General features: G+C 37.1%; 4 protein-coding genes and 3 non-coding genes across 18 annotated transcripts; 1 reads left to right on the top strand and 6 right to left on the bottom strand.

Moving 5' to 3' along the window:
• Positions 1-22,878: 22,878 nt before the first annotated feature.
• On the bottom strand, positions 22,879-22,986 carry LOC112793778 (small nucleolar RNA R71). Its single transcript, XR_003198473.1, has one exon. It is a non-coding gene; the product is annotated as a small nucleolar RNA R71 (small nucleolar RNA).
• A 13,823-nt stretch (positions 22,987-36,809) lies between these two features.
• LOC112790904 (serine/threonine-protein kinase BSK7) lies at positions 36,810-41,330 on the top strand. Of its 11 annotated transcripts, none has more exons than XM_025833525.3 (12): positions 36,810-37,097; positions 37,191-37,372; positions 37,805-37,892; positions 37,981-38,201; positions 38,635-38,770; positions 38,915-39,048; positions 39,292-39,397; positions 39,591-39,676; positions 39,764-39,952; positions 40,066-40,218; positions 40,405-40,518; positions 40,665-41,330. In XM_025833525.3, the coding sequence occupies exons 3-12, from the start codon at positions 37,820-37,822 to the stop codon at positions 40,905-40,907; spliced, it is 1,455 nt and encodes a 484-aa protein (XP_025689310.1). In that variant the 5' UTR covers positions 36,810-37,097; positions 37,191-37,372; positions 37,805-37,819; the 3' UTR covers positions 40,908-41,330. The 11 variants fall into 11 exon arrangements, with proteins under 11 accessions (XP_025689310.1, XP_025689311.1, XP_029152940.1 ...); XM_025833526.3 differs by having other exon boundaries at positions 36,892-37,097; positions 37,813-37,892; XM_029297107.2 differs by having other exon boundaries at positions 36,955-37,097; positions 37,300-37,372; positions 37,813-37,892.
• Positions 41,331-41,652: 322 nt separating this feature from the next.
• On the bottom strand, positions 41,653-41,724 carry TRNAC-GCA (transfer RNA cysteine (anticodon GCA)). Its single transcript has one exon. It is a non-coding gene; the product is annotated as a tRNA-Cys (tRNA).
• Positions 41,725-42,096: 372 nt separating this feature from the next.
• LOC112790905 (tubulin beta-1 chain) lies at positions 42,097-44,300 on the bottom strand. The gene is made up of 3 exons (XM_025833527.3): positions 43,567-44,300; positions 43,220-43,489; positions 42,097-43,143 (listed from the first exon to the last, which is right to left on the bottom strand). The coding sequence occupies exons 1-3, from the start codon at positions 43,958-43,960 to the stop codon at positions 42,467-42,469; spliced, it is 1,341 nt and encodes a 446-aa protein (XP_025689312.1). The 5' UTR covers positions 43,961-44,300; the 3' UTR covers positions 42,097-42,466.
• A 2,151-nt stretch (positions 44,301-46,451) lies between these two features.
• On the bottom strand, positions 46,452-52,294 carry LOC112790902 (glutamate--cysteine ligase, chloroplastic). Its single transcript, XM_025833524.3, has 16 exons — positions 52,053-52,294; positions 51,654-51,938; positions 51,046-51,196; positions 50,745-50,852; positions 50,412-50,504; positions 49,562-49,645; positions 49,335-49,403; positions 49,173-49,243; positions 49,012-49,080; positions 48,737-48,830; positions 48,539-48,628; positions 48,346-48,426; positions 48,025-48,117; positions 47,060-47,140; positions 46,903-46,972; positions 46,452-46,765 (listed from the first exon to the last, which is right to left on the bottom strand). Exons 2-16 carry the CDS (start codon positions 51,926-51,928, stop codon positions 46,677-46,679), a joined length of 1,518 nt encoding a protein of 505 aa, XP_025689309.1. The 5' UTR covers positions 51,929-51,938; positions 52,053-52,294; the 3' UTR covers positions 46,452-46,676.
• Positions 52,295-56,697: 4,403 nt separating this feature from the next.
• Positions 56,698-58,750, bottom strand: LOC112790901 (5-amino-6-(5-phospho-D-ribitylamino)uracil phosphatase, chloroplastic). 2 transcript variants are annotated; one of them, XM_025833522.3, is made up of 2 exons: positions 58,494-58,750; positions 56,698-58,276 (listed from the first exon to the last, which is right to left on the bottom strand). In XM_025833522.3, exon 2 carries the CDS (start codon positions 57,982-57,984, stop codon positions 56,863-56,865), a length of 1,122 nt encoding a protein of 373 aa, XP_025689307.1. In that variant the 5' UTR covers positions 57,985-58,276; positions 58,494-58,750; the 3' UTR covers positions 56,698-56,862. The 2 variants fall into 2 exon arrangements, with proteins under 2 accessions (XP_025689307.1, XP_025689308.1); XM_025833523.3 differs by having other exon boundaries at positions 56,698-58,110; positions 58,494-58,688.
• Positions 58,751-65,633: 6,883 nt separating this feature from the next.
• On the bottom strand, positions 65,634-65,741 carry LOC112792829 (small nucleolar RNA R71). Its single transcript, XR_003197552.1, has one exon. It is a non-coding gene; the product is annotated as a small nucleolar RNA R71 (small nucleolar RNA).
• Positions 65,742-71,304: the final 5,563 nt, after the last annotated feature.

Genomic DNA, 71,304 nt, shown 5'->3' with positions numbered 1-71,304 from the left:
GACTCGTTCTCCTTCACCCCGGGATGCTGCTACTGGGAAACCTTTGGACTCTCTTTGATTATTTCTGATGAATTTATGTATAGCCTGACCTGTGGGCTTTTTATTTTGTAAACGTTGACTGTTGATACTTTCTGTTGCTTGTTTACCAACTTTGTTTTGAAAAACAAAGTGACTTTCGAGCTTTCTGGGCAAATTTGGGTGGCCTCTGAAGCTCGCTATTATCATAATTTAGTAGTTTTTATATCTTGTCTGCTTTGCACTCGTCTTGGCACCTTCATTGGTTTTTATCTGACATGATTAACTTGATCCTTTGGCCTGACGCTGCTCTCAGCAATCGTAAACTGTTGTTTATCGTAATGCTGTTATTGCCAAACTTGGTTTTTGTTTGTTTATAGCCCTCCTTTTTGGACTTTACTTAAGGTCTCTCTTAAGGGTAGCTTTATCGTGTCGGTTCCTGTCAAATTACTTGGTAATCCTCTTTTTTGGACTTTGTTCAGGTCTCTTTCAGGGATTACCTTTGTAGCTTTGTATCTTGGACCGACTTCGTCATGTCGGGTTTTGTTGAGTTTGCTTGGTGATCCTCTTTCTTGGACCTTGTTCAGGTCTTTTTCAGGGATTACCTTTTGTAGCTTCACATCTTGGGGCAGACTTCGTCACGTCGAATCCTGTCGAGTTACTTGATAATCCTCTTTCTTGGACCTTATTTAGGTCTCTTTCAGGGACTATCTTTTGTAACTTATCTTTTTGGGCCGACTTTGTCACGTCGGGCCCTGTCGAGTTACTTGATAATCTTCTTTCTTGGACCTTGTTTAGGTCTCTTTCAGGGATTATCTTTTGTAACTTATCTTTTTGGGCCGACTTTGTCACGTCGGGCCCTGTCGAGTTACTTGATAATCCTCTTTCTTGGACCTTGTCTAGGTCTCTTTCAAGGATTATCTTTTATTACTTATCTTTTTGGGCCGACTTTGTCACGTCGGGCCCTGTCGAGTTACTTGATAATCCTCTTTCTTGGACCATGTTTAGGTCTCTTTCAGGGATTATCTTTTGTAACTTATCTTTTTGGGCCGACTTTGTCACATCGGGCCCTGTCGAGTTACTGGAAAATCCTCTTTCTTGGACTTTGTTTAGGTCTCTTTCAGGGATTATCTTTTTGTAACTTTTTTTGTAGGAGTCCGACTTCATCATGCCGGGCTCTTCGAAGTTATAGTAATCCTCTTTTATAGGGTTGGCTAGACCTCTTTCCAGGGCTTTACTTATAACTTGGGTTGTTGTGGCTGGTCCGACTTTTGTGCCGGCTAGTTTTTAAGTTATTTTATAGCAATCCAATTTATTAGGTCCTCATCAGGTCCTTTCTATGGATCACTTTCTATAACTTCTTGCATTATTCTGTTTTCATCTTTGTCGATTTTGTAGATTTTGGGTTTTTAACCCTCGTTTTTATTGTGATCGCGCAGTGAATTCGATTTTCACTTTTTGTCGATCTGTAGCTTTATAATCGGGTGATGAATGTTTTCAGAATAATACGACTTGAGCGTTTGTAGAGAATCTGAACAAATTTTATTAAAGGAAAATGCAAATATACATGAGGAGTTAATTTCCTAAGTTGGGTGATTTGTAGGTCTTGGCAGGGCGCCTCGTTAAAAAACCTTTTTCAGGAAAAAGAGTGCGCCTTGTCCAAGATCTTTTATCATCCCTAGCTACAGTACCTTCTTAGGTTGCAGGCGTGCCGTGATCTAGGAAGCTTTCGCCCGTCGAGTTCAGAAAGTTTGTAGTAGCCCTTTCCCAATACTTCTATGACCTGGAAGGGTCCTTTCCAGTTTGCTGCCAGCTTTCCTTCTCCAGGTCGAGTTGTTTCTATATCGTTTCGGATTAGGATAAGGTCGTTTTCAACAAAGGCCCACTGTATTACTTTTCAGTTGTATCTGGAGGCCATTCGTCTTTTCAGCGCCTATTTCCTTATCCGAGCTTTTTCTCGGATTTCTGGAAGTAAGTCGAGCTCTTCCCTTTGAAGTTGGGGATTGACTTTTTCGCTGAAATAGATTACTCTGGGTGATCCTTTTTCGACCTCCACTGGAATCATTGCCTCCATTTTGTAAGCTAATCGGAAGGGTGACTCCTTTATCGTAGAACGTGGAGTCATTCGGTACGCCCATAGGACTTGTGGGAGCTCCTCAGCCCAGGCTCCCTTTGCATCCTATAATCTCCATTTTATCCCTGCTAATATAACTTTGTTAGCAGCTTCGGCTTGCCCATTAGCTTGGGGGTGCTCAACAGAGGTGAATTGTTGTTTTATATTCAGGTCGGCCACTAGTTTTCTGGAGCCTGCGTCTGTGAACTGGGTACCATTGTCTGTAGTGATGGAGTATGGAACTCTGAACCTTGTGACGATGTTTCTATACAGGAATTTCCAACTTCTTTGAGCTGTGACATTGGCTAGGGATTCTGCCTCGATCCATTTTGTGAAGTAGTCTATTCCTACTATGAGGAATTTGACTTGTCCTGATCCTTGAAGAAAAGGTCCGAGGAGATCGAGTCCCCATTTTGTGAAGAGCCAAGGTGAGGTTACGCTGATGAGTTCCTCTGGCGGAGCCGTGTTGAAGTTGGCATGCTTTTGAGATGGCGAACATGTCCTTACGAATTCTGTGGCTTCTTTTTGTAGGGTTGGCCAATAGAATCCTGCCCGTAGTACTTTTTTGGCGAGTGCTTGCACTCCGAGGTGGTTACCGCAAATGCTACTGTGTACTTCTTCTAGGATATCCTTAGTGTTGGAAGTCGGCACGTATTTTAGCAACGGTGTTGAAATCCCTCTTTTGTATAAAGTATTATTTATGATGGTATAGTATTGTGCTTCCCGTTTTAACCTCTTTGCCTCTTTCTCATCTGTAGGGATGGCCACTGTTGTGAGGTAATTAATTATGGGGGTCATCCATCCCTGATCGCGACCTGTTATGGCCAGGACCTTTTCTTCTTCTAAGATTGATGGCTTCTGTAGAATTTCTTGGATAAGACTTGGGGGTCATCCATCCCTGATCACGACCTGTTATGGCTAGGACCTTTTCTTCTTTTGAGATTGATGGCTTCTGTAGAATTTCTTGGATAAGACTTCTATTGTTGCCTCATGGTTTGGTACTGGCTAGTTTTGAGAGTGCATCGGCCCGGGCATTCTGTTCTTGGGGTATGTGTCGAATCTCATACTCTCCGAGTTGTCCGAGTTGTTCCCTGGTTTTGTCCGGGTACTTTTTCATAGTAGGATCTTTGGCTTGGTAGCTGCCTGTTATTTGTAAAGTGAATACCTGTGAGTCGCAGAAGATGATAAGTTTTTGAGCTCCAACCTCCCTATCCAGCTTCAAACCAGCTAGTAGTGCCTCATATTCCGCTTGATTATTTGAGGCAGGGAATCCAAATTTGAGGGAGAGTTCGATCTGGGTCCCCTAGTCGCTTTCAATTATTACACCTACGCCACTTCCTGTTTTATTTGAGGAGCCGTCCACATATAGATTCCATTCTGTGGGGGTTTCCGGTGTGTCCATAAATTCCGCAATGAAGTCAGCCAGATATTGAGATTTGATGGCCGTCCGAGCTTCGTATTGAAGGTCGAATTCGGACAACTCGACTGCCCATTGCAAGATTTTGCCTGCCAAGTCTGTTTTCTGTAAGATTCCTTTTATGGGCTAGTTGGTCCGAATTTTAATGGTGTGAGACTACGAAGTCGTCGAGATGTTATTATGAGAGCGTAAGCGAACTTTTCTATTTTCTAGTAGTTCTGCTCGGACCCTTATAACGCTTTGCTGATAAAGTATATGGGTTGTTGCCCACTGTTGTCTTCTCGGACCAGTGCTGAGGCTATTGCTCGATTTCCCACTGTGAGGTACAAGATGAGTGGTTCTCCTTCCCGTGACCGACTTAATATAGGTGGCTGTCCCAAAAAATTTTTGAAGTCTTGGGAGGCTTGCTCGCATTCAACTGTCCATTCAAACTCCTTTCCCTTTTTTAGAGTGGCGTAGAAGGGGAGAGATCTTATTGCGGATCCCGCCAGGAATCTGGACAAGGCTGCCAACCACCTGTTGAGTTGTTGTACCTCTTTGATACAAGTCAGGCTTTTCATGTCGAGTACGGCCTTGCACTTGTCCGGGTTTGCCTCGATTCCTCTCTGTGTGATCATAAAACCCAAGAATTTACCCGCTTCTACTGCGAAGTTACATTTTGTGGGATTGAGTCGCATGCCATGTCGTCTTAAGGTGTTGAATACTTGTGTCAAGTCGGATAATAACATCTCTTCGTTTTGCGTCTTCACTAGCATGTCGTCTACGTAGACCTCCATGATCTTTCCGATGTGATCCGAAAAAACTTTGTTCATTAATCTTTGGTAAGTGGCTCCTGCCTTTTTGAGACCGAAGGGCATAACAATGTAGCAATAATTTGCCTTTGGGGTTAAAAAGAGGTTTTTTTCTTGGTCGGGTGGGTACATTGGGATTTGGTTATATCCCGAGTACACGTCTATAAAGGAGAGGTATTTATATCCGGAAGAGGCATCTACCAGTGTGTCGATGTTTGGGAGCGGATAAGGATCTTTCGGGCAAGCTTTGTTGAGGTCAGTATAGTCGGTGCACATTCTCCACTTCCCATTTGACTTTTTTACCAAAATGACATTAGCAAGCCTTAGCGGGTATTTGACTTCTCTTATGAAGCCTGCCTCCAGTAGAGCTCGTACCTGTTCTTCCACTGCTTGAGAGCGTTCTAGTCCTAGCTTTCTGCGCCTTTGTTGTACCGGCCGAGACCCTAGGTAGACTGCCAGCTTGTGGCACATTAGTTTGGGATCTATGCCTGGCATGTCTGCGGCCTTCCACGCAAAGAGGTCGGCGTTGTTGCGTATGAACTGTATGAGTGATTCTTTTATGTCCCTTTTTAGGAGTGTGCCGATGCTGGTTGTTTGGTCCGGGGTGTTCCCGATCTGGATTTTCTCTATTTCTCCTTCAGGTTGTGGGCAGAGCTCCTTTCGCCTCCGAACTCCACCGAGCTCGATCATGTGGAATTCTTCTCCTCTGCCTTTGAGGTTTAGACTTTCGTTGTAACAGCGGCGCGCCATCTTCTGATCTACCTTTACTGTGGCTATTCCTTCTGCGGTTGGGAACTTCATGTAGAGATACGGAGTCGAGACTATTGCGCCGAGTTGATTTAACGTTGCCCGACCTATTAGGGCATTGTAAGCTGAGCTTACGTCAACGACGATGTAATCTATTTTGAGTGTTCTTGACTAACTTCCCTTTCCAAAAGTTGTGTGGAGCGGGATGTATCCCATTGGTTGAACCGGGGTATCTCCTAACCCAAACAGGCTGTCCGGATATGCTCTGAGTTCTTTTTCTTCCAAGCCGAGTTTGTCGAAAGTGGTTTTGAATAAGATATCGGCAGCGCTCCCCTGGTTTATCTACGTGCGGTGAAGATTTGTGTTTTCCAGTATAATAGTAATGATCATAGGATCGTCATGCCCTAACGCGACGCCGGATGCGTCTTCCTTGGTAAAAGTGATCGCCAGGATGTCGGGTGCTTCCTACTTTTCTGCGACGTGGTATACGTCTTTGAGATGTCTTTTTCGAGAGGATTTGGAGATTCCTCCCCCGGCGAATCTGCCCTGTATCATGTGGACATGCCTTTCTGACGTCCGGGAGGATCGCACAGTTGGTCCGACGTCTTCTGATCTTCTTCTTTTTCTTTGTTCATCATCACGGGTGGCCAGGTATCGATCTAGCCTTCCTTCTCGTACAAGCTTTTCTATGACGTTTTTTTAAGTCAAAACACTCATTGGTGGGGTGTCCGCGGATCCGATGGTATTCACAATATTCAGCCCAGTTTCCTCCTCCTTTTTTGCCTTTGAGTGGTCGAGCTGGTGGTATTTTTTCTGTGTTGCAAACCTCTCTGTAGACATCCACAAGAGACACCCGAAGAGGCGTGTAATTGTGGTATTTTTTGATTTTCTCTCCATGGCGATCTTCTTTCTTTCTGAAATCTTTGTCTTTATCCTGGGAGGTGAACCCGGCCTTTGAGGTCTCTCCTAATCGGGAGTTTTCTTCCATGTTGATGTACTTTTCCGCTCGTTATTGCACCTCGTTCAGAGATGTAGGGTACTTCTTTGATATAGATTGACTAAAAGGCCCTTCTTGCAGGCCATTAATGAGGCCTATGATAGCGGCTTCTGTTGGCAATTTTGTATATCTAGTCATGTCTTGTTGAATCTCTCCATGTAGTTGCGCAGGGTTTCCCTTTCCCATGTCTGATTCCCAGTAAGCTCGTCACATGTTTAGCTTTGTCCTTTTGGATGGAGAATCTGGCCAGGAACTTCTTGGCCATGTCGTCGAAACTCGAGATGGATCTAGGAGGGAGGTTGTCAAACCATCTAATTGCTATTTTTGTTAAAGTAGTTGAAAAGGCTTTGCAACGAACTGCATCTGAGGCGTCTGTGAGATACATTCTGCTCCTGAAGTTGCTAAGATGATGGATGGGATCCGTGGTGCCGTCGTACAAGGTCATGTCTGGGAGTTTAAAGTCTTTTGGGATTCTTGCCTTCATGATTTCCTTGGTGAATGGATCTTGCTCCTTGCGGTTGCTATCTTCGGGAGTGGATTGGCCGGCTTTAGTCTTGTCATCGGCTTCAAGTTTTAGGAGTTTGTTCTCCAATTCCCGACGTCGCCTTATTTCTCTTTGCAGATCCTTCTCAGCCTCTCGTTGGCGTAGAGCTTCTTCCTCAAGTTGTTTTAACCGATCTTGAAATGTATCCAGGGCTCCCTTGTTTGGGGAGTTCTTTTTGTTGATTTGGGGAGTATCTTTTGGTGTAGTGTCCGTGTTTTTGTGCGGCGTTCTATCCTCTAGATCGGAGTCGTGGTTGTTGTCATGGTCATCCGCCATGGTGCTGGGATGACTTCCAGGTCCCCAGCAACGGCACCAATGTTCCGAGAGTTACCTGAAACTGTAGGTCAATCTCGGATGAGATCTTCTGTACTGGTCGGAGGTGTTGTGTCCGACTTGATGATGGTGGCTGGAGCCACCGTGTCCGACTTGTCGGATTTGGTGGTGGTGCTGATCCTTCATCCCCGGAGGGTGGGGGGTACCTGCAAGGGACTCTGATGCTTAAGTTAGTAAGGGTATTAAGCAGGTATTGAGTAGAATCAGAGTATGAGTTATACCTGGGTGCTCCAGTGTATTTTTAATGGTGTAGAGGGACCTCTTTAGATGAGATAAGTTAGTTATCCTATCTTATCTTTATCTTATCTTTGACAGGGGTCCTCTTATCTTCAAGGGAACCGCCTTTATCTCTACGGGCTTGGGCTGCCCTTGGATTTGGGACGTGTTCCTCTATTTGGGCCCTTTGTTTGGGCTTTCCTATGACTTGGCCGAGCTCTTTGAGAAGAGGTCGGGTTGTCCTGATTTGAAGAGGTCGGTCGCTTTGTCTGTAGAACATCCCGGGTCGGATAGCTCGATCCATGGTATGAACAATTACCATTTCCATCACACACACACACGCACGCACGCACGCACGCACGCACGCACGCACGCGCACACACACACACACACACACACACACACACACACACACATATATATATATATATTCACATTATAATTCAAGCTCTCCAACTAAATAATTGTCACAACAATCAATTTGTTTCATTCCTATCCTAGGGATAATTACCTAGATTTTTTCATAGCTCTACATAATGCCTACTCGAAACTGAGACCCGTACTTTATCAACGACGGTATTCCCAACACTTGGATTTCCTTTCCTATCAAAATAAAGCCTCAACAAACTCCTTCAAGCCTCTCCTAATTGTACCACAATCACATCATGTACTCCTACTGCACCAATTCAACCAAACAATCCAAGTGAATCCATATAATCTAATCACAACAATTTATTCAATATTCATACTAGGATTTTTACTCAAAATTTGGGATAATGAGGGGATTGAGCTTCCTTACCTTATCTCATATAACCTTGGGTTGAAACTCCATCAAAACTCAAGATTGAACCTCCCCTAATCATTAAAAAATCAAAATTTTCTCACCACTTAAACCAAAAATGCAAAAATGAAGAAAAATTAAAAATAGGGCAAGAATTTCGAAATTTCCTACCATAATACTTAGATAGAATCAAAAAGCGCAATAAGAGCGATGCGTGGCCACAAACAAGTCTTTGATTGGAGCTACGGATTGAAAGTTTTGAGAATTTGTGTGAATGCAAATAGTGACCTTAGGGTACCACTCTCTTCCTCCCTTCCTCTCTTCTTTCTCATAAGCCTTGAGCTTTGGCCCAACATGGGCCCGTTTGTGGTTTTTGGCTCATTAAGCCCAATCTTAGGCCAAAACCTTTAAGATAAGTGTTTTAATTCATGTTTTAAATATTTTTATCTCTCCTAATTATAAATGTTAGATTTTTTAACTTTCTTCACTCATAATTAATTTATTATTTATTATTTAACTGGGTTTTACAATAGACGAGCTTCTCAAGTCTGGAGTACTGCGTCTCTACATTTTGGAGAACCTTACTGATGAAGTATACGAAACCTTCTATTTTTTTGTTCGTCTTCCCAGATTAGCACCGCTGCTAGCAGTTCCTCCGTTATGGATAAGTAAAGGTACAAAGTCTCTCCCGCTCTGAGTTTTGAGAGTATGGGAGATTCCGCTAACACTTTTTTGAAGTGTTGGAAGGCCTTTTCGTGTTCAAGTTCCCATTTGAAACATATACCATTTTTCATGAGCTTGAAGAAAGGAATAGCTTTTTGAGCCAAGGCGTCGAGGAAGCGCGAGAGGGCGGCAAGTCACCCAGTTAGCCTTTAGACATCCTTGAGGTTTGAAGGATACTCATCTCGAGGATGGCCTTGCATTTTTCGGATTCGCCTCTACTCTTTGTTGCGTGATTATGAAGCCTAAGAATTTCCCAACCTCCATTCCGAATGCGCATTTCATCGGATTGAGGCGCATTCGGTGCTTTCTCAGGGTGCCCAATATGAGTTTGAGGTCATTAATAAGCTCGTCGCCCATTTTTGTTTTGGCTATCATGTCGTCAATATAAACCTCTAGCATGGTCCCTGAGAGGTCTTTGAAGTTCTTCATGATGAGCCTTTAGTAGGTGGCCCCAATGTTCTTTAGCTTGATGAGCATGACTGTGTAGCAGTATGTGCCTTCGAGGTCATGAATGCCATTTTCTCCTCATCTGGCCCATGCATGGGTATCTGGTTATATTTTGAGTGTGCGTCCATGAAACTGAGGTACTGGAGCCCCAAAGCAGCATCCACCAGTCCATTGATGTTCGGTAGGGGAAAGGTGTCTTTCGAACTAACCTTGTTGAAATTCGTATAGTTGACGCACATTCGCCATTTGCCATTCGCCATTTTTACCAATATGACATTGGCTAGCCAAGTCGTGTAAGATAGTTCTCGGATAAAACCGGCTTTGAGCAAGCTTTTGACTTGCTTCCTAACTTCGGTTGCTCGGTCAGTAGACATCTTCCTCCTCTTTTAGGCTACCGACCTGGATTTGGGGTCTATAGCTAGCCGGTAAGACATCAAATATAGGTCTATTCCCAGCATATCGATGGGGGTAAAGGTGAAAAGGTCTTTGTTTTTCCTTAGAAGTCCCACGAGTTTGCTTTTAAGGTTAAAAGGCAAGTTTTTGTTGATGAACTTGAACTCATCCTTGGTTTGCTCTATTTGTAGTTTTTCCATGTCTCATTCTGGCACTAATTTGGGTTGATCGTCATGTCATGCACCCAGGTCGGCTAGAAAGATTCCTGCCACATCCCGGACTGCTTTCGGAGGGCTAGGCTAGCGTTGTCACACTCTATTGCGACCTCCTGGTCACCATGTATTGTTCTTATGGTCCTATCATCTGCTTGGAACTTCATGATTAGGAACTTGGTAAATATGGAAATGGAAAGGTCGTTGATTGTCTTTCTACCCAGGATGATGTTGTAGGTCGTGGAGTCCTTTAGAACCACAAACTCGAAGAGTATAGTTTTTTTGTTTGGCTTCCCGTTCCAATGGTGACAAGTAACACTATGGAACCCTCCGATTTGAGAAATTTATTTTCGAGTCCGATTACTCTATTGCAGTGACTTTGTAGGTTTCCATTTCGAAATCCTAGCTTGTCGAAGGCTCCTCTGAAGAGGATGTTGGCATTGGCACCGGTGTTCACCATTATACATTTTACTAAACCGGTGCTAACCCTGACCAAGTTGACGAAGGGGGTGTCTTCCGCCGAAGTGCCATTTTAGCAATCTTCGGGGGAGAATGTTATTGTTGTTGGAAGGGAAGAGTGATGAACCCCATTTGTACGGTTTATCTTGTGCTTGATTTAAGGGATTTTATGACCTTTTACCCACATCTATCTATTGAAATAGCATGGTTTTATAACTTCTCCTTTAATTGTGCTTAAGAGTGAAAACATGCTTTTTAGGACTTAAAATAGCTAAATCTAATTCTCCTTAATTCCATTAGATGCCTTGATATGTTTGCTAAGTGATTTCAGATTTAGGAGGCAAGGATTGGACCAAGGGAATGAAGGAAAAGCATGTAGGAAATGGAGAACTCATGGAGAAATAAAGGAAACGCAAAAGCTGTCAAGCCGACCTCTTCGCACTTAATTGACCATAACTTGAGCTACAGAGCTCCAAATGATGCGGTTCTAGTTGGGTTGGAAAGCTAACATCCGGGGCTTCAAAACGATATAAGATTTGCCATATTTGCTACACGTATGGTGACGCGCACGCGCACCATACGCGCACGCATCGTTGCTGCCATATGATCCACTTAAAGCAATACGTGGCCAGCGATTTTAGAAGCCTTGTGGGCCCAATCCAACTCATTTCTGATGCTATTTAAGCCAAGGATTGAAGAGGGATAAAGTATCTAGTTACCATTAGTTTATTTTAGCTTAGTTTTGGAGGAAAAGTTAGTTTTAGGGAGAGAAGCTCTCACTTCTCTCTAGAATTAGGATTAGGATTAGGTTTAGTTCTTAGATCTAGATTTTCATTCATTCTTTCTTCTACTTCTACCTTTCAATTCCTTGTAGTTACATTCATTCTTCTTCCATTCCTTTGTTGTAATCTCTTTTATGTTGTTCTTGTGTTTTGTTGTAGATCTACTTTTGTTTCTTCTACTTTCTTTCAATTCAATCAAGGTAATTCATAATAAATGTGTTTCTTTTGATTGTTGTTGTTAATTCTTTGCAATTAGTTGTTGTTAGATTTTGTTCTTGTTGTCAATTTACTATGCTTTTCTTTTGTGCCTTCCAAGTGTTTGATAAAATGCTTGGTTGGATTTTAATGTAGGTTTTGTTCCTTTTGGCCTAGGTAGAGTAATTAGTGACTCTTGAGTTATCTAATTCCTTTATTGATTGATAATTAGAAGTTACTAATTGATTTGGATGCCTCTAAAGCTAGTCTTTCCTTTAGGAGTTGATTAGAACTTGAGGAATCAAATTGATTCATCCACTTGACTTTTCTCCATGGTTGGAGGTTAACTAAGTGGAAGTAATGGACAATTTGTTATCACAATTGAGGAGGATAACCAGGATAAGACTTCTAGTTCTCATATCTTGCCAAGAGCTTTGTTAGTTGTTAGTTTATTTTCTTTGCCATTTATATTTCTTGTCTAAAATCTCAAAAACCCCAAAATAACTCACACCCAATAACAAGACACTTTATTGTAATTCCTAGGGAGAACGACCCGAGGTTTCAATACTTCGGTTTATAAATTTAGAGGTTTGTTTTAGTGACAAAGAACTTTTTGTATGAAAAGATTATTGTTTGGTTTAGGAACTATACTTGCAACGAGAATTCATTTGTGAAATTCTAAACCATAAAAAATCTAATCATCAAAGAGATTCTCTTTTCATCTTTTATGGCTACCACTTGGAGATCCTTTTTTAATGCCGATTTGGAAGGATTCCTCTTTGGATAATAGGTACTGTAACTGGCATTCCTGTGATCGGTTTAATTGGTATTTTCTTTTATGGTTCATATTCCGGATTGGGTTCATCCCTGTAGTAATCAGATGAATTGAGTTTACAAAATGAACGTGTAAGAAGAACTCAACAGGGATCCACTCTTTTTGTTGATGAATTCGAGGGGGTCCCGTTGAGTTCTTAATAAGAAGAAGATTTCTTATTTTATAAATGACTCAATAGATAACTTTTTTCAATGTTTCAAAAACGTCCATTTCAATCGGGTCGGTTTTCAGGCTCTCCTGGTGTTCCTATCTCATCATTCTAGGATTTTGTCCTTCCCGCTCTAACGATCTCTCCCGTTCGACTTTCCTAAGCTTTCATATAATTTTGGCGAACTCGAGGAGTTTGTCTTCTCGAATGGCTTGTTCGAGAGCATCTTTGAGATTGAAGCAGTCTTGAGTCTTATGTCTGTGTCCTCTGTGATAGTTGCAGTATAGGCTTTTGCTATCACCTATTCGTTCTTTCAATTGTCTGGCCTTCGAGAGAGTGCCTCGATCTACTATTTGGTGATAGATCTCTGTGATCAAGGCTGGTAGGGGGTGTAGTTCGTGAACTTTCCCACCTTAAGCGGCCGGTTAGGGGTGCTAGATTTAAAATGCTCTTTCAGGATTTCTTTGGGCAATGGGTTGCTTTGAGGTGCCGTGGTGTCATTTATTGGCTACCACGACTTGGCTCATTTCCTCATCGTTTATGTACTCCCTCGCAACGTTCTGAATTTCATGCATAGTCCAGACTAGTTTGGTTGTGAGGTGCTTACGTAAATCTGCATTCATGAGCCCATTGGTAAGGCACAGACTGGCCATGGAGTTTATGAGCCCATCGACCGTCAATCATTTATCGTTAAATCTGTCAAGGTACTTCCTTATGGGTTCGTCTGGTCATTGTGTAATTTTTTGCAGGGTAATTGGATGCTTTGCCTTTGCAATCCTGGTAGTGAATTTCTTGGAGATATCATCAAAACAAGACACAGAGCCATTTAGGAGGGAATTAAACCACTTAATTCCTAGATAGGCTTGGGTTACCGGGAAATTCCTACACCAAACTACATCGGCCATTCCTTCTAGTTCATCTTGGCCTAAAAGGCAGTTAGGTGTTCCTGTGGATCCTTGGTGTTGTTTTACTTTATGTCAGTTGGTTTGTTGAAACCCTTTGGTAGCTTGGCTTTTAGAATTCTCTCGGTGAACGGGGTAGTTCCCATTATCATGTGTTTGCTCTTTCTTCGTTTGGGATCTCTTCGGCATCTTCTTTCATCATCGTTGTGCTGGTGTTCGGCTTCCCAGGATATGTGATGCATGTGCATCATGAGTTATTTTTCTTGGTTATTTTATATAGAAAGTCAATGAACTATACTTATTTATAAAGTGTTCTAGTGCTTAATTTGAATACTACTTTGATTGTTTGGAGTTAATAAATTTGTGTAGAAAATGTAGAAAAAGAAGCAACAAAAGTACTAATAGAAGAAGCACTTCAAGCACCTCCTGGAAGCTCTATGTGTGGTTTCTCCAACGCCACTTCAGAGGCTTCATTTGTGGTGTCTCCAATGCCACCTTACATGGAGGGAAAGTGGTGTCTCTAACACCACTTTTCATGGGGAAGAATGGCGTCTCCAATGCCATGAAATTGCACTCCCAGGGACCAACAATGTGGCGTCTTAGACGCCATTTTTTTTCACCTATATTGGCGTCTCCAACGCCACTCCCTGGAGCAAGATTTGAGCAAGAATGTGGTTTCTCAATGCCATAATTAGACACCATAGTGAAGAATTTTTCCTTCATGTACACCTTCAAAGTTTCAGCTAAAATAAGGCTTCAAATGGAGCCTCACATTCCACCCTTAAAGCATACTTCGAAGGCCACACTTTGAGTTTCATTTTGGCCTTTGGTAAAGCATATGGCATGCCACAATTGGTGCTTGAAATTGACAAATCATTGACCACATCTAATGCTCCTCAAACCCAACTAATCAAGCCCACAACCATCAAACTCACAAGGCTCAAGATCCAAAGAGAGCAAGGAAGATCACCAGTATAGTTAGTTAAAAAGTGCAATTTGAATTTCATTTAAATTTGTAATTTAGGATAGCTTATAACTAGAGATTTAGGAAACCTTTAAAGGGGCTCATCTTCATTTTTTTCTTCACTTCACTTTCTATACCCATTTTTTAATTATTGAGTTATGAGTAGCTAATCTTCTTTTCATTGGAAAAAAGAACTCTGTTGAATTTCAATAGATTAATGTGATTAATTCTTCAACTTCAATTAATTTCAATTGTTTCTTTGGAAAGAGTATTTGTTCTTTATCAAAGATCTAAATATATCAGAAGATAATTCAGACCCAAATTGGATTTTATAATCACTTGTAAAAGTGGATTCATGAAATTAAACTTAAAAACTCTTTCTCTCAGTTCTCATGATTATGGATTTGGAATTGATATGTGATATTGAATCAATCCTATCTAGATCTTGAAGAATGGGGTGGTGTTAAGTTAGAGAATGTGCATCATCTCTTCTTATGAGCAATTGATCAAGGAATTGGCAATTGATCAACTCAAGAGTAATTGAATTACTAAGGAATTGGGATTCAATTACTTTTGATTTGCCAAGAGATCATGATTGCATTATTGAAGTAGAGATGAGAGCTATTGATCCTGAAAACTCAACATCTCTCTACCCCAACGTTCTTCCCATCATTATCTTCTTATCTTACTTTAGAATTACTTTTAATTGATGCATTTATGTTGATTCTTTTCTTTGCACTTTACTATTGCTTTTAATTCTTGCCATTGACATTCCAGCTATTTATATCCTTGCAATTTAAGTTTCAGTCGTTTACATTCCCGTCATTTACATACTAGTCATTTATTGCTTTTATTTACTTCTTTATCAAGTCATTTAAGTTTCAGTTTACTTTTCTTGATTAATCATCATTCAAATTTGAATCGTCTAACTAGAATAATCAATTGATCATTACTCGCTTATTCCATTAATCCTCGTGGGAACGATAACTCACTCACTGTGGTATTACTTGATGCGACTCGGTGCACTTGCCGATGAGTTAAGCATAGAAATCTAACTTCATGATATCATGTTTTTGGAGCTGTTGTCGGGGATTAATTGTGATTAGCAAACTACCGGTTGATTGATTACCTAGATTAGACACTTTTTTCTTTTTTTGTTCTAGTCATTTACTTTTAAAATTCTTTCTTTTCTTTAGTCACTTAATTGTTTGTGCTATTGCCTCACTTGAAGTTTCTTTCACTTTGATTGAAGAAATTTTAATCTTCTTTTTTTTGTTTATGCAAGAAAATAAAGAAAAAGAATCTCCCCTCTTCGATCCAGAAATCGAGCAAACTCTTTGGAGGTTAAGAAAACAAGCCATGAACAAGAGATTTGTTGAGAAAAGTGAAGAAGAATCTGAACATAATATGGCTGAGGATCCTAATCATAATCACAACATCAATGTTAGTGGTAACAATGCTCAACCTGCCAAGAGAACACTAGGCTCATATACCACCCCAAATTCTAAAAGTTGTGGCAGTAGCATCCTCACCCTCACTGTGAATGCTACAACTCAATCAAAACACAAATACCTTTATGCAACAAACCTCTGACTTCATACAACAAATTAAAAGTTTTGTGGATAAGACAAGAGCCAACCTTCATAATCAAGAGGCTTTAATTAGAAATTTGGAGGTGCAAGTGGGCCAAATTACTCAACAATTAGTAAAACCCACTAACACAGTCTCAAGTGATACTAAGATCAATTTAAGGAAAGAATGCAAGGCCATAAGCTTGAGGAATGGAAGAGTGCTTAGCAAGAAGACTGAAGATCAAACTGAGGCTACAAGGGAGGAGTTAGAAATGTAAGAGCAAGATCAAGAGACCTCTGTACTAAGTAAAATTCCAATGGAGAAGAAAGTAGTGGAGGCATACAAGCCAAGAATCCCATACCCACAGAGGCTCAAGGGGGAGATCAAGGAGAAGTAATACTCCAAATTCTTGCAAGTATTCAAGACACTCCAGATCAACACTCCATTCGTAGAAGCACTTGAACAAATGCCAATATATGCTAACTTTATAAAGGAATTGTTATCCAAGAAAAGATCCTTGAAGGGAGGTCAAACTATAGTTATGACTAAAGAATGTAGTGCCATAATTCAAAGAAATTTAACAAGAAAGAAGAAGAACCCATGGAGCTTCCAAATTTTCTGCACCATTGAACACACAATCTTTGAAAGAGCATTGTATTTAGGGTTAAGCATCAATCTAATGCCTCTCTCTATGATGAAGAAGTTAAAAATTCATGAGATGAGACCCACGAAAATAGTTCTACAATTGGCTGATAAATCCATGAAATATGCACAAAGAGTGGTGGATAATGTCTTGGTAAAAGTAGGAAAGTTCTTCCTTCCAGCTGATTTTGTCATCCTTGATATGGAGGAAGAGGATAATGTCTCCATCATTCTTAGGGATCCTTCTTAGCTACCAATAAAGCTTTAATTGATGTGGAGAAGAGTGAATTAATGTTGAGAGTGCATGATAAACACTTAGTGTTTAATGTTTTCAAAACTATACACCATCCAAGTGGAAAGAACAATTGCATGAAGGTTGAGTCCATGGATCCAAACTTGAAGGAAGAACCTAATGAACTACCTCCAGAAACTCCACTCCCATGTTTGAAAGTAAAAAAAGAAATAGAAGTGGTGCAAAAATATTGAAGGCACCAAAGGAGCTGACAAGAATTTGCAACCTAAGCCTCCATTTTTGGCAACCAACAAAAGCCCTCCTGACATTGAGCCAAAGTTTGGTATTAAGTGTGAACCACCACCAAAGGAGGCAGAGAAGAATATGAAGAAGCCCAGGGATTGGAGGGATAAGATAATCCCTACAAGTGACTTCTCACCAAGAGATAAGATCATTAGTAAAGACACTGAATGGAAGTTTGCAGTGAAAGGAGATGAGCTAAAGCATTATGATACATTGCCAACTTAGTAGGATCAACCACCAAGCTAATGAAGAGCGCTTGTTGGGAGGCAATTCAACAGTTGGTAACTGAATCTCTTGCTACACTTGTTTAACTTTCAAATAATTTGGTATATGATTGCATAGAACAAGTTTAGTGTTGTCATACAACAATATGAATTTTAATCCCCAGTAAGGTACTTAGCACAATTTCAAGATGGAAGTGTTATACCAAGTTTGGTGTTATCACATATTCTCCATGCAATGTACCATGCACAACCCACTTTTTCATGCAATTACATTATCTATTTCTTTTATTTTGTTGTTTTGTCTTTATTTTTTTTTTTTTTTTTTGCTTTATGCATTACTTACATCATTTTTTGAAGACATTCATGATTAATCACAATTTCATCACCACTGTTTTTATTTGTTACTTGAGTACAATTAACTATTTCAAGTTTAGTGTTGGAGAGGAAAATAATGAGAAAAATGACAATAACAATGATGACGAGTAATTCACAAGTTAGTTAAGTTCCTTTTCCTTTTATTTGCTTCCGTTACTTTCAATTGCATGCATGATTGTCTTCTATTTCTAGTGTATGCATGTATGATTTTCCTTTTTAGTATGAGTACATTAGAAATCTTATTGTGAGTTGTATCATGTTACTATTTCATCACAATCACTATATTGTGAGTCAATGCAAGTAGGAATCATGAACATAAATGAAAACAAACACGGGTTAAAGAAAGAAGAAATTAGCATGATCATAAGAGTATTGGGAGACAAATAACTATTTTGCTCAACACATTTGAACATGATTGTTTGAGATTTTAATCTAGAGAAACTTTATGAAATTTGTACAAATTGTTTAAAACCTTGAAGAAACAAAAGTCACAAATCCATGATTAAGTAAGAAGGGGGAAAGAAAGAGAAGTTGAAGGCTCTGAGGACAGAAAAGTTAACCAGTCTCACGTGGTAAATATCAAGGGTCGAAAAGAATTTTTTTTATTGACGACTTCGTTCTCTTTTAGGATAATTATTAAGGACCATTTAAAAGTTTTCCTTTTAAAAAAATATTATTTTTATCTTCTTAAAGTATATCTTTAGAATATAATATAGCTAAAATTTTTTAACCTAAATATTTTTACAAATGTATAAAATTGTGCTTTATTTTCATGTGTGCTTTTTAATTAAGGTTTATCTAATTTGTATTTCGAAGACACATGTAAGTTTAAATTAAGAAAATTTTTATTAAAAATATAAAAAATTTAAATTTTTAATATATTTATTTTATATTTATGATAAAAAAAATTAATAACTTATATTATTAAGCTTAGTTTAGGAAAAGAGTTTAATTAAGTTCTTTTTAAAAAAATAGTTTAAACAATAAATGACTATATTAAAAATAGCTTATAAATAAATTATTTTGTATTTGGGTTTTTAGTTCTAAAAGTGTTTATTTTATGGAAATGTGATAAAAAGTAATAGTATTATGAAAAAAGTCATTTTTTAACTTCTCTATAAACTCTTAAATAACTTTTTAAAAAATTATAATTTAATTTTAAAAATTACACTAAATATTAATACTACTATTTTTTATAAGTTAAAAACTTAAAAAAAAAGTATTTTTAAAACTTCCCAACCTGGACGTTGGACGTTTAATAATCTTATGGCACATGTGAGAAAAAATCCTTTTAATTATTACCCTTGGCATTGGTGTTTCAATTAAATTTCATTTGATTACTACAAATCTATAATTCATGCAAAAATGAAAACACAGATTATTTAATCAGATTAAATTAAAATGTTTAGTGCAACCTTGGAAGATTATTACATTACACAGATTGTGTCCTGGAAAGATGTCATCTTTATTATTATTTTTAATAATATTTAAAAGGCTTAAATTTTTGGTTTAATTATTTTACAGGTCCTATAGTTTTATCGAATTTCAATTAGGTCTTTATACTTTTTTTTTTTCAATTGGGTTCCTATACATTAATTTTTTTTCAATTTAGTCCTTATTAATGTTAAATGTCAAAAAAATGTTAGTAAATTGTGAAATTACTTGTATACCTGATGAGCGGATAATTTATACGCTTTTTGGCATTGTTTTTACATAGTTTTTAGTATGATTTAGCTAATTTTTAGTATATTTTTATTAGGTTTTAAGCAAAATTCACATTTCTGGACTTTACTATGAGTTTGTGTGTTTTTCTGTGATTTCAGGTATTTTCTGTGAAATTGAGGGACCTGAGCAAAATCTGATTCAGATGTTGAAGAAGGACTGCTAATGCTGTTGAATTCTGACCTCCCTGCACTCGAAATGGATTTTTTCGAGCTATAGAAGTCCAAATGGTACGCTCTTAACTGCGTTAAAAAGTAGACATTTAGGGCTTTCCAGAAATATATAATAGTTCATACTTTGCCCGAGTTTAGATGACGCAAACTGGCGTTTAACGCCAGCTTTCTGCCCTATTCTGGCGTTAAACGCCAGAAACAAGTTGCAAAGCAGAGTTAAATGCCAGAAACAAGTTGCAAAGCAGAGTTAAACGCAAGAAACAAGTTACAAACTGGCATTTAACTCCAAGGAAGACCTCTACACGTGAAAGCTTCAATGCTCAGCCCAAGCACACACCAAGTGGGCCCAGAAGTAGATTTCTGCATCATTTACTCGTTTCTGTAACCCTAGTAACTAGTTTAGTATAAATAGAACTTTTTACTATTGTACTAGAGGTCTTTGACCAGATCTTTGATCAGTTTTATGCTATCTTAGACTTTTATGGAGGCTGGCCATTCGGCCATGCCTGAACCTTCATCACTTATGTATTTTCAACAGTGGAGTTTCTACACACCATAGATTAAGGTGTGGAGCTTTACTGTTCCTCGAGTATTGATGCAAAGTACTATTGTTCTTCTATTCAATTCATGCTTATTCTTATTCTAAGATATGCATTCGCACACAAGAACATGATTAATGTGATTATTATGTGACACTCATCACCATTCTCACTTATGAACGCGTGATTGACAACCACTTCCGTTCTACATGAAAACAAGCTTGAATGTGTATCTCTTGGATTCCTGGTCCATGCGTTTGACTGCCTCTCCTAACAACAGAGCCTTTAATTCCTTGCGATCAGAGTCTTCGTGGTATAAGCTAGAAGCAATTGGCAGCATTCTTGAGATCCGGAAAGTCTAAACCTTGTCTGTGGTATTCCAAGTAGGATCTAGGATGGGAGGACTGTGACGAGCTTCAAACTCACGACTGTAGGGCGTGGTGACAGACGCAAAAGGATAGTAAATCCTATTCCTACAGGATCGAGAACCGACAGATGATTAGCCCTACGTAACTCGTAGCTGGACCATTTTCACTGAGAGGATGGACGGTAGCCATTGACAATAGTGATCCCCCTACATACAGCTTGCCATAGAAAGGAGTATGAAGGATTGGATGAAGGCAGTAGAAAAGCGGAGATTCAAAAGGAATGAGGCATCTACATACACTTATCTGAAATTCCCACCAATGAATTACATAAGTATCTCTATCTTTATTTTATGTTTATTTATATTTTAATTATCAAAACTTCATAACCATTTTAATCCTTCTGACTGAGATTTACAAGGTGACCATAGCTTACTTTAAGCCGACAATCTCCGTGGGATGGACCCTTACTCACGTAAGGTTTATTACTTGGACGACCCAGTGCACTTGCTGGTTAGTTGTGCGAAGTTGTGAAAAAGAGTTGAGATTACAATTGTGCGTACCAAAAACTTGTTGGCGCCATTGAGATCACAATTTCATGCACCAAGTTTTTTGCGCCGTTGCCGGGGATTGTTCGAGTTTGGACAACTGACGATTCATCTTGTTGCTCATATTGGTTTTCTTCTTATTTTAACCATTATTTTATTTTCAAAAAGTTTTCAAAAATCTTTCAAAATTTTTCTTCTTTTTCATTTTTCTAAAAATAATTTTCGAAAAATCCAAAAAATTAAAAAAAAACAAAAATATTTTGTGTTTCTTATTTGAGTTTAGTGCCAATTTTTAAGTTTGGTGTCAATTGCATGTTTTTAAAATTTGTGCATTTTTTGAAAATTTCATGCATTACATTCTTCATGATCTTCAAGTTCTTCTTGACAAGTCTTCTTGTTTGATCTTCATATTTTCTTGTTTTGTGTCTTTTGTTGTTTTTCATATGCATTTTGCATTCATAGTGTCTAAACATTAAAAATCTCTAAGTTTGGTATCTTGCATATTTTTCTTTTCTTGAAAAATTTTCAAAAATAAGTTCTTGATGTTCATCATGATTCATGATCTTCAAAGTGTTCTTGGTGTTCATCTTGACATTCATAGTGTTCTTGCATACATCATTGGTTTTGATCCAAAATTTTCATGTTTTGGGTCATATTTGTGTTTTTCTCTCTCCTCATTAAAAATTCAAAAATCAAAAAAATATATTTCCCTTATTTCTCTCATAAATTTCGAAATCTTTGGGTTGACTTAATCAAAAAATTTTAAAATAAGTTGTTTCTTGTTAATCAAGTCAAGATTTCAATTTTAAAAATCTTATCTTTTCAAATATTTTTATAAAAACAAATCTTTTTCATTTTTTTATTATTTTCAAAAATTTTAAAAATTGATTTTCAAAATCTTTTTCTTAATTTTATTTCATAATTTTCAAAAACTTTACTAATAATTAATATGATTGATTCAAAATTTTGAAGTTTGTTACTTTCTTGTTAAGAAAGGTTCTATCTTTAAATTCTAGAATCATATCTTTTAGTTTCTTGTTAGTCAAGTAATCAATTTTAATTTAAAAAATCAAATCTTTCTAAATTTCTTTTTCAAATCTTTTTTCAAAATAAATTTCAATCATATCTTCTTTTTATCATATCTTTTTCAATCATATCTTTTTCAAAAATTTGATTTCAACAATCTTTTCTAACTTCTTATATTTTCAAAATTGATTTTCAAATCTTTTTCAACTAACTAATTGATTTTTTTGTTTGTTTTACTATTTCTTATCTTTTTCAAAATCACCTAACTACTTTTCTCTCTCTAATTTTCAAAAACCACCTTCCCCTTTTTCAAAAATCTTTTTATTTAACTAATTGTTTTAAATGTTAATTTGATTCTATTTCTTCTCCTAATTTTCGAAACTAACATCATAATTAAAATAAAAACAAAAATATTCTTCTTCTCTCTCTTATCTCTTTCTATTTATTTATTCATTTACTAACACTTCTCTTCATCTTAAAATTCGAACCCTCTCTTCCTCTCTGTGTTCGAATTTTTCTCTTCTCCTTCTTCTACTCTTCTCTTCTTCTACTCACATAAAGGAATTTCTATACTGTGACATAGAGGATTTCTCTTCTTTTTCACATGAGCAGGAGCAAGGATAAGAACATTCTTGTTGAAACTGATCCAAAACCTGAAAGGACTCTGAAGAGGAAGCTAAGAGAAACTAAAACACAACACTCTGAAGATGACTTTACTGAAATTTTTGAAAAAGAAGTAGAGATGGCCGAAACCAATAACAATTGTGGAGGTGCAAGGAAGATGCTTGGTGACTTTACTGCACCAAATTCCAACATCCATGGAAGAAGCATCTCAATCCCTGCCATTGGAGCAAACAATTTTGAGCTAAAGCCTCCATTAGTTTCTCTGATGCAACAGAATTGCAAGTTTTATAGACTTCCATCAGAAGATCCTTTTCAGTTCTTAACTGAATTCTTGCAGATCTGTGATATTGTTAAGACCAATGGGTTGATCCTGAGGTCTATAGGCTTATGATTTTCCCTTTTGCTGTAAGAGACAGAGCTAGAATATGGTTGGACTCTCAACCTAAAGATAGCCTGAACTCTTAGGATAAGCTGGTCACGGCTTTCTTAGCCAAGTTCTTTCCTCCTCAAAAGCTGAGCAAGCTTAGAGTGGATGTTCAAACCTTCAGACAGAAAGAAGGTGAATCCCTCTATGAAGCTTGGGAGAGATACAAGCAACTGACCAAAAAGTGTCCTTCTGACATGCTTTCAAAATGGACCATCCTGGATATATTCTATGATGGTCTGTCTGAATTGTCTAAGATGTCATTGGACCATTCTGCAGGTGGATCTATTCACCTAAAAAAATGCCTGCATAAGCTCAGAAACTCATTGAAATGGTTGCAAATAACCAGTTCATGTACCCTTCTGAAAGGAATTCTATGAGTAATGGGATGCCTCAGAGGAAGGGAGTTCTTGAAATTGATGCTCTGAATGCCATATTGGCTCAAAACAAAATGTTGACTCAGCAAGTCAATATGATTTCTCAGAGTCTGAATAGATTGCAAAATGTATCCAACAGTACTAAAGAGGCATCTTCTGAAGAAGAAGCCTATGAACCTGAGAATCCTACAATAGCAGAGGTGAATTACATGGGTGAAGCCTATGGAAATACCTATAATCCCTCATGGAGAAATCATCCAAATTTTTCATGGAAGGATCAACAAAAGCCTCAACAAGGCTTTAATAATGGTGAAAGAAACAGGTTTAGCAATAGCAAGCCCTTTCCATCATCTTCTCAGCAACAGACAGAGAATTCTGAGTAGAGTCCCTCTAGCTTAGCAAACATAGTCTCTGATCTATCTAAGGCCACTCTAAGTTTCATGAATGAAACAAGGTCCTCTATTAGAAATTTGGAGGCACAAGTGGGCCAGCTGAGTAAAAGAGTCACTGAAACTCCTCCTAATACTCTCCCAAGCAATACAGAAGAGAACCCAAAAAGAGAGTGCAAGGCCATAACCTTACTTGGTGTGGCCGAATGCACAGAGGAGGAGGACGACGTGAATCCCAGTGAGGAAGACCTCATGGGACGTCCTCTGGACAAAAAGGAGTTCCCAATTGAGGAACCTAAGGAATCTGAGGCTCACCTAGAGACCATAGAGATTCCATTGAACCTCTTTTTACCATTCATAAGCTCTGATGACTATTCATCTTCTGAAGAAGATGAAGACATTGTTGAAGGGCAAGTTGCCCAGTATTTAGGAGCAATCATGAAACTGAATGACGAGCTATTTGGTAATGAGACTTGGGAGAATAAGTCTCCATTGCTCATTAATGAACTGAATACCTGGGTTCAGCACACTTTACCTCAAAAGAAATAGGATCCTGATAAATTTCTAATTCCCTATACCATAGGCACCATGACCTTTGAGAAGGCTCTGTGTGACCTGGGGTCAAGCATAAACTTAATGCCACTCTCTGTAATGGAGAAACTAGGAATCTTTAAGGTACAGGCTGCCAAATTCTCATTAGAGATGGCAGACAAATCCATGAAAAAGGCTTATGGACAGGTACAGGATGTGCTAGTAAAGGCCAAAGGCCTTTACATCCCTGCTGATTTCATAATCATAGACACTGGAAAGGATGAGGATGAATCCATCATCCTTGGAAGACCCTTTCTAGTCACAGCAAAAGCTGTGATTGATGTGGACAGAGGAGAGTTGATCCTTCAATTGAATGAGGACTACCTTGTGTTTAAAACTCAAGGATCTCCCTCTGTAACCATGGAGAGAAAGCAAGAAAAGTTTCTCTCAATGCAGAGTCAAACAAAGCCCCCACAGTCAAACTCTAAGTTTGGTGTTGGGAGGCCACAACCAAACTCTAAGTTTGGTGTTGGAAGGTCCCAACAATGCTCTGAACATCTGTGAAGCTCCATGAAAGCTCACTGTCAAGCTATTGACATTAAAGAAGCGCTTATTGGGAGGTAACCCAATTTTATTTTTCTATGTTATTTTCTTTTTTTAGGTTGATGATCATGTGGAGTCACAAAAATAACAGCAAAAATTAAAGAAAAATAAAAAATAGCATTAAAAACAACACACCCTAGAGGAGACACTTACTGGCATTTAAACGCCAGTAAGGGTAGCAGAATGGGCGTTTAACGCCCAGTCTAGCACCATTCTGGGCGTTAAACGCCAGAAAGAAGCACCAGACTGGCGTTAAACGCCAGAAACAGGCTACAATCTGGCATTAAACGCCAGAAAGAAGCAACAAGCTGGCATTAAACACCAGAAATAGGTTGCAGCCTGGCGTTTAACGCCATGAAAGGAATAAAAGCTGGCGTTTAACGCTAGAACCAAGCAACAGTCTGGCATTAAATGCCAGGATTGCACACTAAGGGCGTTTACATGCCTGATTGGAGTAGGGATGAAAAATCCTTGACCCCTCAGGATCTGTAGACCCCACAGGATCCCCACCTACCCCACCTCTCTCTCTATCTCCCTCTATCTCCTCTATTTTCTTGTTCTTCCTCTTCTTTCTTTCTTCTTTTGCTCGAGGATGAGCAAACTTTTTAAGTTTGGTGTTGTAAAAGCATTGTTTTTTTGTTTTTCCATAACCATTTATGGCACCTAAGGCCGGAGAAACCTCTAGAAAAAGGAAAGGAAAGGCAAAAGCTTCTGCCTTCGAGTCATGGGAGATGAAAAGATTCATCTCAAAGGTCTATCAAGACCACTTCTATGAAGTTGTGGCCAAGAAAAAGGTGATCCCTATGCAATTCAGATGGAATCGTCACAGAGAAAGACATCCTCGTTGAAGAGGACAAACCCATCACTATGAAAAGGATGAAGCAAACAAGAGAACCCACTCATGGACCTCAATAGAGCATGAGGAATTCCCTCATCAAGAAATCCCTCAGATACCTCAAGGGATACATTTTCCTCCACACAACTATTGGGAGCAACTAAGGATAGGAGCACCAAAATCACTAGGGATGGAGCAACAAAGGCAAGAAAGAGACATAGAGGAGCTCAAGAGCACCGTTGGTTCTTCAAGAGGAAGACGCCACCCTCACTAAGGTGGACTCATTCCTTAATCTCCTTGTCTATTTATTTTTCTATTTTTTTATTTTTATGCTTTATGTGCTATCTATGTTTGTGTCTTCATTACATGATCATTAGTGTCTAGTGTCTATGTCTTAAAGCTATGAATAATTCCATGAATCCTTCACCTCTCTTAAATGAAAAATGTGCTTAATAACAAAAGAACCAGAAGTGCTTGGATTTCAAATTTTATCTTGAAATTAGTTTAATTAATTTGATGTGGTGGCAATACTTTTTGTTTTCTGAATGAATGCTTGGACAGTGCATATTTTTTATAGTAAAGCTTAGGAATGTTAAAATTGTTGGCTCTTGAAAGAATGATGAACAAAGAGAAATGTTATTGATAATCAGAAAAATCATGAAATTGATTCTTGAAGCAAGAAAAAACAGTGAATAAGAAAGCTTGCGAAAAAAAAGAAAGTGGCAAAAATTAAAAGAAAAAGAAAGAAAAAGAAAAAGCAAGCAGAAAAAGCCAATAGCCCTTAAAACCAAAAGGCAAGGGTAAAAAGGATTCAAGGCTTTGAGCATTAATGGATAGGAGGGCCCAAGGAAATAAAATCCAAGCCTAAGCGGCTAAATCAAGCTGTCCCTAACCATGTGCTTGTGTTATGAAGGTCCAAGTGAAAAGCTTGAGACTGAGTGGTTAAAGTCGTGATCCAAAGCAAAAAGAGTGTGCTTAAAAACTCTGGACATCTCTAACTGGGAACTTTAGCAAAGCTGAGTCACAATCTGAAAAGGTTCACCCAGTTATGTGTCTGTGGCATTTATGTATACGGTGGTAATACTGGAAGACAAAGTGCTTAGGGCCACAGCCAAAACTCATAAAGTAGCTGTGTTCAAGAATCAACATACTGAACTAGGAGAATCAATAACACTACATAAAATTATGAGTTCCTATAGATGCCAATCATTCTGAATTTCAAAGGATAAAGTGAGATGCAAAAACTGTTCAAAAGCAAAAAGCTACTAGCCCCGCTCATCTACTTGGGACTAAGTTTCATTGATATTGTGGGATTCATTGTATATTCTCTTCTTTTTATCCTATTTTATTTTTAGTTGCTTGGGGACAAGCAACAATTTAAGTTTGGTGTTGTGATGAGCGGATAATTTATACGCTTTTTGGCATTGTTTTTACATAGTTTTTAGTATGATTTAGTTAATTTTTAGTATATTTTTATTAATTTTTAAGAAAAATTCACATTTCTGGACTTTACCATGAGTTTGTGTGTTTTTCTATGATTTCAGGTATTTTCTGGCTGAAATTGAGGGACCTGAGCAAAAATCTGATTCAGAGGCTGAAGAAGGACTGCTGATGCTGTTGGATTCTGACCTCCCTGCACTCGAAATAGATTTTTTGGAGCTACAAAAGTCCAAATGGCGCGCCCTTAACTGCGTTGGAAAGTAGACATTCATGGATTTTCAGCAATATATAATAGTTTATACTTTGCTCGAGTTTAGACGATGCAAACTGGCGTTTAACGCTAGCTTTCTGCCCTATTCTGGTGTTAAACGCCAGAAACAAGTTGCAAAGCAGAGTTAAATGCCAGAAACAAGTTACAAACTGGCATTTAACTCCAAGGAAGACCTCTACACATGAAAGCTTCAATGCTCAGCCCAAGCACACACAAAGTGGGCCCAGAAGTGGATTTCTGCATCATTTACTCATTTCTGTAACCCTAGTAACTAGTTTAGTATAAATAGAACTTTTTACTATTGTACTAGCGGTATCAGTTTTATGCTATCTTAGACTTTTATGGTGGCTGGCCATTTGGCCATGCCTGAACCTTCATCACTTATGTATTTTCAACGGTGGAGTTTCTACACACCATAGATTAAGGTGTGGAGCTCTGCTGTTCCTCGAGTATTAATGCAAAGTAATATTGTTCTTCTATTCAACTCATGCTTATTCTTATTCTAAGATATGCATTCGCACACAAGAACATGATGAATGTGATGATTATGTGACACTCATCACCATTCTTACTTATGAACGCGTGATTGACAACCACTTCCGTTCTATATGAAAACAAGCTTAAATGTGTATCTCTTTGATTCCTGGTCCATGCGTTTGACTGCCTTTCCTGACAACAGAGCCTTCAATTCTTTGCGATTAGATTCTTCATGGTATAAGCTAGAATCAATTGGCAGCATTCTTGAGATCTGGAAAGTCTAAACCTTGTTTGTGGTATTCCGAGTAGGATATGGGATGGGATGACTATGACGAGCTTCAAACTCGCGACTGTAGGGCATGGTGACAGACGCAAAAGGATAGTAAATCCTATTCCTACACGATCGAGAACCGACAGATGATTAGCCCTATGTAACCCGTAGCTGGACCATTTTCACTGAGAGGATGGACGGTAGCCATTGACAACGGTGATCCCCCTACATACAGCTTACCATAGAAAGGAGTATGAAGGATTGAATAAAGGCAGTAGGAAAGTGGAGATTCAAAAGGAATGAGGCATCTTCATACACTTATCTGAAATTCCCACCAATGAATTACATAAGTATCTTGATGAGCGGATAATTTATACGCTTTTTGGCATTATTTTTAGTATGTTTTTAGTATGTTTTAGATAGTTTTTATTATATTTTTATTAGTTTTTATTTAAAATTCACTTTTCTGGACTTTACTATGAGTTTGTGTGTTTTTCTATGATTTTAGGTATCTTCTAGCTAAAATTGAGGGACCTGAGCAAAAATCTGATTCAGAGGCTAAAAAGGACTGCAGATGCTGTTGGATTCTGACCTCCCTGCACTCGAAGTGGATTTTCTGGAGCTACAGAAGCCCAATTGGCGCGCTCTCAATTGCTTTAGAAAGTAGACATTCTGGGATTTCCATAAATGTATAATAGTCTATACTTTGCCCGAGATTTGATGGCCCAAACCGGCGTTCCAAATCAGCTTAAGAATTTTGGCGTTTAACGTCGGAACTGGCACAAGAATGGGAGTTAAACGCCCAAACTGGCACAAAAGCTGGCGTTTAACTCCAAGAAAAGTCTCTACACAAGAAAGATTCAATGCTCAGCCCAAGCACACACCAAGTGGGCCCGGAAGTGGATTTTTATGTCAATTACTCATTTTTGTAAACCCTAAGCTACTAGTTCTCTATAAATCGGACCTTTGGTTATTGTGTTTTCATCTTTGGACGTCTAGTTCTTAGATCATCTTGGTAGCTATCTTTGAGTAGTCTTATGCTATCTTAGATCATGGGGGCTGGCCTCTCGGCCATGCCTAGACCTTGTTCTTATGTATTTTTAACGGTGGAGTTTCTACACACCATAGATTAAGGTGTGGAGCTCTGATGTACCTCGAGTATTAATGCAATTACTATTGTTCTTCTATTCAATTCAGCTTATTCTTGTTCTAAGATATCACTTGTTCCTCAACTTGATGAATGTGATGATCCGTGACACTCATCATCATTCTCACCTATGAACGTGTGCCTGACAACTACCTCCGTTCTACCTTAGATTGAATGGATATCTCTTGGATTTCTTAACCGGAATCTTCGTGGTATAAGCTAGAATTGATGGTGGCATTCAAGAGAATCCAGAAGGTCTAAACCTTGTTGTGGTATTCTGAGTAGGATTCGAGGATTAAATGACTGTGACGAGCTTCAAACTCGCGATTGTGGGGCGTTACTGACAGACGCAAAAGAATCACTGGATTCTATTCCGACATGATCGAGAACCGACAGCTGAATAGCCGTGCTGTGACAGAGCACATTGAACATTTTCACTGAGAGGACGGGACTGTAGCCATTGACAACGGTGATGCCCAACATACAGCTTTCCATGGAAAGGAGTAAGAAGGATTGGATGAAGACAGTAGGAAAGTAGAGAGACGGAAGGGACAAAGCATCTCCAAACGCTTATCTGAAATTCCCACCAATGAATTGCATAAGTATCTCTATCTTTATTCTATGCTTTATTCATAAATCATCTATAACCATTTGAATCTGCCTGACTGAGATTTACAAGATGACCATAGCTTGCTTCATACCAACAATCTCCGTGGGATCGACCCTTACTCGCGTAAGGTTTATTACTTGGATGACCCAGTGCACTTGCTGGTTAGTTGTGCGAAGTTGTGATAAAGAGATGAAATTGCAATTGAGCGTACCATGTTGATGGCGCCATTGATGATCACAATTTCGTGCACCACCTCACCATTCAAATTCAAACCACTTTCCCTCCCAAACCCACCAATATTGGCCGAACCCTACCCCTCTCTCCACCACTATATAAACCCATCTTCACTCCTTCATTTTCACACAACCTACAAACTACTTCTCCCCCTTGGCCGAAAAACAAAGCCACCTCCATCTCCTCTATTTCTTCTTCTTCTACTCTCTTCTTTCTTCTTTTGCTCGAGGATGAGCAAACCTTCTAAGTTTGGTGTGGTAAAAGCATTGATTTTTGTTTTTCCATAACCATTTATGGCATCTAAGGCCAGAGAAACCTCTAGAAAGAGGAAAGGGAAGGCAAAAGCTTCCACCTCCGAGTCATGGGAGATGGAGAGATTTATCTCAAGGGTGCATCAAGACCACTTCTATGAAGTTGTGGCCATGAAGAAGGTGATCCCCGAGGTCCCTTTCAAACTCAAAAAGAGTGAATATCCGGAGATCCAACATGAGATCCGAAGAAGAGGTTGGGAAGTTCTTACCAACCCCATTCAACAAGTCGGAATCTTAATGGTTCAAGAGTTCTATGCCAATGCATGGATCACCAAGAACCATGATCAAAGTGTGAACCTGGACCAAAAGAATTGGCTTACAATTGTTCGGGAGAAATGCTTAGATTTTAGTCCGGAAAATGTAAGGTTGGCATTCAACTTGCCCATGATGCAAGGAGATGAACACCCCTACACTAGAAGGGTCAACTTTGATCAAAGGTTGGACCAAGTCCTCATAGACATTTGTGAAGAGGGCGCTCAATGGAAAAGAGATTCAAGAGGAAGCCGGTTCAACTGAGAAGGCATGACCTCAAGCCCGTGGCTAGGGGATGGTTAGAGTTTATCCAACGCTCAATCATTCTCACTAGCAACCGGTCCGAAGTTACTATAGACCGGGCTATCATGATTCATAGCATCATGATTGGAGAGGAAGTAGAAGTTCATGAGGTTATATCCCAAGAACTTTATAAGGTTGCGGACAAGTCCTCTACCTTGGCAAGGTTAGCCTTCCCTCATCTCATTTGTCACCTCTGTAATTCAGTGTGAATTAACATAGAGGGAGACATCCTCATTCATGAGGACAAGCCCATCACTAAGAAAAGGATGGAGTAAACAAGAGATCCCACTCATCATGAAATCCCTGAGATGCCTCAAGGGATGCACTTTCCTCCACAAAATTATTGGGAGCAAATCAACACCTCCCTAGGAGAATTGAGTTCCAACATGGGACAACTAAGGGTGGAGCACCAACAACATTCCATCCTCCTCTATGAAATTAGAGAAGATCAAAGAATCATGAGAGAGGAGCAACAAAGGCAAGGAAGAGACATTGAGGAGCTCAAGCACTCCATAAGATCTTCAAGAGGAAGAACAAGCCGCCATCACTAAGGTGGACCCGTTCTTTAATCTCCTTGTCCTTTATTTCTCTGTTTTTCGAATTTTTATGCTTATGTTTATCTATGTTTGTGTCTTATGATCATTAGTGTCTTAGTGTCTATGACTTAAAGTTATGAATGTCCTATGAATTCATCACCTTTCTTAAATGAAAAATGTTCTTAATTGAAAAAGAGAAGAATTGCATGAATCTTGAATTTCATAACAGATTAATTATTTTGATGTGGTGGCAATACTTTGACTTCTGAATGTATGCTTGAACAGTGCATATGTCTTTTGAATTTGTTGTTCATGAATGTTGGCTCTTGAAAGAATGATGAAAAAAGGAGACATGTTACTAAGGATCTGAAAAATCATAAAAATGATTCTTGAAGCGTGTGCGAAAAAAAAAGAGAGAAAGCAAGCAGAAAAAGCCAATAGCCCTTTTAAACCAAAAGGCAAGGGTAAAAATAAAGTCGTGATCCAAGGCAAAAAGAGTGTGCTTAAGAACCCTGGACACCTCTAATTGGGGACTCTAGCAAAGCTGAGTCATAATCTGAAAAGGTTCACCTAGTTATGTGTCTATGGCATGTATGTATCCGGTGGTAATACTGGAAGACAGAGTGCTTTGGGCCACGGCCAAGACTCATAAAGTAGCTGTGTTCAAGAATCATCATACTTAACTAGGAGAATCAATAACACTATCTGGATTCTGAGTTCCTATAGAAGCCAATCATTCTGAATTTCAAAGGATAGAGTGAGATGCCAAAACTGTTTAGAGGCAAAAAGCTAAAAGCCCCGCTCATCTAATTAATACTGTTCTTCATAGATGTTTTTGGAATTCATTGCATATTCTCTTCTTTTTATCTTATTTGATTTTCAGTTGCTTGGGGACAAGCAACAATTTAAGTTTGGTGTTGTGATGAGCGGATAATTTATACGCTTTTTGGCATCATTTTTAGTATGTTTTAGATAGTTTTTATTATATTTTTATTGGTTTTTATTTAAAATTCACCTTTCTGGACTTTACTATGAGTTTGTGTGTTTTTCTGTGATTTCAGGTATCTTTTGGCTGAAATTGAGGGACTTGAGCAAAAATCTGATTCAGAGGCTAAAAAGGACTGCAGATGCTGTTGGATTCTGACCTCCCTGCACTCGAAGTAGATTTTCTGAAGCTACAGAAGCCCTGGGCTTTCCAGCAATGTATACTAGTCCATACTTTGCCCGAGATTTGATGGCCCAAACCGGCATTCCAAATCAGCTCAAGAATTCTGGCGTTTAACGCCGGAACTGGCACAAGAATGGGAGTTAAACGCCCAAACTGGCACAAAAGCTGGCGTTTAACTCCAAGAAAAGTCTCTACACATGAAAGCTTCAATGCTCAGCCCAAGCACATACCAAGTGGGCCCGGAAGTGGATTTTTATATCATTTACTCATTTTTGTAAACCTTAAGCTACTAGTTCTCTATAAATAGGACATTTTGCTATTGTATTTTAATCTTTTGATCACTTTAGATCTTAGGATCATCTTTGGACGTCTAGTTCTTAGATTATGGGAGGCTGGCCATTCGGCCATGCCTAGACCTTGTTCTTATGTATTTTCAACGGTGGAGTTTCTACACACCATAGATTAAGGTGTGGAGCTCTGCTGTACCTCGATTATTAATGCAATTACTATTGTTCTTCTATTAAATTCAGCTTATTCTTGTTCTAAGATATCACTTGTTCCTCAACTTGATGAATGTGATGATCCGTGACACTCATCATCATTCTCACCTATGAACGTGTGCCTGACAACCACCTCCGTTCTACCTTAGATTGAGTGGATATCTCTTGGATTCCTTAATCAGAATCTTCTTGGTATAAGCTAGAATTGATGGCGGCATTCTTGAGAATTCGGAAGGTCTAAACCTTGTCTGTGGTATTCTGAGTAGAATTCAAGGATTGAATGACTGTGACGAGCTTCAAACTCGCGATTGTGGGGCGTTAGTGACAGACGCAAAAGAATCACTGGATTCTATTCCGACATGATCGAGAACCGACAGATGAATAGACGTGCTGTGACAGAGCGCGTTGAACATTTTCACTGAGTGGACGGGACTGTAGCCATTGACAACGGTGATGCCCAACATACAGCTTGTCATGGAAAGGAGTAAGAAGGATTGGATGAAGACAGTAGGAAAGCAGAGAGACGGAAGGGACAAAGCATCTCCATACGCTTATCTGAAATTCTCATCAATGAATTACATAAGTATCTCTATCTTTACTTTATGTTTTATTTATCTTTTAATCATTAATCCTCCATAACCATTTGAATCCGCCTGACTGAGATTTACAAGATGACCATAGCTTGCTTCATACCAACAATCTCCGTGGGATCGACCGCTTACTCGCGTAAGGTTTATTACTTGGACGACCCAGTGCACTTGCTGGTTAGTTGTGCGAAGTTGTGATAAAGAGTTGAGATTGCAATTGAGCGTACCATGTTGATGGCGCCATTGATGATCACAATTTCGTGCACCATATCTCTATCTTTATTTTATGTTTATTTATATTTTTAATTATTAAAATTCCATAACCATTTGAATCCACCTGACTGAGATTTACAAGGTGACCATAGCTTGCTTCAAGCCACAATCTCCGTGGGATCGACCTTTACTCACGTAAGGTTTATTACTTGGACGACCCAGTGCACTTGCTGGTTAGTTGTGCGAAGTTGTGAAAAAGAGTTGAGATTACAATTATGTGTACCAAAAACTTGTTGGCACCATTGAGATCACAATTTCGTGCACCCATACCCTTAGGAACCCAACTGAAAGGAAAAAGAAGTATAGGGACCTAATTGAAAATTCGATGAAACTATAAATATTCAATGAAAGATATTCCTATAATCCCTATTCAATGATTTTACAACATGAAAGATATTTCTATAATCCTTTTTATTTTGTTACTATCATATTTGTAACATAATGACATTCTGAATGCATCTTCATTTGTTAAGAAAAATATGCTAGTGTTTACAATTTCACAAGATTTGTGGAAAGATATGCAGATGACAATTTTAATGATATTTTGGATGAAAGCTATAATAGAAAAGATTACAATATGTCCTGGTTCGACTCTAAAAGTGAGATCTACATCCAGTCTCCACAACAACAAATGGTAGAAATTCACTATAAACGAATTCAAGTTACAAATATCAATTCAAACCAAATACAAAACAAAATTCTCAAACACCTCATGGCTTTTTCTATATATTCTCACATCCTAACTCTCTTGCCTTTCTCATGACAAAAATTGATACTCACTTTTTAAGCTCTCTCTTTCTTATAAATAGAATAATTCATATCAACTATCCTAAATTAATCTATCAGTTTTAGCGAAATTCTGTTCTACATCGTTTACTTCTTCTTTTGATTTTCTATGAGGATGGTGTCTTCCATAAATTCTGCTTTTGTATCGATGCAGAGACCACACCTCGTGAAATCATTCTTGACCAGGTTCCCTTGCTCTCCAAATTGAGCTTATTCCAACTTCGCTTCAATTTGTTTCTTGCTGCACCGAAACAAACACATTATAAAAACTCATACAATTTTTGCTTAGCACACATTAACACAACCATAAATGTTTAGGATCACAAAGTTTATTAGTTTCTTAATTCAAGAGAAATTAATAATAAGATAATAAACTTATACCAAATCCAACAAAGGCCACGGGAAAGCAAGCAGGAGCAACACCAAGAAAGATAATAAAAGGCCTTCCATTTGGGTGTAAGACAAATAAGAAAAAGAAAGAAAAGCCTTTCATCATTTTCAAGGTATGATCCTTGAATTAACAAAACAAGCTTCAATAGACTTAGAAGTATCTTTACAAGAATGGAGGTGCACAACCGAACTGCATTAAATTGATGAGTCCCTGAAGAATCATTAAATGTCCCTATACATGAAGAACAAAGAAGAAGAAATTAGGGAAAATAACCAAAATTGACATTGTATACCCATACTATATGTTTCCAAAAGTAGGCATCGACTTAACAGTGTGAAAAGAGAGGAATCAGTTTTGTGTTTTCCGCAAAAGAGTAAAAGACGCAGAATTTGAATGAGGTATAGAAATTTGGAAATAAAAATAAGATTATGTTGGAGAAGATGAAGTGGGTTTTGGATATAGAGAGATAGCAAAAGAGTTACATGTTTTAAGATGTTGAGTCATTGACAACCCAATGTTTAATTCAAGGTGAGTACATCTATCATTACACGTAGTAAAGCATGTGCTTTTTTTTCTGTTCACAAAAAAAAAACACATGGGCTATGATCCTAGCATGCATTTCATTCCATAACAAACATATTCAGATACAGTCCAACTAATCTAGATCATGAACAACGGCATTTTGAAGTGGATCTAACTATCAAACTAAGACCAAATCAAGCTAAAATGAATTAAACTCACCTTGCGAAAAAATAAGCAAGGAGAATGCACTTCGTTGGTGAAAACAAATTCAGGAACAGCAATGACCACATGAAAATCATGACCAGCAAGGATTAGATGCCTCACCACCTACATATATACATGCAATTGAAATTGAAATTGCAATTCAAACTTAAGTGCAATGCAATATCCAAATAATGAATCATGAACGACAATGACAATGAGAATGAGGATGAGAAATGAGAGGTTACCTCCGCAACACGAGTTGCGTGGCCAAATTCATGACCAGTGGCATAGTAAGCAAACACCATTTTCTGTGTGGAATAAACAGCAGCAGCACCATTGCCATCATACTCTTCCTGCTGTTTCATCCTCATTTTAATCCCCATTTTAATCGCTACCATAATTTTTTAGCAGCCACACGTTGTTGCAGAGCCAATCCAGGGAGCAAGACGGAGTTGAACAGCGGCGATTCGAGGCGAGGCACGGTGAGACAAGGCGAGACGAGGCGATGCAATGGGCAAGGCAGACAAGCGGAGCAGAGCACGGACTGTGGACCCGTAGAAGATGCAGACGGACGATGACCACCCAACGACGGACAAGCACGACGCCACGGAAGACAGCAACAGAGTGCGATGGAGGAGAAACTCAATTTGGATCTGAAAAAACTAACTTAGGACTGGTTAGGATTTTTTAATTTGGAGACAAAATGTAAAGGATAATATTGGTATTTTAAAAAATAGAAGAGATTTTAATTAATTATTTTAATCTAATTATAAGAATATTCGATTTTTTAATAGAATATTCTGTTATTTTAAACAGATTTATGATGGTAGGAACTAAATTAAAAAAAATAACATATAAAAACTAATTAAAAAATATAAAAATCTAATTAAAAATTCGATGAAACTGTAAAGACCTAGAAAGTAATTAAACCTAAATTTTCTAGTTCGGCATGGAAGCACTAGAAGGCGATGACCATTGAAATTGAACCAGCCCTCAATTTTGTAACTTCCGTTTTCCCATCTACGACTTTCATTTAATTTTTCATCTTGTTACCCTATTATTATTATTATTATTATTATTATTATTATTATTATTATTATTATTACATCTTAACATATGATTAATTTAATATTAAAATAACAGCGTATAAATCGAACATAATAAGGCAAGGAAGGAAGAAAAATCAGAACAAGAAACCAAAGTCCTTTCACTTTCCAAACCGTGTGCCGTGTGGTGTGCCTTTTGAGTTTTGACTGTTTACGAGGACGACGACGACCATTCCCTGCGCTTCTTCAGGTCTTCTTCAATGCCTTCTCTTCCCCTTTCTTCCCTGTTCCCTTCTCAATTCACTTCTTCTTCCTCTTGATCCTGGATTAGTTGATTTTGCAGTTGAGTTGTTCTGCTTGTTGATTTTGATGCATTCTTGAATTTTTGAGGGCGAATGAATGTTTTGGAGCTGATTCTTTGCTGATTTGATTGCTTGGTTTTACCAATTCAGCAAGCACCGTTGAAGTTGTTTGACCCAGCACTTGCATAGATTCAATACTGAAATTAAAGAAAATTGAATAAAGGTTTGGTCTTGTTGTTCTGTTAATGCTGATTATTAGTTCTTATTTCCGGTAATTGCTTTATTCCGTGGTTGCTATGGTTTTGCTCCCACCAAGCTGTAACAAGCTTCCAAGGGGCGTTCAATTTTGTGAAGCCTTGCTGACAATCTTCAGGAACCTAACTTGGTGATTGGATTTTGTTTTATTGGTGTGAAGGTTCATTGGGTATTGAAAATTTATAGTTTTGGTAACTGAATCCCTGCAAACCTGTTTTTACTTTTTATTTGTAATTCATGGAGTTATGGGGCATATTCTGCTGAACGTCATGCTAAGCTCTCTGTGTGTGTGGTTGGGGGGGGGGGGGTGTTTTGACGAAGGAAATAAAATGAAAAGAAAAGGGTACGGGGGATTTTAGGATAACTTCGACTTCGTCGATGCTAATTATGTTTGCTAAAGAGTTGTAGGGTTGGGATGGGCTGTGAAATATCGAAAGTATGCTGCTGGGGCGCCCGAGATGATCAAGTTCCAGAGGCACAAATTGTTCGTAAGTGATCTACATTTGTCTCTGCTTTTTAATGTTCTTGCTATTCTTAGGAGTGATTGTAATTTCTGAGTTTGTATTTCCTGCTCAGAAAATGAAGATAGAATTGAGGGCAGTGACTTGCCGCAGTTTCGAGAGTACACAATTGATCAGCTCAGGAAGGCTACATCCGGGTTTGCAGTAGAAAATATAGTTTCTGAGCATGGAGAAAAGGCACCAAATGTGGTCTATAAAGGGAAACTTGAAAATCAAATGCGAATAGCTGTCAAACGGTTCAACAAATTAGCCTGGCCAGATGCACAGCAATTTATGGTAATCTGTCCTTTTATGTGCTTACACTATGTGATTTTTAATAAGTTATTGTTATAAGTGATACCCTTTTGCATTTTCTCTTTCTGGTTTCAGCAGAATGGTGGTAATTTTTAGTTTGCTTTCTACACAGGCTTTGTTGCCTTTGCTTAGGAATGTTTCTTTATCTTGGATAAATAAATATAAGACATGAATCAGTGCCTCAATTGTCATCCATGAAACTTTTTTTTGCATGCATGTGATTTTTCATTTGTCATAGACACTTTATATGTGACCTGTGTGACAGACAAGATCTATAAAAATAACAAAATTAACCTGTCCAGAGATTTTGCGTTCGAAACTTATATTTTGCACATGGTGAATGATGTGTTTTTCCCCCTTCTGAAATGCGCTTTCAATTATTTGTTTGCTAAAGAACCTTCTTTATATCCTTCAGGGGGAGGCCAGAGCTGTAGGTCAGCTAAGGAACCATAGATTGGTAAATCTCCTTGGATGTTGCTGTGACGGTGATGAAAGGTTACTTGTCGCAGAATTTATGCCCAATGAGACTTTGGCAAAGCACTTGTTTCATTGTACGTAACTGTCTAGCAACCAACTCACTTTTGCCTGCATTAGCTTTAGCATGCCCTAGGTTATATTCTAAATGCAATTCTCATCCAAGTAGTGACCCAAAAGCAACTAACTTTCTTTTGACAATTGTTTGTGCATTTATGTAGGGGAAACTCAGCCGATGAAATGGGCAATGCGACTGAGAGTTGCCTTTCACCTTGCCCAAGCTTTGGAGTACTGTACCAGCAGGGGACGTGCACTATATCATGACCTAAATGCTTACAGAGTTCTTTTTGATGATGTAAGTTTATTTTCCTTTGTTTGTGTTGCAATCGGTATTGCTAAGGGGATGCTGGGGATGGTGCTTAAAAGATGCACGTATTAATGTAATCTTATTTAAAGCTTTATTTTTATACAATATACAGTATATATAAAGTATACAACTGGTACAACTGGAAGATGGAAGGAACTGACCAAAACCCTTTTCTCCGAGCCAGAATAGTATGAATTCTGTTGATGTTCCTTTTTTTTTCCCCTTTTTCAGGAATACAATCCTAAGCTTTCATGCTTTGGTCTGATGAAAAACAGTCGAGATGGGAAAAGTTATAGTACGAATTTGGCATTTACACCGCCAGAGTATCTGAGGACAGGTACTTTCTTTGACAAAATATGCTACTTTTCAGGATGTTGATCATGTCTGTGACCTTGTTGGGTGGTACTAATTGTCATGACCCTATCGGTTTTATCATCTAGCTTAGTATGACCGATGTATATAATAGAGAGTATTCATTGTCAGTCATTGTATTCACTTTGTGTCTGCCTTCTGCTTCCTTGATTATACAGGTAGAGTTACTCCAGAGAGTGTAACTTATAGCTTTGGGACCCTTTTACTTGACCTTCTAAGTGGAAAACATATTCCTCCAAGCCATGTAAGTTTCTTATGTTGCAAAAGTCTGAAGCATTGAGTATAGATTATGATATTTTTTGTTCATCAATTTTTTTTTTTAATTTTGCAGGCTCTTGATCTGATTAGGGACCGGAATGTTACGACACTAACTGACTCTTGTTTAGTGGGACAATTTTCAACTGATGAGGGGACAGAATTAGTGCGTCTAGCCTCTCGATGTTTACAAGCTGAACCGCGAGAGCGACCTAATCCAAAGTCATTGGTTGCTGCTTTAATACCTCTACAGAAAGATTCCGAGGTAAGTTGACAATTGTCTTAGAAGCCTTTTTTTTTCCCCTTTCCAGCACTTAGAACTGAGATCCTATTCTAGTAAAGCTGAAATTGGCTCTGGAATTTTTTTTAATTTTTTAGGTTTCTTCTCTTGCGCTGATGGGCATACCGGATGGTGCTGCTGCCTTTCCCCTTACTCCACTTGGTGAAGCATGTCAACGAATGGATCTGACTGCCATACATGAGGTGTTGGAGAAACTTGGGTATAAAGATGACGAGGGTGCAGCAACTGAGGTATAGCTTTTGGTCTTTTGATATTCAATTCTCGTCATTTCTGGTCTTCAAAATGTATTGGTTTTCATTATGCTTTTCACGTATGTATTGTGCTTGATCTAACTTACGATGCTAGATTGATTGACTGAGTTGCCCACTTTCCGACTATCTCCATCACTAACTTAATTTTGTTTTTCTATCAACTAGCTTTCGTTTCAAATGTGGACCAACCAGATGCAGGAAACATTGAACTCAAAGAAGAAGGGTGATGCTGCTTTTCGGCAAAAGGATTTTAGAACCGCAATTGATAGCTATACACAGGTTAGTAAGTTGCTTGGTTCTGAAGTTTATTACACCGAAGAATATGTATTTTATATATTGATGTGTAGATATTTTAAACATTCTCTCCGTGTATACACATTGGAGCAATTAAGATTAGAAGCTGATGGTTTGGTTCTGTAATGCAGTTCATTGATGTTGGAACCATGGTTTCCCCAACGGTCTATGCACGACGTAGTCTGTGTTATCTCATTAGCAGCATGCCGGAGGAAGCGCTTAAAGATGCATCACAGGCACAATCAATATCTCCTGTTTGGCACATAGCATCCTATCTACAAGCTGCTTGTCTCTTTGCGCTGGGCAGGGAGGCGGAGGCTCGAGTAGCCCTTAAAGAGGCCTCTTCAATTGAAACGAAAAAGAACACAAACTAGTTTACAATGTTCCCTTAAAAACCGTTGTTTTCCCTGTGACTGATGATAGGTTCCTTACATATAGTACACATGCTGGTTTCTCAATGTTTGGGCAACATGACATGACTGGTTCGTCATTCTTTTGCACAGACAGACTTAAGGGTCACCACAGAATTATAGCGTCTATTTGCATTTTAGGGTTATTTTGGTGTTTATAAAGAGTCATGGTTAGAAGTAACTCTGTGAGTTATGTCGGCATTTGTTGGGTAACTGGCAAATGCTATTTGATATGCTTTTTGTAATTTAATGTACAGAACAATTGGTCATGGCTATCGTGTCAACATGAAATAGGCTCTCTTTTTGTATCTAATATATGCATATAGATATTCTTTGAATCTTTATTCTGTTACATTTAATCAGAAATCAGTACTGTCTTTGTTTCTACTTTATAAACTCTATGATAGCACCTTTCTTATCTTAGAGAATCTCATACTTTGCTTCTTCCTTATTTTATTGAACGTGCATTATTCAATGTGAATAAAGGATCGTCATGATAGGGATACAATATCTATTAGGCTGATTTTGAAGGAACACTTGTCCTGAAGGCATTAGTTCTTTTCTATTTATGGTAGCACCTGTTAACTCGAGAATGAAAATAGGGGCCACTAAAAAGTAAAATGTAGAAGGAAAGTGAGGATTCCTGAAAGTTCAAGAAGAGAGAGTGGAATACTAATTGCGAAAATAAAAATAAAAACATAAATTTAAAAGGGCCCTACCGGATTCGAACCAATGACCTCTTGATCTGCAGTCAAATGCTCTACCACTAAGCTAAGGACCCATATTGTTTTTTAAAATTACTTTTATTTTGAATATATGTTTTAATACGCTATAATGTGAGTACTGTTAAATTTGATCAATTATATGTCTAATAATTTTAAATGCTACTTTATCATAAATTATTTTGAGTTACTAATTAAACAAATCATAGTAATAATCCTTTTTTATTTATTTAAAAGGAAGAGAAAGAATAATATTTTTTCGACTAACTAGAGTTTATAACTACATTATTAAAATAATATTTATAAAATAACAATAAAGATCAAAATTTAGATTTAAATTTACACTTATATCTATTATTGGATATTAACGTCAAGCAACAAAAAAAAAAGACGAAAAAAAAAATTAAAGTGGAAAAAATAGATGCAAGATGGAGAGGGAAAAAAGGCAAGTGTTCATTACCAATTTATAAAGCAAACAAAACCCACAGCAAATTCAAGAAGAAGAAAAAGAAATCTGCATAAATACCAAACTGAAAAAGCCGCATCGAGTTGAACTTGTGGGAAGGAAATTCACATAAACTAGGAAACCACTCACATTTATATGTAACAAATACATGGTCCAAATCATATGTACCTTTCAACTTTATGAATGCCAACCCCAGCAGCGATATAATAAATACACATAACACCACCACCACTTCCTCCTAATTTTCACCATGCCATAACCATAAGCATAACCATATAGAGAGTATACTATAAATTACCATGACAAATTAATGAGCCTTCATGACCTCATTCTTCTCATGCAGCTAGTCCTTCATCTTCATCAAACTCCTCTTCATCATCATCTATAGCAGCTGCATCTTGATACTGCTGATACTCAGCAACCAAATCATTCATATTGCTCTCAGCCTCGGTGAACTCCATCTCATCCATGCCCTCACCAGTGTACCAATGCAAGAAAGCCTTCCTCTTGAACATAACCGTAAACTGCTCCGACACGCGCCTAAACATCTCTTGAATGGAAGTGGAATTCCCCATGAAAGTTGAGGACATTGACAAACCAGTAGGAGGGATGTCACACACGCTGGACTTGACATTGTTTGGTATCCACTCGACAAAGTAGGAGGAGTTCTTGTTCTGCAATTTGATCATTTGTTCATCCACTTCTTTAGTGCTCATCTTGCCGCGGAACATGGCGGACGCCGTTAGGTACCTTCCGTGTCTGGGATCTGCGGCACACATCATGTTTCTTGCGTCCCACATTTGCTGAGTCAGCTCCGGTATGGTGAGTGCTCTGTACTGCTGCGACCCTCGCGACGTCAAAGGCGCGAAACCAACCATGAAGAAGTGGAGCCGCGGGAACGGGATGAGGTTCACCGCCAGTTTTCGCAGATCGGAGTTGAGTTGACCTGGGAACCGGAGGCAGCATGTCACTCCACTCATCGTTGTTGAGATCAAATGGTTCAGATCGCCAACTGCACCGATTCATATCACGCGTGTTTAATTAATTAATAAATAAATAAATAAGTGAATCAATATGAATACGCTTACAGCTTGGGTTAGTGAGCTTGAGGGTGCGGAAGCAGATATCATAGAGTGCCTCATTATCAAGGACCATGCACTCGTCGGCATTCTCAACCAATTGATGAACGGAGAGTGTGGCGTTGTAGGGTTCGACCACCGTGTCTGAAACCTTTGGAGATGGGAACACAGAGAATGTCAACATCATCCGATCAGGGTACTCTTCTCTGATCTTCGATATCAGCAACGTCCCCATTCCTGATCCCGTTCCTCCTCCCAGCGAATGACACACTTGGAACCCTGTCATCATCATCAAAGTCAAACAATTTCAGTTTAATTATTGAAGCAATATATATCAACAACAGATAAACACATACCTTGCAAGCAATCGCAATTCTCAGCTTCTTTGCGAACAACATCAAGAACAGAATCAATAAGCTCTGCTCCCTCTGTGTAATGGCCTTTAGCCCAGTTGTTACCAGCACCGTTCTGACCAAACACGAAGTTATCAGGCCTAAAGATCTTTCCAAAAGGACCAGAACGCAAGCTGTCCATGGTTCCTGGCTCAAGGTCCATGAGCACCGCTCGAGGGACATAGCGTCCCCCACTCGCTTCATTGTAGTACACGTTCACCCTTTCAAGTTGAAGATGAGACTTTCCAACATAATTTCCAGTGGCATCTATCCCATGTTCGTCACACATAACCTCCCAAAACTTTCCTCCAATTTGGTTCCCACATTGACCAGCTTGAATGTGCAAGATTTCTCTCATTTTTCAACAAGTGAGGGAACAGATTTCTCAATGAGAAAATACTCAAGGATTGCTGAAACACTTGAGTAAGATCAAGTATATGATGCAATGAAGAGGAGGAGAGAAATGGATGGCCTTTTGTAGAAGAAATAAATGCAGAGGGGATATTATATGATAAGACTTGTAAAATTGGTATTTCACTCTCTTTTTCTCCATATATAAAATCATAATTATTAGGTAAAAAACCATATCAACTAGAAACTGTGCAAAATTATTTTTTTGTTATTTACAGATTTTTATGACAATATCTAACTATAAAAGTTACTTTCATTACAAGTGTTATTATACTAAAGATTATGCTAGGTAATCAATGACTTTTTTGAACAATATAAACAATGGACTTTAAAATTTGTCCAATTCAAGTCACTATACCCCCAAATTACTGACATAAATCTTAATATTAGAATAATCATCCGCAAATTACTGACATATATCTATTGTTCACATTATTTAATATTTTCATTCTCTACCTATACTTTTTCTAAACGAAATATTAAACCTATCTTAAGAGTGAGTATTTTTACCAATGTGTCATCCTTTTAAAAAAATTTATCAAAATTCTACTATTACTTTCGTTTATTAGTGTGGCATTTTCCCAGAAGTTTTAAAAACGATGGCACGGTAATAAAAATGCCCATGTTGATTAAACAAAAATAAATATAAAAGAATTTAATTTTAATACACTATGAGTGTGAGTGTGAGTGTGAGTGTAAAATAATTTTACATGTATATTCAAGTTACGTAATGTCACATTAAAAAGATAATTGATTTTCACATTGACCGCATAAAGGATCATTTAAAAGAATGGATGTGATTGTACGACTGTCAGTGCATCAAAATTAAGCTCAAATATAAAATGGGTCATATTATATTAAATTAATGTTAGTGTTCAATTAATAGGTTCATGTGGGTTTGTTGGGGGAGGGGGCCATGTCAAACTCAGCCAAAGAGGGGGGACTAATGAGTAATGAGCTGGATATGGAAGGTGACAAGAAGAGATGTATGATTGTTCTTTTTGGCCATATGATAGAAAGCTATCTGAATATCAGTCCTTCCTACCACTACCACTTGATATCCCATCTGTCAATATGGTTCCCATTTCCCAACTTGTCCACTTCTAGTTTTTCATTTGGTCACCACTCACCACGCAGTCATTAACACAACGAATTTTCACCTTATTTTTCTGTTTGAACCATGAATCATGGGACATACTGTAATAGTTTGGGATAAAGAGTTGATGCCAATGAATAAATCAAATTTTGGCACTATTCTTAATGGTTTGGAGGTTAATATCACATGTTTACACGCTTTTGGTTTGTGTTTTTGACATGCATTACAACCCTATCCTTAACAAACTCAAATACTAACATTCAGTAGTTATTATGTACTTTCTCATGTAAGGCCAAAGACCCTAGGGAATTTGAATCAATTATTAAGGGTATCATAGTTCCGCTGCAACCTGTATCCTTCTCAAGACAACTATTATCACAATACTAACTAAAGCGGTAGTTGGGTTGGCTATTGGTGAGGGAATCCTCCTCGGGTTCCTTCAAAGAAATTAATTAACTAGTAACATCTCATTGTTCCCATGAAAAACTTTAATTTTCTATGGTTGGTGTTTATACAGAAGAAAAGAGCTGTATACACAAATGAACAAGTCTTAAATAGTAGCAAATAGATTTGGTCGCATGTGGTTTCTACATAAAAGTATCAATATATGTCTAGATATGTAATAGAACGAGACAAAATATAAAAGTGTAGAAAAATCATGAAAGCAGTTGCAAATGTATTATATCATATCATATCACATAATTTCATTTCAGTTAGCTACCATACGATGAGTGATGGTGGTGGATAGATATTTGTTAGCTATAGAAGAGGAACATAGGTTTAAGGAGGTAATTAACTCATGTTACATGATAGTTTTCAAGTCAGTGGATCTGTGGATGGAGTAAATAAGGTCCAACATCAATTCTAATTTAGTAAGAACAAGCTTGAGATAGGATGTTCTATCCATGGCAACTACCCACCTCTCTCAAGCCTATCCAACCAGTTGCATTAAAGATGTTCACGTTCGCATTCAAAATCCACATGAAATGGTTCGCGATCTGTCTCTATAACATTTCAATAAGTGAAAAATTGCTTCAACAAAGAATATACCACTGAGTTGTAATATCAACTAACTCACAAATCAAATGAAGTTAATGTCTCGGTTGGTTAAGATGTCACCTCTCTCTCCAAAATATTAACGTTACTTTCTGTTTCTAATATAACACGGATAACATGGGAAAATTTTTTATTTTTACTCTAATAATCCTCATCTTATGAAGCAATTTATATCACTTCGAGCCTAGAACTAGAGGGAAAAACCTCGATCCGGCAACATTGACATATGGTATCAACCGCAAACCATTAATCTATTGCCTCTTCTGTTAAATTGATTACCTAGATGAGATTCTCAAATTTGTGACATGAATTAAAGACCAGCTTGGTCACATCACGTTTCCACAGAAGAGTACATGAGAAGCCTTGAGGCAAAAAAATTATATCAGAAATTATTTCCTATATCTAAAAGCAGAGCACAAGAAAGATTACGAGGAATACAACCAAAGGTTTCACACACAAGTAACCTCCACTTAAAAAGTGAAAGAGAAGCAAGTATTTATGTGAATACAGCTCAATAAAGCAATTCCTCAAATACATGATCTACAGATTGCCCCCACTTTCCATGATACAATTCCAGAAGCTTCTCAGCTGGAGTGATACCTACCATCACAAAAAATCATTAGAAATTTATCAATGAATTATTACAAAAGCCATGCATAATTTTCAGATAGTACTGTATTTGTTACTAGATTAACTTATTGTCATTTGCTTTGTGATAGAACCCATAAATCAAGTACCTGTTCTAACCACCTCAGCTACCTCATTCAAAAATCCTGTTTCTTTAAAGCCTCTTCTTTCCAAGCCATCCTGCAAGACAGCATGCTCTAAGCAACTTTGATTTGATGATAATATCAATAGAAATTTAGAAATAAAAGATAATAGCAGCCAACTTACCCTTGCTAACTGTAGAACTTCTTCAGCAACATGCTTCAGAAGACCGTCTCTAAATGGTGTTTTTAGGCCAGTTATGGGAACCTGCAAAATAGAGCCTCTAATAGTCAGTAAACTAACATATTACTACTGGGTCTATGGCACGTATAAGTATAATCCTTGGGAGGAAAACAGGAGCACATCTCAGTATCTCAGAGACTGAAATCCTATAATGATTATACTGTATATTTGCTTGTGTAATGTGTCTGCCTGCATTATAAGGGTGCGGAACTTCCAATTCTATTCCTAGGAGGATGAAGATTTACCCACTGCCTTTTCACTATAGTAAAAGGACTAGAGCCGAGGGTAGAATGGGAAAGGGTAGCTGTAAGAAGATTCTCGTAACTAACTCTCCACCCGGCAGAGTGTGAGGGACATGACCCTAGGGGTGCAGAGGAGTGATTTCACATGATTGGAGAGAGAAGAGGAGAGGGTATATAAGTAGCAAAGAGGGAGAGAGTGGGGTAGAAAATTGGTGAGAATCTATATTTGGATTTAGCAGAGAGACTGACTCTACCATAACAACCATTGTCATTTTCTATTTCTACCTATTTGTGTTTCTGTTACAATAATAAAGTACAGGGGAGATCATTCTGATCTACTTATTGTTATTCATTGCTGCTGTAAGTTCCAGTTAAGTGCAGGTACCAGTGTAACAGAAACAGATATTTCTTTTTCCAGATCCCAAATAATGTCTCGAGAATCAACTAGCAGAGCATGAGGACATAGGTTTGCACCTAACTTATAACAGATGCAGAAATGATGAACTATTAGTTGAGGAATTCAAAGCCACTTTGAAAGTGTGGTTTGAATTCAATCCTCTCTCTCCATGAGGGAGCTAGTTGCCAATTAAATGGAAAGAAACGTCATTTTTGACACTGTATCTAACAACTTAAGTTTTGGGTTTGAATAGTACATAGGATAATTACCTTGTTCCTTAGCATTTGCCTTTCTTCCGGAGTCCAATCTGCTGTCATATCTAAAATGTTTTGTAGAGAAACATCATCGTACAATAGCCCTACCTGGCACCATCAGGAAAATTACAATGAGCTTATGATACAGAAAAGCAATTTATAACTTATAAGTGAAGAAATGCATTCTGCAGGCAAACAGAAAAGGCTTGAATATCTAAATAAACACGTTAAAAAGCTTTATGGCAATATATTAAAAACATGATTCCTGCTTGTCTAAGCTAATGCTTAAAATATTTTTGTATAGATAATTGGAGTAGTATGTTTAATGCCACTCACCCAAAGTGCTGGTAAGGCACATAACCTTCTCCATGGCCCTCCATCAGCACCTCTCATCTCCAAATACCTCTTCAGCCTGACCTGAAAGGAATAATGGTAAAAACAGTAGCATAACTAGAAAATGCTTTAAAACCACTGCAAAAGCAACAGATACCAACTAAATAGAGAAATCAAAAAGAAGTTAAGAACAAACCTCAGGAAATATAGTCGTCAAGTGATTCTCCCAATCATTGAGGGTTGGTAATTCACCGGGAAGACAAGGAAGTTTTCCAGCCAAAAAGTCCTGCAATAATACAATAATTAATTCTCTACATACGTTCCAAAATAAATGATGGCAGGGCATAAATTACAAGAACAATAAATTACAAGAAAAATAAAGATAGATGGGAACCCTAAAAGTCATTCCAGTGCAGTCGACATATTTCTTTTTCCGATAGACAAAATACATTGGAACATCAAGAGCATAATCGACGTACTGCTCAAACCTGAAACCATAGAGTAGGAGAGAAACAAGTGGCGGGAGAAATAAATAAATCAGTGAATGAAATAACAGTACTTTAATATTAATGCCTCCTTTTGAATTAAAAGAAACCATAAAGGGAGAGTCAGAATACTCGGGTATAACAGATTATCACTTAAACCTTCATAATTCAAAAACACTCTTACCCGAATGAGTCATCAAAAACAAAGGGGAGCATGCCTGTGCGTTCCTTATCAGTATCAGTCCAAATTTGGCTGTTGAAAGCACATGAAAACCAAATAGGTTACCTTAACATTGCAAAGTGCAAAAAGAGATAACTTCACAAAAAGTTTCAACTTTCGAGTACCTTCTCATACTGACAAAACCATTCGGCTTTCCTTCTGTGAAGGGTGAATTTGCAAAAAGAGCTGTTGCTATCTGTTGTAACAAGAAAAGATATTATATTCCATAGCATTGAATATTTTCCCAAAGGGGAAAAGACTATATGTCAATATCTCTTAATTCTTACGGGCTGCAAAGCTAGGCCAGCGCGAAATTTCCTGATCATATCAGCTTCAGAACTGAAGTCCAGATTGACCTATAAAAGCAAAAGTTCAAAATTATTACTACCAATACAAGAGCTTTATTTGTCATGAATTGAACTGATTAATTTTCTTTCAGAAGATATTCATTTCACCATGTTCAAATCAGCATTGCTCAAGGATAAATCAGCTCAATGATCGTCACACATCTCACCTGTACAGTACATGTTCTGAACATCATGTCAAGACCAAGGGAACCAACTTTAGGCATGTAATTCCTCATGATATCATATCTTCCCTAAGCCATCAAGATCCAGTCAAAAAGCAAGTAATTAAAGCACTAAACATAAGAAAGAAGCATGGTCACTGTTCAATTACTATATCAAATAGGCCCAACTATTTTGCCTCCCTTAATATGAGTTGCTAAGCTATGAAGAAAAGGCGGGTTATCAGTGGTGATTAAGGAATCAATTAGTAATCTCTTGTATAAAGATATTTCAGGAATAAAAGCTTATATGCCCTGAAACTTGAACTAGCAAGGTAAAGGTCATTCTAGCATGTTACACAATGTGAGGTTATGGTGGAACAAGTATATACATTTCCAAATCCACTCACCCAACCAACAACCCCCCCCCCCCCCCTTTTTTCTCTCCCCACAAACACACACACACACAAAAAAAGAAAAAGAAAAAAACCATGTGCAAATTAAGTTATGAAGCCATGTGGGCAAATTCCCCTGAACAAAAATAGCAGTTTACATGTTCGAGTCTACATGAATTAAAGTTGTTTCAGTAATTTCATTGCTCAATAAGTTAATGAATATATGCAGCTGCAAAATACGACAGCTATTATATACTAATTACTAAAATGAATAAACCCTAACAAACTCAGTGACAAGTTGACTATTACAGACCCCAGGCCATTCCATTACATAAATTAGCTGGGTCGTTCATGTGCTCAAAAAATGTCATCACCGGAAGGTTTTCATTCTAGAGAAAGCTGAGAAAGTTTTGCATCTTCAGCCAGTTCATGCACTTAAAAAGATGGGGAGAAAGAGAAACTACCTTTGGCATTATAGGTATGTCTTTGATTCCCCACTTTGGCTGGAAGCCAATACCCAAAAATCCAATGCCCATTTCCTCCGCAACAGCTTTAACCTAGACATACAAGTTTTCAGAAATAATTAACAGAACTGAAAGAAATATCGAGGTCACTTACCTGATTACAAGAAAATCAAACATAATGAACTAAACAAAACATGTGGCTGCCAATTATGTTACAATAAAAACAATGCATAGTTAAGATGACAACAGCCAAAAAAATATCAGGCCAATTTCTCCAATGAAATAACAGCGGATTACTTTAGATGTATCCCATAACAAGAATGCACAATTAACCTGATAGAGGTGTGAATTAACTTCAGCACAAGTCTGATGCAAGGTTTCAAGAGGGGCTCCACTAAGCTCAAACTGACCACCTGGCTCCAATGATATGCTCTGCTTCCCCTGATTCACAAACAGCAAACCGGAGCATAGCATCAAGTCTCCAACAGTAAAGAAAAACATTGGGTTGGATGCTTGAATGGATAGCCATCTTAAACAAACAAATGACATTTTAAATCTCCCAAAGAGAAAGAGAAAAAAAAAGAAAAAAAAAGATAGAAGTTTAACATTCTCATTCACTCAAATAATAGCTTACCTGTTTGAGTCCAATAATTTTATCACCTTCCATTATTTTTTCCCACTCAAATCTCTCAGCAATGCCATTCAACAACTCTGCTATTTGCTCGTACTTCATTGGACGCAAGCTTCCAAACTCAAAGCCGAACTTCTCATGTTCAGTACCTATCCTGCAAGACTACACGAATAAATGATCTCCGATAAAAACACAAACCACTTATCCCATAAGGCCGTAACATACAGTTCACGTTTGGTAACTTCAAGAACTAAAGAAACTTAATAAGGTGCCATAAAAATTGCAAAATGACCAGTTGGGACTCAGCCTCCTAATCCCTACAAGCGAAGAGGCTATTTTCATGATTTGAACATGCGACATTCCGGCCACAATGCGGCAACCTTACCAGAGCACTAACCCTCTACAACCACAGTCCACAGAGAAAAAAAAGAACAACCTAATATGGCTACTCAAAAAACAAAACAAGATTTTAAATTTAAAAAAAAAGGCCCGAACAAGTACAAATATACACTAACACGGGAAAAAATTAAGTAATGATTGTTCACAACATCTTCGAGAAATGAAAATGAATTCAAATTCAATTCAACATGAATACAAATAAAAATTGGCACCTCCATTTATCCTTGGTCTTGCAACCAGAGGCAAGATAATCCACAAGATCCTTCTTCGTGAGTGGCTCCGCAGCAACCACAGCATCTTCGGTGGGAGGGCTAGCTGCAACAATCATACTACGACCACGCCAACCCTTCTTAGCAGAATCCCAGGAAGAAGGAGAGACAGCAAAGCAAGGTCTCCTCCTAACATTGGACCCATCGAAGCTGTGCCGAAATATGGTGTCATGGCGAATACAGTGTGACGGTGTAGCAGCTCGCGAAACGAAAACCATTGTGCTACCTCTGTTGAAGCAGAAAAAAGATGAAGAGTGAGAGGATAGGAATCAGAATTGGAAATTAACGGATTACGAAATGGATGGAATACATATAAATCAGAGGTGAGAAGGAGGGAATTACTTTATGTTATTGTTTGAAGGGAATTAGGGTTCTGTGGATTGGCGTTTGTGTTGTGTGGTAAAGTGGAAACAGAGTAGAAGCAAATGGAAGAAGAAGAAGAAGAAGAAGAAGAAGAAGAAGAAGAATAAAGGAATAAGCAAAAAAGGGTCTTTGTGTGTTGCAGCTCGTGAGTTCTGAACCGAAAAGCTTGTGTTCTGTTACTTGCTACAAGCTGCACTGATAAAATAGCAATTAAATATATAAGGTAGTATTATTGTGCACGAAAATATAAATATGGACGGGTGTGTTGGTTTGGTTTGGATTTAAGATAAAATTAGAATCGATTTGATTAAAATATAATCGGTTTAGTTTGGTTTAGATTTGTATTTTTTTTTATATGTATCCGAATCAAACTAAATCGATTAAGAATGAATTGGTTTGGTTCGGATAATTGGGTATCCAATAATTTTGAAATTCATGAAAAAAAAATTATTTTAAAAATTGAACAAGTACAATAAATGTGTAACATCAATAAAAATAATATAAACAAGTTAAACACCAAATACATTAAAAACTAAACTCATTAAAATCCAAACATATTAATAGTGAATAATCTTTATCTAATGGAAATACAAAAGTGCAATAGAAATATTAGAAGCTAAATACAAAAGTCTAGTGAATAATCTTTTAAAGAAGTTAAAATCAAAACACATTAAAATCCAAACATTAGAAGTTAAATACAAAAGGGCAATAGAAATATTTGTCTAATTTTCAAAGTGTTAGGGTTACGAGTTGTAAAACTCACTAAAAGTCATATTTTTTATTTTTTTATTTAATTAATATATGTTCGGGTTTACAGATTTTTTTTTTTGAAAGCAAACAGCTCAATACAATAGAAGTGGAGCAAGCAGAGTGTCACAACTAACATGAACTAAACAAAAATAAACAGAGCAAAAATACAAATTCGTCCCCATGTCATCTCCGGCATAGCCATCAACAACTGAAGGGATTCCCACCGCTCCACTCGTTAGTACTATTTGAAGACATGTTGATAATTTCTTCAACTCCTTTGCTTGTTTGCTGAAAAATTCGTCTATTTCTTTCCATCCATAAGTTCCAGACGATCGCGCAGAAACACCTCAACCGGTGATTACGCTCTTCCTTTCTCCTCGGTTCTTCTGTCCAACTAAGAAAGTGTTCTTTCATCGATCCCGGGTAAGACCAACGTCGGCCAAAGGCTGAGATCCAAGCACTCCATACCTGCCAGGCGAATACACACCCTAAAAACAAGTGATGTACATCCTCCACCTCGTTGTTACAAATAACACAAGTAACATCTTCTTGACTGATTGGTTCGGGTTTACAGATTGGTTCGGGTTCCGCACCCCTAAAATTCATATCCGAACCGATTAATAACAAAGGTCATCAGTTTGGTTTGGATTAGACCTGATTACCTGTTGGTTTCAGAACCAATTTAATTGATTCGGTTCGGGTTCGGACGGGTAATTGAGTACCCGCTACCTGTGCTCACTCTTAAATGTGGGAGTCATCCATTATTTGTAGATTGTAGGATTAAGCTGATAAATAAATTTTTGAGAATTTATATTTTGAGTAAATTAATTTTAAAATAAAATATCAACAAAAAGATGTTAAAATATTACATTTTTATTATTTTGATTCTCTTAATATCTATAAATACTTTTTTATATTATATTATTCTATATAATTTAAAGACTCACAAATATTTTTCCTATTGCTACTTCTTCCCTTTGTAACAATTATCATTTGATTTTGATGATACAAATGATGTGTTAATAAAATACTTTTTCTCTTAAATTTTCCTAATCATAGCCAAACGCACTCTTGGAAGAAGAAAATAAATTAAAAAATAATTAATTATAACTGTGAAAGGAGCAAATTGTCTTTAGATTTTATTCAGAACTGGTAATAAGTATATAATAACCTATTTGTATCGACATTATTAATTCTGATGGAAGTAATGTCATGCATGACACTTGATAAACTTTCTTCTTGAGCCACTAAGGCACTAAACATCTCAAAAGTGATATATATCATTATTAGCTGCAAGTGGAGTGAGAGTTTGTTTGGGTGGTTTTCTATGAAAAAAAAAATAAATAATTTTTTAAAAATATTTTTAAAAAAAATTAAAAAAAATTATATTTAAATATTTTATATAAAAATATATTTTTTTAATAATTATATTTAAATATAAAATATAAAAATATTTTTTAAGTATTTAAATAAAAATTTCTTTTAAAAAACTATAAATAATAAATTTTAAAAAAAATGTTTTTTATTTTTTTAATATTCTTATTTTTACTATTAAAATTTTGTCACACGCTAAAAAAAAATTAATCTTTTTCTATCAACTTAATAGTATATAAACAAATACTATAGAAACCTACTTTAATCACGAAACATAATAAATTAAAAATAATGTTAAGTGAATAAATTATTTTATAATTAAGTTCAATTAAATATTTTTATGTTTCTTTTTTTATTCAACTAAAATTTTTTGTTATTAATATTTAAATTATGAACTAATTTAATTATCAAAATAACTTAATCACATAATATTACCAACAACCTCATCCTTGTCATTTTCTTGAGGCAAATTATATAAGCATAATAGTCGGTGGCGGAACTTGAAACAAAATTTTGGGAGAGTCAGATAGAAAATAATTGTCAAAATATTTTTTATATGGATTCCATTTAAGATAAGCTCGTCTAATCTCATCTCTCTAGTTTGGGTGATATTGCCAAATTTAAAGCATTTTTTCAAGATCTCGTTCCAAAAAGTTAAGGTTAAAGTCATGAGATGTAACTTTTTGAATTTTTGAAGGTTATATTTCACTTTTTTCGTGATTCATTAAAGTAGAACTATCTACAGGTATTGATATTGTAAAATTTATATGTTCCCCTTCTTAAATATTAGCCTTCCTCTTAAAAAATGTATCAATTCTTTGATTTTTCATTATTATTTTATATAAAAATTTAAATATATATCATGTAAAATATGTAAAGAAGAAGTTAGAAGGATAAATATTAAAATTTATAATATTTATTGAATTTTTTTTATCAATTTATACAAATACAATAATATTAATACTTATTGAATATTCTACTATTTTTTATCATATAAAAAATTAAATAAAATAAATAGTAAAATATAAAATAATATTAAATTAAATAAATAAAAAATATCTAACTTTTTATATTTGAACTTAAAGATAGAGAGAGTGTTGTTTATTGAACTTATTAGATACTTTAAGTCATAGTAAAATATTTAAGTCAATTGAACTATTTTTTATCTTTTAAAAAAATACTACTAAGTTTTTTATAAAAAGTTTGGGAGGACCATAGCCTCCTTGTCTGAACTAAGCTCCGCCACTGATAATAGTATCAAATTAATAATTTATTAACAGTTCGTATCAAATTAGACAACGTTCTCTTCATAGCAGCCTACTCGTAAAAGCAAAACTATTGTCGAAAAGCAGTAGGAACATTTCAACTTAGATTGCAATGCTTTTGGCCGCTGAGTGCTAAGATTAGTAGAATATAGACAGAGAGACAGTGCCGGGTTATGAAAAGGTTTTTAGTGCGCGTACGTGTCTTGGTGAATAGCCATTCTTTTTTGTTGTTGACAGTGAAGTTAAAGGAAAGCGTAGGATTCGCAAATACTTTAGGAAACATTTCAATTGCACCGAGAGTACCAGTGCTCCAATTGTTTTAACTGTTGATCTGAATTATAAAAAATATATATAATATATATTAATTGAAATCAACGGTTAAAATAACTGGTACACCAGTATTTTTCGGTGTACTTAAAATGTTTCCAATACTTTATTTGGAATTAATTGAATTTTTTTTCTTTGGTCGCAAGAATAATAGAATATATTTTATCTGAATTCTGAACACTCTCAACTTGGGCCCTCGCGGTCATCAAAATCTCTAACTCTGATTGTATATTATTCAGGTCTGGCTGTTCTCTTTGGGCTTCGGCCATTCTATTGTGGAAAAAAAAAAGGCTGTGTGTCGTTACTTTGTGCTTCAGATTCTGTAATGCTAATTCCGCTCATTACTAGAGACAAACTTATGTTTTACAATACCACTCAAATTGTGTTAAATGCAGCATAGCACCTGTACATGATACCTGAAAGCCATGCTCCTTCGGAACATTTTAATAGTATTTGCACTATAAAGCTATTCAATGGTAACCTGAAAACATCCAGGTGAAAGTGAAATGATAGAACATCCTAACTAGCGTGCAAAAGAATCTTCCATTGTGGAAGTTTCAACATATGCCATTGTAAGTAGAATTTTGAATTATGAACATTGTAATCAGCATTATATTCTGAGTTTTACTAACTTTTAACACGGCAAACAAACATGGCCAGTTAGCTAGGTGTTGTACAAGGCGTCGTCTGATACTCGCTGTTAGATATAACATATTACATCTTATATAACCGTTTCATTGTACAGCAACAAAATATTAAGAGTGGGGAAATACATCCACAAAAGACCTTTATATAACAAACGCAGACAGCAGTATTTTACCCTTTCTAATAATTTGGTCTTTTACCTTATAGAAGAAACACCACCAAATCAAATCTGAAATTCCCATGCATGTATGTAGTAAAGAAAATACAGCAGTAATAACATGATGATGGTTCAATGCATACCACCTATCATTTTTTTTTTAGTTTTTCATTTATTCTGTTTTTCCAATATACACAAGTAACTAATCTCTAACTAATATCATCAAGAATAGATGAAGTTCAATCAACTGTACATTTATAGAATTGACCAATTACCAGAAATTTTCATCAACGGATGATATGTCTGAATCTTCTTCCAGCTCCATCTCCATCACAGGTTCGAATTCAGGTGATTCAATGTCAGCAAGATTCTTCAGATCAACAATCGAAAGCTCGTTTAGGCGCTTGACAACCAAGTCTGCAGCCCCCAATTCATAGACAGGATGCTTGCTAGCCACTGCAACACACTTCATCCGAGCATCATGTGCTGCCTCCACTGTTTGATTTGAGTTTCCAAACACAATGCACCTCTCAGGTATGAAATTTAGGAGCTGCGCTGCGTAAACAAACATCTCTGGATCAGGCTTTCCCCTGTGAACATCCTCTGAGGCTACAATCACACTGAAATTGTCTTCAATACCAATTTGCCCCACAGCAGACTCGAGAGTTTTTCTAGGACGCGTTGAAACCAGTGCCATTGGTATCTTATGATGCATCAGAACGCTCACAAACTCCTTGGACTCAGGCATTAGACTATATATCCCTCCTTGCAAGGCTTGGTAGATTTCTTCCTTTCTGTTAGCCATTCTTCTCATCTGCGCAGGGTCCCTAGACCAGCAAAGAACCTCAGAAATCGCCTGTTCATTCTTCATGCCTTCAATTCTCTTTAGGATGAATGCAGGAGGCGGGGATTTGCCTTCTTCTTGAGAGAGGACCAGCCAAGCTTGCTTCTCAAGATCAGGGTTGTCTTCAATGAGAACCCCCTCCCACTCAAATATGACACCCAACCAGCCACACCCCATCCTCTCTTGTCGAAGCAACGGATTCCGAAGCGAAGGGTTATCTGCTCTATTTGCAGGAGGCCACAAACCAGGCCTTGGATCAAATCCACTATCAAACTTATAATTATCCTTCTTGGGTAATTTGTCTTCTCTATATGAATATGCTTCTCTTGTGAGCTCCACAGCAAGCGCCCTAATTGATGATGACCAGAATCCATGTCCCTTGGATTTTGGCACAGGCAGAGAAACAGCAATCCTTCCACCAAGAAATTCAGTAGTTGGGAACCTACAAGTACTCAAAGATTTGCGTTTACCAGAAACATCTCTTATCAAATTTCCTCCACAGACAGGAAGGTGGCCAAGGAGTGAAGTGGTAGCAATTGATTCAACCATTTTAGCACTTTCCTCTATTCCCTAACCAATTGGAATTGGGTTCAATGCTGACACAGACCCTCTATGGGTCACAGTGATCTTGCACCAAAAAGGAGCCAACTTGGACCGATTCAACTCCAAAGAAACCTACCAAACCAATTATTCAACGCTGAATTTCGACTTCGATTTCCAGAACAAGGAGCAACGAGAAACCCAAACTATAATAACGAAAAATACTCCATCTTGGGAACAAGAAAGTCAAGGAAGAGCAGATTTTCACAGCGAAATCGCAACTTTATCTTTGTACAAATCCCTTAACAAAAGAAAACCAAGCATTTTCATTACTCAAATCACCCAATTAACCAAAGGAAAACGGACGTAACAGTAGAAAGTTGAACCAAGAAATAGAACAAAAAAAAAAACGAAGAAAAAAATGCAAAGAAATGTACAATTATAGATGGAATAGAAGCTTCGGAACCACGAATCAACCAAAGATTGAAAAAGGTGTTGCAAATAGAGAGAAAACTAACCTGAGAACGAAAGGAAGTGGAAAAGGATCAGAAGAAACTTGAGGGCCACGAAGAGATGAATTTTGATATTAGTTTGGAGAAGCTTTTTTTCTACGTTTCCTTTTTCTTTATTTTCTCTGGGGTTTGTGTTTGTTTATGATTGTTTTTTGAGACAAAAGTGTGGCTTATATATTTTACCGAAATAAAAATGAGAAAAACAGAAGGGAAGAGAAAATGTATAAGGAAATAGAGAAAGGACACGCAAGGTATCAGAAATTGCATACCGAACCGTCCACGATGGCTATATCCAGCGGTCGTTACTTACACGTGTCGGTCATACAGTGGGATCATCTTTCCCCATTTTGTGTCACTCCTCCCGGTGGCTCTTATCACGGCTTCTTTTTCAGTTATTTTGTTAAGTTAATAACATCTTATTAGAAGGATTTTACTATATATATATATATATATATATATATTGAGAATTAGGTGTTCTTTATGCATGTTAGATTATTTTGGAATATATACTTATATTTGTATATTTATTTATATTTCAATCGGTCTTAACTTCTCAAGTTACATTTGAAATTTGATATTCTATATTTTTAGTACTCGACTCTTTGTATATATTCTGTCTTATCTTTATCTTTTTTTCGGTTTTACGTTTTTAAGTATAATGTACTTTTTTTTGCGGTTTTTGTTTAAATTTTTTTTAAGGCTCCTAATTACAAATTTTTTCAACTACATTTATGTATATATTATATTTAAGAAAGTATTGGAAATTAATACTAATTGTGTACGATGTGTACAATGGATTTAAAAAAAATAAAATTATAATTAAAAATTAGATTATTAATTAATTATTTAATTTCAAATTTTAAAATTTGAAAAATTAGGATTAGTATTTAAACTTATTCACAATACATACAGTTATTTCTAATCTTACCGTAACCTTCAATACACATTCAAAACTCACCGTCATCTTTTTCGGTCCTCACTTCGCATCACTGAATTCTTCATCGGCCATACCGACGCCGCCGCCTCCTCCCACCGACACCGTCTTCACCTTCGCCGGTCAGTCCGATGCGCCTCGCACTCCAACGCTCAGCCTAACGTTACTCCACTTTTTCGCGTGCCTCTCTTTTGAACCGGCTTCGCTTTCTCCCATTCCTTCAAGCCTCTTCTCACCAATGATACTACCATGCTCTTCTTCTTTTCATCCAAGTATAATTAGATTCTTTTATATTTGAGCCCTATGCTTCGCAACAGCGCCACTTTCGTCATGCCTAGTCCTTCAAAATTATGTTTCACCATAATAGTTGTTTCTTCTGATTATTCATCTTCTTTTTCTTCTATTTTAATGGTCAATTTAGGATGGTCATTTTAGTATGTATGCGGATGGTTATTTTAATTCTTATATATATGATTATTTTGATTGGGTTGGGTTTAGTTATATATAATTAAAATATGTTAGATGTTCAATTCATTAGGTATGCGGATGATTATTTTTATCCTTAAGTGGATGGTTATTTTTACTAAGGGTGAGTGGCGTGTGGCAAGCCAAGTAATGACGTTGAAATGCGATGATTATTGATGAAGGTAGGGTGGAGGTTGAAAAAGAAAAGAGTATTGGAGTGAAATGCTTTAGTAAATTAGGATTTCAGATAATTATTTTTTTGAAATAATTAACTGGATTTTTTAAAAATTTAAAATTTGAAATTGGAGAATTCGAAATTTAAAAATTAATGTGAAATAATTGAATGAAAGTTTTTAAAGTTATTATTTACTTTTATTGGACTAAATAACTAACCCATTGTACATATTGTCAAGATTTTTCATTGGCTCCATAGCGGGATTCATTATATTTTTTTTCAGAGATCGTAATACCACACTACCTCTCAGGATAGATCCAGAAAAAATTAATAATGGGGGCAAAAATATATAAAATAAAATTGATGTATAGATATTTTATTATATCTTTTTTTTTCACAGTATATTCTAACATAACAGATTAAGGATAAATCTGTTGTGGATTTGAACTTCATTTAAGAGTCTGTTATCATCCAATAAATTATTTTATATACAAAATAAATTTAAATTCTTGACACTTGCTTAAATGAGCTACTAATATTCTAAGACATATTTCAAATAACTCCTAATTAGATAGTATCATGAAACTAATTATCATTCTTTTTTAGTTAACTTATTTATTTATTTTAGGAATAAATATAATATAACAAAAAAATTAAATATTAACATTTATATATAATTATATTTTTTTATCAAAATCTTTGTGGGGTAATACCCCCTTGCTTTTACCTAGATCCGTGCCTACCACCTCTATTTTACGATTTAAATGTAAAGCTCTGTATAGTAGCTAGGGTGTTACATTTGCTTATCTTATACACAATAAATATATTAAAAACTAAATTTTATATTTTTCCTAAAAAAATTAATTAATAATATTAAAACACATATTAATATAATTTACATTAAAAATATTCATGTCACTATATGTATTTTATAAATAAATTTTATATTTTTAGTTAGAATTAATTTTTATATAATATAAAATTTACATTAAAAATAAAAATAATTTTTTGTATTCATTAGGTAAATAATTATCAATTGAATAAATGTAATTAAAGGTGTATTGTGAACATATTGATGGGCGAAAAATTGAATTCACACAACTAACCGACAAGTGTACCGAGTCGCATCAAGTAGTAAAATTCATTAGAGTGAGGTCGATCCCACAGGGATTGATGGATCAAGCAATTTTAGTTGGGTGATGAATTTAGTTAAGCTGACAGTGGTGATTTGGGTGAGAATTGATGAAAAGAATGTAAATTGCAAGAGAATTAAAATACAGAATATAAATTAACAGAAACTTAAATTGCATAAACTTAAAAACCAAGAAATTAAAAGAGCTAAATCTTAAATTATAAGATATGTAAATAACTGAATCTTAAAATACAAGAAAGTAAAATTGCAGAATCTAAATTTCAAGAAAACTTAAATTGCATGAATTATAAAGGGAATTCGGTGCAGGGAATCAAAACGGCAATAGCAATTGAAATTGAAGTGGAAACTAGAGATATCTAAATTGAAGAAATTCAAAGAAAATGATTCATCAGGGATTGGAGATATCATAATCCATCATGAATCAATTGGGTTTCAACTCCTTTCTCAATCATATGTATAGATCTATGGCGGATTGAAATTGATTGGATCCCAATTCCTTGACAATCCAATCTCTCTAATCAAAATCAATCTTGCCAATTCCTTGATCTAATTGTTATGAGAAAAGTTAGAGCACATTCTCTTATCCATAAATGATGAGCGGATAATTTATACGCTTTTTGGCATTGTTTTTAGTATGTTTTTAGTATGTTCTAGTTAGTTTTTAGTATATTTTTATTAGTTTTTAGTTAAAATTCACTTTTCTATACTTTACTATGAGTTTGTGTGTTTTTCTGTGATTTCAGGTATTTTCTGGCTGAAATTGAGGGACCTGAGCAAAAATCTGATTCAGAGACTAAAAAGGACTGCAGATGCTGTTGGATTCTGACCTCCCTGCACTCGAAGTGAATTTTCTGGAGCTACAGAAGCTCAATTGGCGCGCTCTCAATGGCGTTGGAAAGTAGACATCCTGGGCTTTCCAGCAATATATGATAGTCCATACTTTACCCAAGATTTGATGGCCCAAATCGGCATTCAAAGTCACCCTCAGAATTCCCAGCGTTAAACGCCGGAACTGGCACAAGGATGGGAGTTAAACGCCCAAACTGGCACCAAAGCTGGCGTTTAACTCCAAGAAGAGTCTCTACACGAAAATGCTTCAATTCTCAGCCCAAGCACACACCAAGTGGGCCCGAAAGAGGATTTTTATGTCATTTACTCATCTTTGTAAACCCTAGGCTACTAGTTCTCTATAAGTAGGACCTTTTACTTTCATCTTGGTATCTTCTGATCTTTGGAATCTGTTGATCTTTAGATCTTTTGATCATTGGGAGGCTGGCCTCACGGCCATGCCTAGACCCTATTCTTATGTATTTTCAACGGTGGAGTTTCTACACACCATAGATTAAGGTGTGGAGCTCTGCTGTACCTCGAGTATTAATGCAATTACTATTGTTCTTCTATTCAATTCCGCTTGTTCTTGTTCTAAGATATCACTTGTTCTTCAACTTGATGAATGTGATGATCCGTGACACTCATCATCATTCTCACCTATGAGCACGTGCCTGACAACCACCTCCGTTCTACCTTAGATTGGGTGGATATCTCTTGGATTCTTTAACCGAAATCTTCGTGGTATAAGCTAGAACTGATGGCGGCATTCAAGAGAATCCGGAAGGTCTAAACCTTGTCTGTGGTATTCTGAGTAGGATTCAATGATTGAATGACTGTGACGAGCTTCAAACTCCTGAGGGCGGGGCGTTAGTGACAGACGCAAAAGAATCACTGGATTCTATTCCGGCCTAATTGAGAATCGACAGATGGATAACCGTGCCGTGACAGGGTGCGTTGAACATTTCCACTGAGAGGATGGGAGGTAGCCACTGACAACGGTGAAACCCTTGCATACAGCTTGCCATGGAAAGGTGCAAGAAGGATTGGATGAAGACAGTAGGAAAGCAGAGAGACGGAAGGGACCAAGCATCTTCATACGCTTATCTGAAATTCCCACCAATGAATTACATAAGTATTTCTATCTTTATCTTTATGTTTTATTCATCATTCATAACCATTTGAGTTTGCCTGACTAAGATTTACAAGGTGACCATAGCTTGCTTCATACCAACAATCTCTGTGGGATCGACCCTTACTCGCATAAGGTTTATTACTTAGAGGACCCAGTACACTTGCTGGTTAGTTGTGCGAAGTTGTAGTGATCACAATTTCGTGCACCAAGTTTTTGGCGCCGTTGCCGGGGATTGTTCGAGTTTTCGGCAAGCTTTTGGTCCGGTAACATCAGTGCCAAATTTCTGATCCGGCAACAGCACCAAGTTTTTGGCGCCGTTGCCGGGGATTGTTCGAGTTTTCGGCAAGCTTTTGGTCCGGTAACATCAGTGCCAAATTTCTGATCCGGCAACAGCACCAAGTTTTTGGCGCCGTTGCCGGGGATTGTTGAGTTTGGACAACTGACGGTTCATCTTGTTGCTTAGATTAGGTATTTTTTTTTCAGAGTTCTTAAGAATGAATTCTAGTATTTCAAGGTGATGTTCTTATCATTACCAAAGCTGATTGATCTTCATCAATTTAGCTCTTGAATGCAATGTTCTGCTGAAGCTTGGCTAGCCATGTCTAATTTCTTTAGAGTGAAGCTTTAGACTGGCATTGCATGATTCCTGGAATTCTCATTAAGAATTTTGATGCCTTTATTTTCTTTTCCACTTAATTTTCGAAAAAACCAAAAAAAAAAATTACAAAATCATAAAAACAAAAAATATTTCTTGTTTGAGTCTAATGTTTCATGTTAAGTTTTGTGTCAATTGCATGTTTCTATTCTTTCTACATTCATGCATGTGTCTTCATTAATCTTCAAGTTGTTCTTGATGGTTTCATTGCTCTGATTTTTAAATTCTCTTGACTTGAGTGTTTTGTGTGTCTCATATGCATTCTCATTTTGTTAGTGTCAGTAGTATACAAACTGCTAAGTTTGGTGTCTTGCATGCATTGTTATTTGATTTTAGTTGCATTTTGATTATTCCTCTTTATTTAAAAAATCCAAAAATATTTTTAATTTGTGTCTTTTCAAGTCAATAATACAGAGAATTTGAAGATTCAGAATACACTGCAGAGGAATTACACAGAAAAGCTGGGCGTTCAAAACGCCCAGTGAAGAAGGACAGACTGGCGTTTAAACGCCAGCCAGGGTGCCTGGCTGGGCGTTTAACGCCCAAAAGGGTAGAGTTTTGGGCGTTAAACGCCAGAATGTGCACCATTCTGGGCGTTTAACGTCAGGATGGCACATGAGGGAAGATTCTGTTTTTAATTCAGATTTTTTTCAAGTTTTCAAAATTTTTCAATCAAATCTTTTTCAAAATCAATTTCTTTCTATTTTTAAGGATACTTGCTATCAATTAATGATTTGATTCAACATTTCAAGTATGCTGCCTTTTCTGTTGAGAAAGGTTTAATGTTTGAATCATATCTTTTCTTGATAGCCAAGTCATTAATTTTCAAAATCAAATCTTTTTAAAATGTTTTTCAAATCATATCTTCTCAATCACATCTTTTTAAAACCAATCATATCTTCCTAAGCACATCTTTTTCAAAATAGTTTTCAATCATATCTTTTTAATTTCTAATTTCAAAATCTTTTTCAAAAATCACTTGATTTATTTTCCACTCTTGGTTTTCGAAAATCAATTAGTGTTTTTCAAAATGTTTTCAAAATCTTTTACTTAATTTTCAAAAATTTCTTCCCCTCTTCTCACATTCTTCTATTTATGGACTAACACTATTCCTTAATGAACAATTCGAACTCCATCTTTCTTGATAAGTTCGAATTTTCTACTTCTGCCTTCTATTTTTCTTTTCCTCTGACACCTCAAGGAATCTCTATACTGTGACATAAAGGATTCCATATTTTCTTGTTCTCTTCTCTTTCATATGAGCAGAAGCAAAGACAAAAGTATTCTTGTTGAGGCTGACCCTGAACCTAAAAGGACCTTAAAGTGAAAGCTAAGAGAAGCTAAGGCACAATTCTCTGTAGAGGACCTAACAGAAATCTTCAAAGAAGAAGAACCCATGGCAGCCGAAAACAACAACAATGCCAACAATGCAAGGAAGGTGCTGGGTGACTTTACTGCACCTACTCCCGACTTCTATGGGAGAAGCATCTCTATCCCTGCCATTGGAGCAAACAACTTTGAGCTTAAGCTTCAATTAGTTTCTCTAATGCAACAGAATTGCAAGTTCCATGGACTTCCATTGGAAGATCCTCATCAGTTCTTAGCTGAGTTCTTGCAAATCTGTGAAACTGTCAAGACTAATGGGGTTGACCCTGAGGTCTACAGACTTATGCTATTCCCTTTTGCTGTAAGAGACAGAGCTAGGACATGGTTGGACTCACAACCTAAAGAAAGCCTGAACTCTTGGGAAAAGCTAGTCAATGCCTTCTTGGCAAAGTTCTTTCCACCTCAAAAATTGAGTAAGCTTAGAGTGAAAGTCCAAACCTTCAGACAGAAGGAAGGAGAATCCCTCTATGAAGCTTGGGAAAGATACAAACAATTAATCAGAAAGTGTCCTTCTGATATGCTTTCTGAATAGAGCATCATAGGTATTTTCTATGATGGTCTGTCTGAACTGTCCAAGATGTCTTTGGATAGCTCTGCTGGAGGATCTTCATCTGAAGAAGACGCCTGCAGAAGCTCAAGAGCTAATTGAAATGGTTGCAAATAACCAATTCATGTACACTTCTGAAAGAAATCCCGTGAACAGTGGGACAAATCAGAAGAAAGGAGTTCTTGAGATTGATACTCTGAATGCCATATTAGGCTCAGAACAAAATATTGACTCAGCAAGTCAATATGATTTCTCAAAGTCTGTCTGGAACACAAAATGCACCAAGCAGTACTAAGGAAGCTTCATCTGAAGAAGAAGCTTATGATCCTGAGAACCCTTCAATGGAAGAGGTGAATTACATGGGAGAACCCTATGGAAACACCTATAATCCTTCATGGAAAAATCATCCAAATCTCTCATGGAAGGATCAACATAGACCTCAACAAGGTTTCAACAATAATAATGGTGGAAGAAACAGGTTTAGCAATGGCAAGCCTTTTCCATCATCTTCTCAGCAACAGACAGAGAGTTCTAAGCAGAACAACTCTGACTTAGCAACCATGGTCTCTGATCTAATCAAAACCACTCAAAGTTTCATGACTGAAACAAGGTCCTCCATTAGAAAATTGGAGGGACAAGTGGGTCAGCTGAGCAAGAAAATTACTGAACTCCCTCTTAGTACTCTTCCAAGCAATACAGAAGAAAATCCAAAAGGAGAGTGCAAAGCCATCAACATGGCCAAATTTGGAGAGGAGGAAGAGGCAGTGAACGCCACTGAGGAAGACCTCAATGGACGTCCACTGGCCTCCAATGAGTTCCCCAATGAGGAACCATGGGAATCTGAGGCTCAAAATGAGACCATAGAGATTCCATTGGACTTACTTCTGCCATTCATGAGCTCTGGTGAGTATTCTTCCTCTGAAGAGGATGAGTATGTCACTGAAGAGCAAGTTGCTAAATACCTTGGAGCAATCATGAAGCTAAATGACAAGTTATTTGGAAATGAGACTTGGGAGGATGAACCCCCTTTGCTCACCAAAGAACTGGATGACTTGTCTAAGCAGAAACTGCCTCAAAAGAGACAGGATCCTGGGAAGTTTTCATTACCTTGTACCATAGGCACCATGACCTTTAAGAAGGCCTTGTGTGACTTAGGGTCAAGTGTAAACCTCATGCCTCTCTCTGTAATGGAGAAGCTAGGGATCTTTGAGGTGCAAGCTGCAAAAATCTCACTAGAGATGGCAGACAACTCACGAAAACAAGCTTATGGATTTGTAGAGGATGTTCTGTTAAAAGTTGAAGACCATTACATCCCTGCTGATTTCATAGTCCTAGAGACTGGGAAGTGCATGGATGAATCCATCATCCTTGGCAGACCCTTCCTAGCCACAGCAAAGGCTGTGATTGATGTTGATAGAGGAGAATTGATCATTCAAGTGAATGAAGAATCCTTGGTGTTTAAGGCTCAAGGATATCCCTCTGTCATCATGGAGAGGAAGCATGAAGAGCTTCTCTTAAAACAGAGCCAAACAGAGCCCCCGCAGTCAAACTCTAAGTTTGGTGTTGGGAGGCCACAACCAACTTCTAAGTTTGGTGTTGAACCCCCACACTCAAACTTTAAGTTTGGTGTTGGGAGGTTCCAACATTGCTCTGAGCATCTGTGAGGCTCCATGAGAGCCCTCTGTCAAGCTACTGACATTAAAGAAGCGCTTGTTGGGAGGCAACCCAATGTTATATTTTATCTATTTTTCCTTTGTTATTTTATGTTTTCTGTAGGTTGATGATCATGAGAAGTCACAAAATCAATTGAAAAAGCAAAAACAGAATGAAAAATAGAAAGAAAAACAGCACACCCTGGAGGAAGATCCTGCTAGCGTTTAAACGCCAGTAAGGCTAGCAGATGGGCGTTTAACGCCCAGTCTGGCACCATTCTGGGCGTTTAACGCCAGAAAGGGGCACCAGACTGGCGTTAAACGCCAGAAAAGGGCAAGAAGTTGGCGTTAAACGCCAGAAAGGGGCACTGACGATTAGATTTTTGATGGTATAGAATTTCACTATTGAAGTCTCGTTGCAAGTATAGTTTCTAAACCAATCAAAAATCCTTTCATACAAAAGATTGTTTGTCACAAGTAACAAACCCCTAATTTTATAAACCGAAGTATTCAAACCTCGGGTCGTTCTCCCTAGGAATTGTAATGAAGTGTCTTGTTATTGGTTGTGATGTGTTTTGGGGTTTTGGATAAGAGACATGAAAGTAAATAGCAATGAAATTAAACTAACAACTATAAAAGGCTCTTGGCAAGGTATGAAAATTAGAAGTCCTATCCTAGTTATCCTTCTCAATTGTGATGAGAATTGTTCATTGCTACCACTTAGTTAACCCTTACTAAATAAAGGAAAGTCAAGTGGATGAATTGACTTGAGCCACAAGTCCTAGCCAACTCCCAAGGAAAGACTAGCTTTAGTGCACTCCAAACCAATTAGCAATCTCTCCAATTACCAATCAACAAAGGAATTAGATAACTCAAGTGTCACTAATTATTCTACCTAGGCCAAGAGGAACAAAATCTATACTATATCTAGAAGAGGCATTTCAACAAACACATGAAAGGCAATAAAAGTAAACAACATAAATTGCAAGAATTAAAAAGAGATCTAACTACAAAGGCAAGAGATCAACAATAGAAAAGCAAAGAAGAACAATTATTATGAATTACCTCTTATTGAATTGGAAGAAAATGGAAGGAACAATAGTAGATCTACAACAAAGTATAAGAACAACATAAAGGAAATTACAATAAAAGAATAGAAGAAGATGAATGTAGCAACAAGGAATTAAGAAGATAGAAGTAGAAGAAGATGAATTAAAATCTAGATCTAAGAACTAAACCTAATCCTAATCCTAGAGAGAAGTGAGAGCTTCTCTCTCTAGAAACTACTTCTAAAACTACTAAACTAAACTAATGGTAACTAGATATTTCATCCCTCTTCAATCCTTGACTTAAATAGCATCAGAAATGACTTGGACTGGGCCCACAAGGCTCCTAAAACCACTGGGGACGATTTCATTAAAGTGGGCCATGGACAGAATCGGCGCACGCGCGCAAAGTGCGCATGCGCGCCCCTGAACGCGAAGCAACATATGGCAAAATTTATATTTTTTCGAAGCCCCGGATGTTAGCTTTCCAACCCAACTGGAACCGCATCATTTGGACCTCTGTAGCTCAAGTTATGGTCGTTTAAGTGCAAAGAGGTCGGCTTGACAGCTTTCCGGTTCTTTCATTTCTTCATGAGTTCTCCAACTTTTCATGCTTCTTTCTTCATTCCCTTGATCCAATCTTTGCCTCCTAAACCTTAAATCACTTAACAAACATATCAAGGCATCTAATGGAATCAAGGTGAATTAGATTTAGCTATTTTAAGGCCTAAAAAGCATGTTTTCACTCTTAAGCACAATTAAAGGAGAATATACAAAACCATGCTATTTCATTGAATAAATGTGGGTAAAAGGTTATAAAATCCCCTAAAATCAATACAAGATAAACCGTTAAATTGGGGTTTGTCAACCTCCCCACACTTAAACCAAGCATGTCCTCATGCTTAAACCAAGAAAAAGCAAAGGGATCAACATTTATTCAATGAAAACTAACTAAATGCAATCTACCTATATGCAACTATCTACATGAATGCAATTGCTTGGTCAAAATAAATCAATTCCCAAGAAGCATATATGCACAAGGGATAAGGACTAGCAAGTCTAATCCACAATTGAATTGAGTTATTAAATATTTTTACAAACTTGCATGAGAAGAGATGATCATAGGTGGAAACATGTAATTGAGCAATCGAACCCTCACCGGATGTATTTGCACTCTATTCGCTCAAGTGTTTAGGGTTGATTCTCTCAATTCTCCGCTAATCATGTTTTCCAAGATTTGTTCTTCTTCTAACAATCAACATATATTTCATGCATGCATACAAGTATCATGAGGTCTTTTCTTTGGTTGTAATGGGGCTAGGGTCAAGGTATGATGCATATATGGTTAAGTGAGCTTGAAATTTGAATCTTTGATAAGCTTAAACTTCTCACCTAACCTATGACATCCTATACAATTAATTTCTAACCTAACTACCCATTTTTCACTTTTTCACATACTCATGCATTCTTATTTGATTCATAACACCTATACATTGATTCCTTTTTATTGACTTCACTTTGGGGCATTTTGTCCCCTTTTTATTATTTTTCTTCTTTTTTTTCTTTCTTTTTCTATTTTTTCTTTTCCTTTTCCATATTATTTTTCTTTTCTTTTTCTTTTGTTTTTCTCATTTTTTTCTTTCTATATACAAGAACCTCAATGCATAAGGTTTTACATTTGATCAATACATGAGTATGTACCCGATTCCCAATATTTCCAATAATAATACAAAACTACCCTTTTATTCCCCCAATGTCCCAAGATTCCCACACTTGAATGATACTCACACACACTAGCCTAAGCTAATCAAAGATCCAAATTAAGGACACTTATTGTTTTTCGCTTTAAGGCTTGTAATGTGCTAAATTAAGAACAAAGTAGGTTAATCATAGGCTCAAATTTGGCTAACAACGGAAGATAAGAGGTAAGGCCATTTGGGTAAGTGAGCTAATGAAATGATGGCCTCAATCATATAAATGCATGAATACACAAAATAATGGACATAAAGAATCAAACAAATCAAAGATTACAATCATAGAAAGAGAATAATGCACACAAGAAGGAAAAATAAGTGGTTATAAGATGTAACCACACCATTAGGCTCAAGTCTCACTTGCTTGTGTTCTTAGCTCAAAACATGATCCACAAGATATATAATTCAAGCAAGTTTTATGAAAAGTTTTCACTCAAATCAATTGATGTGCCCTATAGATAGAATTCTTGAAAAATTTCATTATTTTGACTAAGCTTATTGTGTATATATATGCAAAAATAAGAAAATGCAAGTAAAAATCCTAAAATCCTAGAATGAGATGCAAAAGTGTTGGAATTAGAAACTTGTCACCCAAAATTGTCGACCGGTCGGACGACCTCCCCACACTTAAAAGTTTGCACCGTCCTCGGTGCATCTAAAGATGAGCAAGGGGGTACGGCGAGTCTCCGGATTGCTATGTGATCTTAGTCTTGCTTCCATTTTTTTTTTTGCTTGTGGTGCATCCATCATGAAAAGTAGAAAACAACACCATAAGATGAGAAGATATAAAAGTAAGGGAGCATACATTGTTGGATTGAGGTAATCACTAGGATTGAGTGAGTGAATTAGTGTGATATTAATGACAAATAAGTGTGTGAATTCTAAATTGCGTGGTTTAGAACACACATTAGCATAAAAGATATGTCACAAAAGAAGCATGCACTTCACTTATCCTAGTGTGCTTGAGATGCTTTAAGTGAACTTGTAAGGTAAAACAAGCATTAAAGAGGCATGAAAGCATTCAAGTCAAAGCTTATGGATGCATATAGTCATGAAATACAATGCAATAAGGTAAATGCACAACATC

The sequence above is a fragment of the Arachis hypogaea genome, chromosome 3 (genome assembly GCF_003086295.3).
Source record: "Arachis hypogaea cultivar Tifrunner chromosome 3, arahy.Tifrunner.gnm2.J5K5, whole genome shotgun sequence".
Classification (NCBI taxonomy): Eukaryota; Viridiplantae; Streptophyta; class Magnoliopsida; order Fabales; family Fabaceae; genus Arachis; species Arachis hypogaea.
Note: the sequence above shows the minus strand (reverse complement) of the source record. Positions and strands in the feature narration are given on the sequence as shown.

Bases quoted from the DNA above. Each gene is read 5' to 3' on its own strand.
- LOC112790905 (XM_025833527.3), bottom strand. From the start codon at position 43,960: ATGAGAGAAATCTTGCACATTCAAGCTGGTCAATGTGGGAACCAAATT. The intron at 43,490-43,566 runs GTATGTGTTTAT...TGATGATGACAG, and splicing joins GAATTGCGATTGCTTGCAAG to GGTTCCAAGTGTGTCATTCG. The intron at 43,144-43,219 runs GTAAGCGTATTC...GAATCGGTGCAG, and splicing joins CAAGCTCACTAACCCAAGCT to TTGGCGATCTGAACCATTTG.
- LOC112790901 (XM_025833522.3), bottom strand. From the start codon at position 57,984: ATGGTTGAATCAATTGCTACCACTTCACTCCTTGGCCACCTTCCTGTC.
- LOC112790902 (XM_025833524.3), bottom strand. From the start codon at position 51,928: ATGGTTTTCGTTTCGCGAGCTGCTACACCGTCACACTGTATTCGCCAT. The intron at 50,505-50,744 runs GTTAATTGTGCA...TTGTATGTCTAG, and splicing joins TTAATTCACACCTCTATCAG to GTTAAAGCTGTTGCGGAGGA. The intron at 48,427-48,538 runs GTTTGTTCTTAA...TATTCCTTTCAG, and splicing joins TGACGACTATATTTCCTGAG to GTCAGGCTGAAGAGGTATTT.
- LOC112790904 (XM_025833525.3), top strand. From the start codon at position 37,820: ATGGGCTGTGAAATATCGAAAGTATGCTGCTGGGGCGCCCGAGATGAT. The intron at 39,398-39,590 runs GTACTTTCTTTG...TTGATTATACAG, and splicing joins GCCAGAGTATCTGAGGACAG to GTAGAGTTACTCCAGAGAGT. The intron at 40,519-40,664 runs GTTAGTAAGTTG...TCTGTAATGCAG, and splicing joins CAATTGATAGCTATACACAG to TTCATTGATGTTGGAACCAT.